We start from the raw sequence: 60,654 nt of genomic DNA on the forward strand, positions 1-60,654 counted from the left end.
TTAGTAAAAATTGGCTGAATGATAATAACATCCCCGTGTTAAAGTGGCCATCTCAGTCGCCGGATCTCAATCCGATTGAGCATCTGTGGGACCACTTAAAAGGAAAAATTCAAGACAGGAATGTATCCAATCGGTATGAGTTGTGGAAAATCCTGTAGGAAGAATGGATGAAGATCCTTATTTCCATTTGTGAAAATCTAATCGATTCCATGCACCGTCGATGTCAGGCTGTTATCGACTATAAAGGATATGCAACAAAATATTGGTTTATTTAAAATTTTGTATTGATTATAATGGATTTTACGAAATATTCCGTTCTTTTGTCGAACTTAATTTGTTGTTTTTATTGTTTTTACATTTGTAGGAATGAACTTATCTGTTTTTATTTGTAATATTATTAAATATATACTTGGGTTTTTGTATAATATGTTTGTTTATTAATAATCGATTATTTCGATATATGTAAAACCATTATGGAATTAAAATATTCCATACTTATACCCACAACTGCTTGAATCCACACAAAAACTCAGCTTCATTGCTTCGAGATTTCGCCAAACACTCCCGTGAAACATCCTCACGGCGCTATTTTTGTTCAGCTGTGAGTAATCGCGACACCCATATTGCGCACATCTTTCTTATATCCAATTTTTCAGTCAAAATGCGATGTCCAGTACTTTTTTAAACGTCCATCATGGCTGTTAACTCCCACAATTTTAGCCGATGGTCTTCCAGCACTCTTTTGTGGATTTTCACCACAATATCTGGAGTGGTCAAATCTGGAGTATCTTCGGGCCGATCACTGGTAATTCGTCTTGGTAGCTGGTACAACCGGGATATTTTACAGTTATTATCAACAAACAAAATTCTTCGAGAGTAGAGTCCAACTCCGCTTTGATGTTGGACAGACAAAGATCTCTCAAATGGAAGTATTGAACAACGCATCGATGATCAATTTTTTGCATCTTCACAAAATTTTTAAAAGCGCTCACTGGACATGTCTGCAGAACATAAATCAATATTAGACATAAGCTTTTTAAGGTTCGGTTTTTGTAATGTTGGCAAGTTTTTAGCAAAAAAAATCGCCATCTATATATCGGGTGGAGTACTTCTGGGACTATCCTCGTAAAGCACAAGAACAGATCATCGTCGTCACACCCACAGCCACAACCCAGCTTGTTCTATCATAATTGAATTAAGACGCTGTATATTAATTGGAACCAATCGCTTTTAGATGGCCTCATAACGGGAAAAATATGACACGCCAATAGCACCAATTAAATTTAATTAGCGCCACCGATCATAAATATTCGTGCTGTAATGAAGCGGCTTGTCTTGCTCGAGAAAATTGGGAATCTTTCAGGGTTGGGTACCAACCGTGGCGGAAGCCCACTTTTATTGTTTTCTTAACAAATGTGCCCATTCTCCATTAATTTCCAGCTCGCGTCCATCGCGTGTCCTGCAGCCGCACCCCCTTGTCACCCCAACATCCTGAGGCCGCACCCAGTGGCGCTCCCATAGCTTCCGCGGCCGCTCCTTCCATTAACTAATGCCCCAGGTGGGGCCCGGGGCTCCGGTAAGTGATACAGTGCCGTCCGTATTTAGTAAAGGTAAACAATTATCATTGTTCATCAACCTTCCAGGCCGGCGTGATAATAATATGCTGGTAAGGTTCAAATCGTCGACGTTCCGGCGAACTTATCGAGGACACAAAGTTCTTGTTAACTGACAAATACAGGCCTGCCATTGGTTTGCTGTCTCGTTTCCATGGAAATAGCGCTCTTGTTAAAGCTGCCTTAACTTCAATAATTTCGACCTGAGTCATTTTTGGGGAGTTCTAGATTTTAATTTTTACCCCTGAAGTTGCCAGATAATGAAGTTTCCAGTTTAAGTTTTAGAGATTTGCATTTAGATTTGCTAGTTTAAAAATTCGTATACCTGTTAAATTGGCAAACTTTAATTTTTTAATATTTTAATATTGCAGAACCTTTCTCAGTAAACTTTTTGGTTCATAATAGAGTTTTTCTGACATATCACAACTTGTCTTAATGCTCCTCACCACTCCTCGATCCCCGCCAATGCTTTCTTCATTAGTGTTTACCCGCGAAGCCACTAACTGCAGTTTGTCTGTTGTCTCTCGCTTTAGTTTTTATAAATTATGATTTTGACCTCTCCAAGTCGTGACTTATACTTACAGGTCTTTTAGCATGGAAGTTGATTTTATCAAAGGTATTTTTCAGAATTCTTTAATTGTGCCACTGTTTGCAATTTCCGACACGGGCCCACCTTCAACTAAATCCTCCGATATTTAAAATCTAACTATCCATCTGCATTTTCCGTATTCCTGTGGTCCCAATCTACCAGGCGTCCGGGAACCATAGGCTATCACGTCCAGATTCCTTAAGTAAAAATATGGTAATTATTGATTTAGCCATGGTGTCGCAAACACCTTTTCCAACCGAAGCTGAAAATTTCAAATTAATTTTCTTAAGATTAAGATTCTGTCGCTTTCAGTTTTTAATATAATTTTTTCCAACTGGAAAAAACAGCTGGAGGATGATATTTGTTTGGGGTCGACTCCCATTTTACCACTCCAAATTTCTTTTCCTGCGAGCGTGCGGTGAAGTGGCTTTAATGCTTGTTAGGCAAATAGCTAGTTCCCACTCGCGTGCGAAAAAGTGCATATTACCGTACTAATTTGGGTGTAGGAGTACATTCACAGGGAAAAACATTCACAGAAAGTACATCTACAAGATCAGGACTTTTGTGCATTGGATGCGTTAAAGTACTTTTCCTATCACTATCGGGATATTGCATTGTTTCCGTCTCAGAGATGATATCGAATGATGTTCGATTTCCATATGAAGTTATCTCCTTAGGGTTGAGCACGCAAGGATACGGAAATAAGACCATTTCCCCACGGCTTGGTACTTCATAACGATTTTTCATTTTTCACAACTTATTGCAATGGTACAGAATCGCACGCAACATGCATAAAATAACCATTTAGTACTCACATGACGCAGTGCATGCGTCTGTGACTGGCGGAATATGACACTAATAGGTACCGACTACTTTACGGGCTTCTCGTACTCGTGAAAACTTCACCCTCGAAAAGTCTGTAGGCCGATGGGACCTCCCGAGGCTCACCTTCTCATTGTTGAAGGCATTGCGACTTATTTTCATGAGACACTCATTGAAGACAAAAGCACTTCCTTCTTCGAAAGATAGATATAACGGAGAGCTATGAATGCAAAAATGAAGGATCATTGTTGGTGTTAGTGTTGGTATTGTCTATTCAGTTGAACCTCACTTGCTTCTGAATTAAGACAAGGATAAAGTAACCGATGCCTCCTCCAATATCAGTTCTAATATCAGCGATGATCAAAATGTATGGAGGTAAAAAACTTAATCAAAAGCCACAGTTAGCTAATAATAACTTATGAACCAATACAATAACAAGATAATTAGGCATCAGTTCCTAAACAATAATCGTCGGCAGTTATGGAACCAAAATTAGCAATAAATTATCGAAAATTGACTGGCGTAGGATGAATTCTCAAGGAGGGCCCACTGCCATATAAAAGGTTAAGGTGCTCATTTTACCAATCAGAAAGCATGCCATTTTGGGGGGGCTATCATGTCGATTATGTTATCTGACATAATGGGGGGCGAAAACGACGATGATAACAGTGATCTTAGTGAGCACGCCCGATTTTTGTGTAAAGGTAAGTTTTGACCTACTAACAATGATGTACTTGGCAGGGCCGTACTTCCCCTGTTTAAAGCTAATACTGGTTATACCCCCGCTCTAGGTGCCTTCCTTCTCACCCCTTCGCACGACTTGAGCCTGGACAAAGCAGCTAACATATGCGACAAGCTGAACTTCAGGGGCAGCTTCAGCTTGACTAAAACTGCCACCGGGATTCTGTTCAGGTTTTCGGACACCGATGATTATCAGCAAGTCTTCAGGAAGGGATTTCACAAGGTACAAGGTCCATGTATTATGCATCTTAGATTCTAAATAAATCAGATGTCTCGAAAACCCAGCAGCTAGCACCGAATCCAATATCTCAGCATGACAATAGTCGAAACTTCCCGGAAGCGCATTCGGGAGTGATTCAAGAAAACTTCGAGGCAATATCGAACTTTCGGTAATTTTCCACGTCTAAAACATGGAAAACCACCTTGGAAAACTTCCCCTGGAGTCTCAAAGTTGAAAGTTTAAACAATATCGCGATGCAATTCCTTGCAAATGCCTCGAAGGATGAATTTGATTTGTTGGTTGGGCAGGGAGGTTTTTTGCCGTTGTGATTAAGTTTCAATTCCTGAGGCCCGCGTGTAAAATTAAAATTTAATTTCACTCTGAAGTTGGGCACAACAAACTAAATTCAAAATATTTATGGTCTGCTGAAATTCTCGGAAGAATTAAGGCCTGTTTGAGACCGTTTTGTCGCCAAGTTCCCCTAATTACCTATTAGTACCAAGTAATACTGATATTATCTGGTCAAGTTTCTGAGATATTGATTCAGTTTGATTCGCATTTTCGCCATTAAGCGCACATGAAGGTGCTTAGATCGCTTCTTTCCGACGGTTTCCAAGCTCTATCTAGCATCCCAATCCGTTAATTCCAATAGTTCTACACCTCTACACAAAAGGTTTTGCCATATATCCTTCAGTTCCCCAGGTATGGGATGAAATTGATATCTGGTTTCTAAATTTTGAAATACAGTTAAATAGGGAGCCTTAGGCTGAAATTCCAAAACTCTCGGGCCCCAACTAAGTTATCCCGGATCAATATATGTGTAGTACAAATAATTGGATATTAGACATTTTAAGCGCAGGATAACTACAAACATGTCTGCGTACCACTAAAGCAGGAAGACCCTTGTTACATCCAAGTAGAGTGGTTGCGTAAATACTTTTCGAAAATAGTAAGCAACATGTTACAAGTGAGGCGATAGCTTGGGCCCGAGCGCCAAGCGAGGTCAGTAATATCGGCGAGCTAAGTAGGTAACTCGCCTCACTTTCGATTTTGCGCAATGCTTTTTCTACCACTGACTGCATTTTCATCATAAACTTACCGAAATCTTAATTTTTCCGACAGTAACGCTTGTTTTTTTTCTATTCCAAAATTCTTAAGCAACACATGCGGTGGCATGAAAATGCGAAGATATAAGCGCGAACCAGCTGCCAGTTGTGTGTAATAATATTATATCATAGTATGAATTGCTGATTTTATGCTCTAGGCTATCCTAACGTTACTCACAATTTACTGGCAAAAGAGTAGAAAATATAGAGTTAAAGCGAAGCTAGGCGGATCACGGAACTTATATCTAATATCTGACATAGTTTAACAGTGTTGTTTCGTGCAGATAAGCCAATAAGCGACTTCTTTATACTCTCTTACGAACTTTACATTTTGTGGATAACAGTTTCAAAAGTGATAATTTGGGTCACATTTGAAGAAAAGGAACTTCTACTACTGATACTAGTTTGAAAGGCAATCACCGTTTCCATTGAGAAGATGTAGATATACGACATTTGTGATACGTATTATATGTCCAGGGTACAGGATCGTACAGACTCGACGCCTCACCCATTTTTATATGGAAACTGTTGGGCTTAGCAACGTAATTTTTTCACTACATTAAATAAAAGGACGTAAGCTAAAATAAACTCTAAAACATTCAGGTATGGAAAGCGACGCTCGGTGGCGCGACGCCAACGCTACGTTTTTTCAGAAACATACTTTTTTTTCTCTCAAAAATGTGAACATCCATACATTCTAAGCAAGTTTTAGGCAAAAAGTTTTTTGAAATTTCAAATAATTTAAAAACTACAGGAGAGACAAATGTTAACATCAGACTACCTAATGTGTCGATATTTTTTTCTCTTGTAGCTTTTAAATTATTAGAAATTTCAGAAAATCTTTTTCGTACTAAACTTGTTTAGGATGTGTCGATGTTCGCATTTTTGAAAAAAAAAGTATGTTTCTGAGAAAAACAACATGGTGTCGGCGTCGCTTTCCATATTTTAATGTTTTAGCATTTATTTTAGTTTCCGTCCTCTTAGTTAATATGGTAAAAAATTTACTCTGCTAAGCCCATCCGTTTTTGCATAAAATGGGTGGAGCGTCGAGTTTGAATGACCCTCTACATAGGTACACGGATCGTCACGTCCATTGCATACGTAAAATTGGGATTTCGCGCGATATTTACGTCGTTTAGGACATAAACGGACGAGTTCGTGTACTTGCTTTAAGTATCTAATGAAAAGCACCCAGAAAACGGCTTTCCCATTTCCCGAAAAATTCCAAATTACATTTGAACTTTTTTATCTATATCTCGGAAATTTCCGATCAATTATCCCCACCCCCCAGTCGAACTGTAACAAAATTAACTCTCAAAAAACCTCGATGTAGCTCCCCCCGAGCTAAATTATTTGAACTCGGAAACATTCCATGGTTAAGGCAGTCAAAAGCTTTGGTGTAATCAAGTAATGCAAGACCCCTCAATCAATTTCCCGTGATGTTAAGTTTTTCGTTTAATTAATATTTGAAATTGCGCCTTCAAAATCAGAAAAAAATCTTTAATCTTGATCACCCTGTAGCTAGGACGCAAAGCATTTGGCGAGGATTTGCCTACACAATTTTTTTGCTTAGAACCATACATACATATATTCTCACTTTGAATGATGGCGTACTACTATGAAACACCCTGTTTGGTATAAATCATTTGACATAAGTTTTAAAAATTGCCTCGATTTCCTGAAATTGTCAAAGAAAGGGCGGTACCATGCAACTTACCTCTAGTGCTTTAGCAATTTTTCCCAGTATAAATTCCTCAAATATGGGAACCAGTTGGCCTTAAAAAGACATCAAATTAATAGTCTCAATGATTTTTACAAGCGTATGCCCACAGGGTGTTATGTCTTTTAGTTTCATGAGGTGATTTTCATACCTATTTTGCGATTATAAAATTCCCTGTGCTAAAGGTATCTCAAACGGAATGTCCAAGATTGATATAATACAATCTAAATCAGTATATGTAGACGAGAAAGGAAGGTTTAAAAATTAACTAAATAAAGCTCATTCATATAAAATATTAAAAAAATATAACTAAAAATTTGAAGGAACTAGAACACCCCTCGTGGCAAGAGTGCGGATTCAATTTTTTTCCTTCACTTAGGGCTTTTTTTCCAAAAGGGCTCAAGTTTAATAGACTAAAACGTTCACTGTCGGTTGTCTACACAGCTTCCAGTCAGTTCTAAGAAAGTTGAAACTTTCCACATTACACAGCAACAGGAAGTGACACCTATAACTGAATTACTAAATTTAATCTGACTATTTTAGGTTACCGGAGGCAGACTGTACCGAAAAGTGGCTATTCCTTGCCGACCTCAAAAGACCTACTCTTTGTTGGTCCACGAGGTCCCGATAGATTTGCCAGAGGACGACATTCGGGCCAGTTTGTACAGGTTCTCTTCGGTGGTAAGCTAACCCCTCATATCATTCCCAAAGCAAGTAAGCTAATAACAACGGGAAAAAGCTTTAACTGAACGCATTTAACCTCAGTGCGAATGGCATGATTGAAATGTTGAAATGAAGTGGCAAAAACTAATGGTTTTGTGGTTTGAATTGATGTTAATCGTATGCGCATATAATTGAACAAATATGGAGCACCGTTCCATCATGTAAAAATTTATTTTAAATACAAAATTATAAGTCTCAGTGAAAAATTAGATATTCACAGCACAAGTTTTCGCGCATTAGAATATTTCTTAATTTAGAATTTTCATATCAAAAGGTGGAGCAGATGATTTAGATGACACGTGTATCGTATCATCTAATAGTTGATTTTGACTGCTTTCATATGATACAATCTTTATCTCGAGTACTAAAAGAAATCACGATTATATGAACTTTTTTTTAATGAGTGTCCAGCCAAACCCTGGACATAGGAGATTAACATGGGAAATCGTTTTTTTTAAGCATGCACGGATTATCCAATCGAACAACTTTTACATGGAGATCGTAGTACTCAAGACAAACCACTATCCAGCAATTTTCTCAATCTTCTAATGAGAGCCATTTTAACTCAAAATGCCTCCGAATTTCAAAAATTCGAATGTCCTGCGTAACCGTTCGAGGTGACGATTGGTCAGATTGGTCGGGAGTCTCTTCGACCGAAATGTTTTTGCAAACAATATTGAAGTTTTCTGTTTTTGTTCACTTACTTGTTTGGTTGAACTTCCATATGTAGATAGTTGTTTAATTTATTTGTTTTCACTCTTTCTTCGTTGTAGTTAAATACAAGGTTAAATAAAAGGAAGAGAACATCCGCTTCAGATGGGGTTTGTGCGTTTATGTTGTTGGCGACTTTGTTTTTGTTTAATTACGACCTTGAGTCTGACCAATCGTGGCCTCGACCGGTTACGCGGTACATTCAAATTTTTGAAATTTGAGATATTTTGCGCCGAAATTGCAGAACGACGGGCTGTGTTGAGTACTATAATCCCTGCAAGCTCAAAAAAAATAAAAACCGATTTCCTAAGTTACTCTTCCATGTTCAGAGTTCGGCTGGAAGCCCGGTATAGAGATTGGGGAAATGCATTTCCGCACACCAGACTTTTGATGGTACGATTTTGGTTGATCTGATAACGTGGGACTCAAAGGACAGGCGGTAGCTGCATACCCACTAAAACCCCCTCACCCCTCTTCCGCTTTGTCCCCCTTCTCCCGCAACCGCTGCACAGCATTACTTCGGGACACGGTCCTATCTACTGGTGGAATTTTTCGTTTTACGTTTCTACCCGCACAAATTTTTCCATCAGGACATTTTACTGTGATTGTATGATTTGATAAACATTCATCACCTCAGGTTTCAATCGGAGACACGATCACATGAAATAACCCAGAATGCCTTGTGGGCCATTTCTTCGAGAAAAAATCGAACTCCATCGCTGTGGATGTTCCAACTTGTTGATTTTCTTTGCCGATTTACCACTTTCCGGCACTATTCGTACACGTCTTGATTGGCTAAAATTCAGATCTCGCACCTTGAAAATCAAATACAATAACACGAAACGTGTCTAGATCGACAGGCACGTGTCCGCTATATGGATTTTTACATATCCAATCCTATTTACCGTTTGAACACTTTCGAACATAAACAGAACCTCATAAGTGTGTTCAGAATGCTCACACGACTCGAATCTTAAGCGCCTCCTTTGTATGACTTCCCTTTGCTTACGTCGGGTTACATTTAAATCAAGCGTATGCACCTGCAAGACTAAGAATTCCTATACAGTGTGTTTACATTTAAGGTGGAAGTCACAAGGTTGCAGTCCCGTATTGAGCAATCTCCTGGGACCCCCAATCCTGTAAGGGTCACTGTGGCTTCGTTGGATGAATACAATACTTTGTTGCAGCAAGGATTGAACTTTTATGACGCCACGTATTTCCCCACTGAGGTCTTTAAGAAGGATTCGCTGAAAGGAAGCAGGGAGGGTGAGAAAATGTTATTTTTCTAGCACTTCAATCACGTGACGAAAACGACGTTTCAGGGAATTCCGTGGGGCTGCTACCAGTATTCGACTCCGCCGGCTTTTCTAGGATTCCACCACCCCCCAGCAGAACCTTGAAGCCTCGACCTTAAGGGGAGGTTAAATTATTTTAATGCAAACTGAATTTAATAAACCAAACTTACATTGATTCACCACGGAGTGTTGTGCACCAACATGAATAAACTGCCTGTTAATTGATGATTCCTAATAACGAGAATAAATTACTTAATGTTGACTTAAGAAAGATATTAATTTATTTCAGTCACTGAAGGTCTCGTCAAGGAATGCAAAGCGGTTTGGAGATTATGTATTTCTTGAGTGCAAAATTGCACAGGAAAAACTTCAAGTAATCCGTTAATAGCCGGCGCTAAGTGCGTTCCACTCCATAAAACCGAAAGCAGTGCCCTCATAACCAACTCCAATTCAGCGAACACTCATTACAAACAGCATACAAAACACTTAAGGGCTTTTAATTTTGCCCTAATTTCCCTTCAGATGGCGTTTTCTTTCGAAGCCTCGGTCGTCCGAAAGGCGCAAAAGAAAATGGTACGTGTAACAGCCTGTAACTGTAATAAATAATTTCGTTTTCAACACTTTTCCCTTTTAACTGGGTAATTTTTTTGCTCGGCGCAAAGCTGAAAATTAAAAATAATGAGGTCGTAACTAATGAGAATTTTTCCGAGGAATAAACTGCAAAGGACTTAGGGCTTAAGGGCGGCTTACGATGATATTCAGTGTATATGGTGCAACGCGGGTCATGGTTCTCAGAATGTCCGGATGTTTATAAACCTCTGAAGACGAGGTTTCTAGGTAGAGATAATGTTATCAGTGTCTCAAACCTGGAAAAATCCTTGTTTGAGCAGTTCGCAAAATTGAAAATGCTTAAGAAGGGTGTAGTTTCCAAAAGAAAGCATGCACTCAATTTGCAAATACAGGGTGTTCCAAAAAAGTAGCGCCGCACTTAGGAAGATTATAGGGGTCATTGCGATAAACATTTTTCCACAGAAACCCTTAGTCAAAAATGAGCCGTTTTGGTTCTTGAGGCGTTTTCGTTCAAAATACTTCTATATTCAATTTACGCGAGTAAAACAAAAAGAAAGAAAATAAATACTTTTTTATATTTTTTTTGCAAGGCATACTTTCTAAGCTATCGGACAATGCACGTGTTCCTATGAGTATAAGAAACAGAATGTTATTCCGACATGACGGTGCACCTGCAAATTTTGCTCATACCGTGTAAAATCATCTAAACCAACATTTTTATGGAAAGAGGCGAACTCATCAACTGGCCGGCGCAAAGTTCCGATTTAAGCCCGTTGGATTTTTTCTTCTGGGGTTGCCTCAAGTCTTTAATGTACGAAACTCCTGTAGCCACTTAAGAGGAACTATTGAAAAGAGTGGTGGCGGCCTCTCCTTTCACGCAGCAAGATCAGCACACCTTACAACAGGAGCGCGAACATCCTGTATAAAGAAAATTAGAAATAATTGAAGATACTGCACGGGCCTCAAATTGCTCATAATCAGTCATCTGAATCTTCCGACATTCAATAAGCTGAAATCTGCCCTAAACCGGAAGACAAAACAGGATACAAGAAAGATTAATGCGTAGTTATTCTTTGACCCTCAAGTGAAGGAACATAATGATGATAGACTCAAACTCATCTCTTGCACATAACTCGATTTATAAACAATAATCTTCATACCTGCCGCCATGGGGTGAACGCATTAAAAGAGAATCGTGCCGCCCCTCGAGGCACCTTGGTAACGTATAGCACATATACCGCATGTTTTATGAAAACGGAGCGGAAAATTCTAGGGCAGGATTAATGTGAGAAATCTCACGGTAATTGCCATGGTACAGGCACCGATACCATTGGGATCGATTCGCACTTCGTCTATGGTGTGCGTGTAAATGGGTAGGTATTCTTATGCTTTTAACATGGCTCAGGGGCGGCACTGGCAGGCCTTCAAGGGCCAATGATATTAATAAAGGCACTTATCGAGTATTTTACAGATGTTTCTCATAAACACGGAGGGTTTTGAAGGCATTCTTCTTGAACAACAAGGGAGGTTATAACAACTTGAGTTCAGGCTAGGGCACTAGGAGTATATCCACTGGATTGAAGAGGATGGCTATACATTTTATAGACAAAAGCATGTGCTAGGAGATACTCTTTTGCACTACAGCTCATCGATACCAGGTAAGCCCTCTACAACGAGAAATGGCAAACCTACACCCTGTATAATATTCAAAATTCGAAAAATTACTTTGTTGAAGATACGGTGATAATCATCTTCATCTTCGATATAGAGGAAATATTTGACCAGACAAAGATCAAACCTCATCTATATCATCACCACTTATCGATTTCCTCAAGCCTCTCGTCTCATGCAAATTCTGTATCAAATAAGAGAAGAACGAATCAGATTTCGTCCTTGTTTTCGTTTATATTTACAACCCTACATAGCTACACTTTTCAATTGCCAGGTTGAATCCAGTTGGGTAGATAGCCGAAAGACCAGGTGGGCGACGTAGGAAAACATAAATTTAAAAATATAGAAAAGGGCCCTGGTCCTTATTCACCAAATTCCACTCCTGGACTCTTGGGTGTTTTTTCTTGAAACACCTTTAGAGTAATTAGAGTACAAATTTATTTTCTTGACAAATTCTTATGGCATATTCGGGAGTCCGCAATAGGACGAACTTTTTTTTTTACTGCGCATTATAACGTGTTGGAAAAGCGCAAGTGCTATTCAGCGCCGTACTGTCGTGCGCAGTGAAGACATTTTATATGTTTATATTCACTTGTTTTAAGTTGTTTTTGCCGCAATTTATCTTGTTGTCGGCAGAATATTAACTGAATTTGAGAAAAAAAAAGATCTGGCTACATGACTCAGGTATCGAGGTCCTATTAGGAACAAGAAATTGCAAAATTTCAACCTAAAGCAAAGATAAAGTTAAGCCTTTCTTCTAGAGTCAGTGATCAGATTTTTCAATGCCTCAAGGCAAACTATTATTAAACCTATCGGGCACTAACTGCTGGCCTTTAAAAGGAAAATGCCTACCTAGATGGGCCTGTCGACTAAAGCAGTTCCCGATATTGTGCGCGCCACTGACATTAAAACTATAAAGGTGTAACAGTGTTACCATTAACATTTCACCTGATACGGCTCTATAAAGCGTTACAGCTACCAAGGGGGTCTGATTTCATTGTACGAGTCGAATATGATTTCAGCGAGTAATTGTAAATATTGAAATATGGTTGAAATATTTGCGCACGAAACCGTGATAAACATCTCAATATTATAGATTTGATGGGGATAGAAATGGGGAAAGCCTAAAGTTGCTGCGAGAGCTATTCCCGGCAATGCAACTTTGCTCTGCAAGGTAGTGCCGAGTCGGGTCCGTCTTCCTGGAAGTTTTCCCTGCTAAAGCTAATAAGCTCGACTTTAATATTTGTTCTTGGAAAAACATGCCTCGACAGAGACATATTATATCGTTTGTTCTCCGGTTCCCCGGTCCCTGCTAACAAAGCCTTAATTTTTTTGATCGATGGGCATCCCTAACACGGCGGAAACCTACTCGAATATCCAATGTTATGCTCTGGGACAAATGCGAAATTTAATATCTCATCATTCGCCCTGTTTTTCACAATTTCCACATCCCAAGAACGCATAAACACATACAGCTTTATCAATCGTGACCGAAAGAATATTTATTATTTTGATATACAGGGTGCCGGTATGTGGAGTTCAAAGGTCTCGGTAGCGGAAAAAAAAGACACAAGATCGGTTAAACTGGGGCGAAGTGGGGCAGTGTGGCATTCGAAAATGTGTTGGTTTGTTCTCATTTGCAAAATTTGAAAAATGCCCCTAAATTTCGGGGAAATTTCAAAAAATTAAAATTTCGGAAGAATTTTATCTGCAGCTTATTTGGAGAGATAATTCAAAATAATTGACACGTCGTCATTGCAACTTTTCTTCTTCTATCACATAACGATGTCATATTTCAAAATCCGACGTTTCGACCCTCGACAACCATCATCAACTTTGTAACACATGTTAAGGTTTTTTCTTGTATCGAAACCCTGCGTATGTGACTCAATTAAAGACAATCGCTTCCTAATTGAACCGAAGCAAGCAATAATGGAGCAAGTTAAATAAAATTAACAAATTACTTTTCTAAATGAAAAAGGTGCGGCTCGATGTCACGACCCTTTTTACGTAACGTCTAATTTAATTCTGTTTGTGTCCCATTTATAGGGGCGAGTCCATCTTTGTTTATGCAATATCAGTGGCGTCACTGATGAATCCAATTTACGGACTTCCATTCGAAGCTAATAGCTTTTGCCGCTGTTTAGTCAGACTACAATGAACGAGAGTAATATTGATCTAATGTAAGTTGAAGTATGAAAATTAGTTTTGAGAAAACGTTCTTGAGACCATCCAAAATGCAATAATTATATCAAGATGTCCCAAATTTCAATTCAAACCTGGGGATCTCGAAAATCATTAGAGATTCAGATTCAGTTGGGACCAAATTGAACAGATTAATGAGCGAATGCGGGACAATCAATGAAGGCCTTTCTTATTTTAGAAAACGACGTTTTTCCATGCATTTGGTCTGGAATATATATAAGGAAGCAATCAAAAACCAAACTGTTGTTCGCTTGTTCCTATGCTGCAGCGTTGAAACCAGTTTTCGTGTTTTTCCCTTAAAAAAAAATTATTTGTTTGAAACGGCGAAAAAGCAACAAAGTTACTACCGTAGCGATATTCATAGCCGAATCGAAGTCACCTCTATGAAATATATGTTAATTCAGCAGATTTCCGCTCTCTCCGAGTAAAACACATAATTTACCCCTTGATTAATATCAATTAAAATCCGTTTTCGTTTCATCTTTGTGTGTTGAAATTGTTCATGCCTACTGCCTAGACAGGAATATAACGGATCATTACGTTACAAAAATGGTAAACAGCATATTACGAATAAGATGAAATTTTGCGATCGAGCTCAATCGATCTCGATTGATCGAGGTCAATTATTTCGTCGAGAAATACTTTTAAGTCTCTCCCTCGACTTTCTTATTTATAAATCATTCTTATACGATCATCGCAGCGGTCACGGCGCTCGAGCTGTCAGGTTTGACAGTTCCGACGCCATTTTGAGTTTTCTTAAATGACCACTGACATATTTTAATACTAATCAATAGAGCTAATTAAACCCTCCTTTACCATATATTGGTTTACCGGTTTTTTTTCGAAAATCATTTTGTTGCACTTTTCAATCAAAATGACAGCTTTACCGCAGTGTTATGACCTTGTGTACCCCGGATTGTTGGTGGGGCCCAACAGAGTGACAGCGCCGCAGTTCAGCTGCAGCGGATGGTTAACATGAGATAGGAGGGAACGTTAAGGAGTTAGGTCATCGCAAAAACGGGACTTCCAACTTAACTTCGCGTTTAAAAAAGTATATTTACGTTATTCAATTTGGCTCCTCCGTTCATGTAACTGAATATCCTGAAAAAAAAAAACTTTTTTTTATCATTTACCATAATTAAACATTGTTATTGAATAGTTCCATCGCTTCACATGGTGAGTGATGCAAGTGAAGGAGACGAACAACAGAAAAAAAACTTTTATTTTTAGGGACACTGTATATGGCACTAACTTCGTATCGTTCGTTTTCCACGATGGCTGTTCCATAATCCCAACATGATGTTAATCAACGACAATTCAGAAATCAATCAAAATTTAATAAATTGTTTGTTTACTTCTAGAGGTGGCATGCGATAAAAAACTCGCCCTGAAATCTACTTGCGCTGTTCTGCAAAACACTATATTCCGGTCTTGTAGCGTAAAACGCTATTTTGGCTTAAATTGGAAAGATAAATAAAAATTGAAAGCGTTTTACTATGGGTTTTTTTCCAAAGCTAAACATGAAAACATCTCTTCCAGAACGCAATATTTTGGATATTCCGTCACCAACGTCCTTCTCTCTAACACGAACCTGGACCCTTTCTTAAGTCTTCTGCTTAAATATTTAGCACTGATAGTAAAAAATAAGTTCCAAAATGCTATGAGAATAACAAGAAATGTTGAAAACCATACCAAAACATTGAGAAATGATTAAGCAACTGAAATTTAATTACATCCCCTCGCAGCGGTGAAAAGACAGCAAAAAATAATAGATATTCCTTTTGAAGGGAATCCTTATCTTGGACGCACCGTATAGGGCCTCAAAATTGATATTTTTTATCCAGGCACATGGATGTTTTTATCTCGATAAATAAATAACCCACATAATGGTCACAAAAAATTGTTAAACCCGTATTAGGGGAAAAACTTGATTATAATGTTGTTCAGGGGAAAAGGGCTTTACTTTTTTCCAGATATTTCCAGAAGTAGTGGAGATTTAATGCAGCTTATAAAAAGCTATAATACTGCTCTTATAAAAGAAAGACTTGGCCTCTATTTAACAGATTCTGAACCATGTGGGGAGTCGAAGCTATCACGCTGTAGATTTTCGACATTCGACTAAAATTTCAACTAAATACTGAATACTGAAAATGTCGAAATAAAATAAATATGATGCCTGTATCGCAAAATTAAAGCATTTACGGATCTATCGCTCTCTGAATTATTCTATCTCGTGTTCTACTGAAATTCAGAAGCAACTTATGGTCATTTGGATCGAATTTTAAATTGTTAATCTTTAACGCGAAACTGGTGCACAACATACCACGAGGATAATTCCAATAGTACCAGACCCACCACGTTAACAAAAAATTGGAAAAAATTACATTAGTTTTCAACATAGTCTCCTTTAAGATTGACACATTTTTCCTAGCGCTGTTCTATGGTTTCAATACCCTGTTTCTAGAAAGAAACTTCGAATGTTTCAAAGTAGGCATCAATCTCGGACTCCACCTTTTCATTATTGACAAATCTTTTTCCACCGAACCATTTTTTCAAGTTTGGAAACAAAAAATTATTTGAGGGGGCTAAATCTGGCGAATAGGGTGGGTGAGGAAGAAGTTCGAAACCAAGTTGATTGATTTTGACCATCGCGATAATGGAAGTGTGGACTGGTGCGTTATCTTAGTGAAGCGAGACTTTCTTTTTCGCCAAAGGCGGTCGGTTTTTCCTCATTTCTTCGCTCAAACGCCGCAATAAATTTCCTCGTTTATTGTCTTTCCATTGAAATGGTTAATAAAAATTGTCCACGTGCATCCCAAAAAACTGACGTCATCATCTTTCCTGCAAATGGACGCGAAAACTCAGATTTATTACTGCCAACTTTGGCAAACGCTCCCTTGAAACATTCTCACGGCGTTGTTTTTGCTCAATTGTGAGTGAAGCACCCATCTTACGCACAGCTTCCTCATATCCAATTGTTCGGCCAAAATACGATCTACAGTACCATTTGAAATGCTCATCACGTCTGCTAACTCGCGCAATTTCCGCTGACGGTCTTCCAGTACTGTTTTGTGGATTTTCACCACAATATCTGGAGTGGTCAGATCTGGAGTGTGATTGGGTCGACCACTGTGGAGTTCGTCTTGGCAGTTTCGTACAAACGCGTTTAAACCCAATATTTTACAGTGTTTAACGAAGGACCACATTGCCCCCGAGGAGAATCTAACTCCGCTTTGATGTTGGATGGACTAATACCTTTCAAATCAAAGTATTGAGTCACGTATCAATAAAGTAGAATTTTTTCCGTGGCAAGAAAATCTCTAAAAACGGCTCGAAAACAAACGCAAATCAACGTTTAGACATAATATTTTTAAGGTTAGGTCTTTGTACTATCGGCAAGCCTTTAGCAAAAAAGTCGCCATCTATACGTCAGATCTGGTAGTTCCGGAACTATCCTTCCACTTTATTAGCGCGCAATAAAGCGTAAAACCACTCATCATTGTACAACATCTCAAATGCATATATGAATTATTACTTTGTTTTGACTGAAGGAAAGCCCATGCCAAAGGGCTGTTTTAGGTAAAAAATGAATTTTTTGCCTCCAGAATCCCAGGGAATAATAAGACACAACTTAAATTGAATATGATGAAAATCCATTCAAAGGATAATAATTTCCCCTCTTCCTTATAATCCAACATAATAGCGGAAAGGAACACAGGTTATAACAAAGAGTGAAGGGATATGCCATTACAATTTCTACTGTCCGGAGGGATTTCCATTGAAAGATCTCCATCCTAATTTAGATTTTGGGATTTACAAAAGGGCCCTGTCATTGTTTTTGCGTAAAAGCTCAGAAATTTATTACGGAAAGGTTGCGCATTATTATGGAAAACGTGCGTGTTTTCAATTTCCCCCGGTAAACTGCTTGCTCCATAATATATTCCGTTTCAGGAGGATTGTTTCATCTCCGAAACGGTTTATTACGTTTTAACGTCAATAAATGTAGTATCATTCTGCGATAACGTTTCCAGGAGGCGAATAGAGACAAATTATGATATTTTCTAGGAGAGCGCAAGAAAAAGAAAAAGCTTTTGCAGCAGACGTCCATCTGGTGCAGCCTGCAAGAAATAAAACTCGAGAAAAAGGGCGAAATCATCGGACGGAAACACGTGACGGGATTCTTCGATGAGACCCTTTATTCTATTCCATTTTAAATTGATATTAATGGTTTCCTATAAGACCTAAGCCTTCCGCTTACTTCTTTAATAAATCACCAAACATTTTCTTCTATGCTCATAACACCCATTCATTACCTCTACACATGTACTTTTCCCCCGTTCAAACCAAAACAAGAACTACTAATTTCGCAGCCCACAAACAAGCATATATCAAACCAAATTACAACTCTATCCATCTCGATAGTACACAAAACAGGGAAACAGCCCCCAATGATTCAACATCGGGGGCATCAGCAGGACCGGGGCAAATTGGAAGATTGGAAAATTAAAGGACAAAATACCGAAACGGACAAGAAAATAGAAAAAGGAGCATTAAAGGGCATCGGCACACTGTTGATTCTGTCATTAAGGCAGTGTTTGCAGAATTAATGGCGTCGGGGCGCCGACTGACGCCACTGGGCCAGACGCATCTCCGGCGCCGATTGGCCGGGAAACTGGGCCATACGGCTCTAATATGCTGCAATGGTATTTTAAGCAGCATTGTTCCCATATGATAAGAATCAACATTAACCATTAACGTTTTTGTGATGGTTAACTCCGTAATGTATAAGGTTTGAGGATAGTTAAAGCAGAATTAAGAGTCTCAATATTCGGGTAGGTGTATAAAACGGCCATATTTGATCGCTAACACTCGTGAAGCTACGCTTAAAATATCTCAGAAGTGGTTACAGGATCTGTTTAGTAGGCAAGGCCATTTTCTAGGAAACTCCGTCGAGTTAGTATTCATTTTGGGCTCATTCGCTTCAACAAACTTAATGCTAAACTTGGATTCAGTGTCTTGTATAAGGTAAAAGGAAATTTGATAGTTTCCAAAATAGGTCCTTTAAGAGTGCCCTCATTTTGAATTCCCTTTTAAGAGGAGATTTGATATTAGGAGAAGATTGTTATATGATTCAATGAGCCTCAGACGTGATAAGATCATGTAATACTCCAACATCGTTTTCGATAACTTCCCCAACTTGTTGTGCTCATTGCCAATTCCTTTGTGGTAGAAAATTCTTCAACAGTCAGGTGAATTTCATAGATATCAGTTTAAAATTTCCGTATTGTCCGTTTTCATTGTTATGCATTCAATTTCGCTATTTCTTCCCGAGATATCCGCATCTAAATATAAAGAATCGGAAAAAATAGGTATCTCACCCCTGTCGGAAATTTTCAGGAAATCACACTGGGTATCTCTGGATTTATTCGCCCCCCATTTTCGATCTGAATAGTCTTCCACGTTCTCGTTAAACGTTTTTGTTTCTCCCGTATAAGAATTCCAAATTAATTACCACTCGTTGTGTAGATTCTCTTTCGCCTGTAAACGATATCCTTGTCCCTTTTCACGGACGTAGCACCTTTCTTTGACATCAATTTTAGGGATAAGATTGACTTGACGTAGCAGGGCATACACTATACGCCTTTAGTGTCAGCTTTCGTGTCACTCTGCCGAGAATATCTTCGACTTTTTGTATTTTAACGTTTTCCTCTAAGTCGGAGCTGTATAGAACACATTAGACGTCAAGACTGTACAATGTAGCCTCCTCTCGCTTGCAACTGGGCTTCCAGGTCTACGCATAATCCTAAACAAATATCTCAACACGCGTACAGCGTTCTGCGCAACAATAGTGACACGACATTTTGTTTACATTTACACCTTTGCGTAAATATACTCCCACGTATTTTCCTTCTCTTCGGCTTAGGATAAGTGCTCCTTGAACGTTAACATGTACTTGCCTGCAGAAGCACGATTTCGTTTCTATTTACCGCCACTCTCAAGCCAATTTCTTCGAATTTTTCTGCGCCTCCATTACAATTCGTTAGTTCCCATCGTAAGCCGTAATTAATGTCACAATAAAACAAAGAAAGGAGCTTGCAAATGTCGCAGCATAAAAAGTTTCCGTCTTTAGTAGTTTGTAACATAACTCCCAGGACATCGGCATATGCGAGGAAGTCGTCACCTTCTTGTGGGATCCTGAAGTTACTGCTTTAATACAGACACTAAAAAAGTAGTCCTAGTAGGAAACCTTGAAGACCTTTACATAAAAAGCATAATTTCTTGTGGATTAAAAGGAGGAATTAAAACGAGAACTTCGACTAGAAGAATCTCAGATATGGTAAGGAAAACTCTGCAAGAGTTAAACAAAAATGTCAGGTTTGAATTTTTTGAAAATAGTTAGCACTCATTTGCAATTTAGTATATCACAAACATGACAGGAGGAATTACAAAAATCTTAAATGCCAATTTTCGAGAAATTCTAAATTGCAGTTGATGAAGGAAGGTTGAAGTGATAAAGGGAATTGCTTAATAGTCTGATTCTGTTCAGGGCATTCCCACGAACTATTCATTTTGAGCTCATTTTCAGCAGGAAATATTTACTTTCAGCTCATTTCCTTCAGGAAATTTATTGCCGATAACGGATTTAATGTAATTCAAACCTATTGAAGAATTGCCTGATAATCTGATGGTTTTCGGATCACCTATTTCAAGTTGGTTCTCATTTAAGGCTAACTTTCACAAGTCACAGTCATAAATATGAACGATGAAATTAGATTTATGTATTACTATTGACAAAAAGACCTATGAAAATCAGACATCCACTTTCAACTAATGTACACCAACATCAAGAAATACAATTCGGCTCAAACCCACAATGCCGATTCCTATTGAAAAATTGAGTAATCCTCAAATGCGTTGAAGTGTGAGGTCTTCTTGAGCTCATTTTCTTCAGGCAATTTAACCGTTAAATTGGGTCCAGGCTGTTTTAGGAGTGATAAAAAGAAATTCGTAATACTCCGATAGTTTTCAAAACCCATTTTTCGAGTATGTTCTAATTTTGAACGTATTTTTGGCAAATAATTTCACCGTGAAATTGAATATCTCAGCCGAAGGAATTATGGTAACTCACTTTCAACTAGTTTTCTTTGGGAAATTTAATGGTAAAGTTGGATTTAATGTGGCCTAGGCGTACGTGGTCAGAATAATCTGATACTTCTCAAAACAAATCCCTTTAGTTTCCAGTCATTTTGGGATCATTATCAACCGGAAATTTAATAGTGAATTGTGATTTATATATTCCAAAAACGGTAAGAGAAAATATGATGAAAACCCGATACCAATTTTTGTGGCATTTTCTTTTTTAAAGGATAAATCGGGTTAAGAATGTCGCAAACTCAAGATATGTTCAATAGCAAGAACGATTACGCAGCAGTCTGATGGGTTTGAAAAGCATTCCTCCCTCAGGTTTCTACTCGTTTTCAGCTACATTCTTGCAAAAAATCACGCTAAAACTGTATATAATACGCATCTGAGATGATAAGAGGAGTTACGCTGTGCTCTAATACCTAAACAACTTCTTCAGCTTTGTACTCATTTTCAGCTAATCTTTTCCAGGAAAATTAATGGTGCATTTGGATGTGTTGTGCCTGAGACGTGAGTAGAGGCATTGAGAAATGATAGTCTGAAACTTTCAGGACAACTGCAAATTTGTCCTTATTATGAGAAAATTGTGCTTCTGTGATATTCTAGTGGAAATTCTACCTTAAACCGAATTTCAATCGTTCCAAGCAAAGCACGAAGAATTACGGTCTAATAGTTTTCAATGGCGTTCCTTCAAGTTTGCAGGAAGATCTAATTTTTAATCTCGCCGAGGCAAACTTTAAAGGCCACCAAGCACCACAATTCCCCTTCTAATTTACCGTATTTCTGAAACGCTCAATCTGTTACAATGCTGCTTTCACTACAAATAAAGCGTTCATAATTTCTCAAAGTATGATATACAGCTTCCTTTCTCTGTCGTCATTCAATATTTGATGTTACTGGACAACTCTCCAAAAATGTTATTTCATATTCCAGTGATTTCAACACATCCGCGAAATTTAGTGCTTTAACATGCGTAAATGCCAAATAACAAATTGTCTCCGCATTAAAATGTGACCCACACAACTTCATTATAATTTGTCCTTTTTGGCAACTGCGTATTCATAAGCTCAGTAGAACACGCGGTGTAAACGACTGCGCATTAACCCCGATGCAACAGGCGGATCGATAAGCCGAAAGAGCGTCTCGACGCCGCCGACGTCTGCCGGCCGACCGGCTCCTGCTGATCAGGACTCGGAAAATTGGACATTTAAGGAGGTTTATGCAGTATTCTTGTATGACATCTTCATAAATTGATTCATAAAATTGTGTTTTGGTGAGGATCTGAATATTTATAGCAAACCGGAAATATTATATTGATTTCTGGAATTCCTTGAAAGTGGTCTGAAACGATTTATAAGGACATTGGAAGACAAATTGAAGTTCGATTAAATTTAACGTGGAATGGCTTCCCATCGAAACCGAGCTCCCAGAGGGTATTTTTCAGTTAAAAGTAATTTAGTACGAAGCCAGGGTAGAGGTTCAAACATCGATATTTCCTGAGTCATGCTGCTCGAGAAATGAGAATGATTCCACGCAGAAATCCAAAGTAGAGAAACTTAATATGCTTTTCGCATTTAAGAGACACAATATCGAAGATACGCTCTATAAGAACATTCACACTTAGTTAATTTCGTTTAAACATTACTTTTATCTTAGATTGAGAAAGGCATTGCTACACCCAAGCATAAGAAAAACTCTCCAAAACTATCCTGACCTGAACTAACTTCAATAAATCTCGAAGGGCTTTTTCCGTTTTTACGAAACTAGAAGTGATAAATGCTCAAATCAGCACTCTCCGCACTAATAATACAAAACCACATAAGAGAGGATATTACCGACCCTTATTATCATTCTCTAAAACCCCTGTTATTATCCGGCCCATTAAGAGCAGAATATCTCCACTGTATCTATAATAAATTCAATCAGACAATGAACGTCTCATCGAGGGCACTCAAAACAACCTTTTGCTCACCGTCGAATGCATAGGAATTCCGTTCCTTGTAAAGGGTTAAGTGATCTTATATGGGCCCTAAAATATACGAACAGGGTGTGACTAAGGAGAAGTTTGTTTAGTATAAGTTATCCAGAATTTTCTTGCGGTTTGTATTAATTTAGTTATACGGTTTTAGATGGAAAAGTTTATTAGTTCACTTATTTCAGTTCTTAAAGTTTCACTTGACTTTGGCTCTCCGTGCGACTGTAAGAATGAATACCCGTAAGAATACAGTTAGATCGAAGAATTAACTACTAGATTTAATCACACCCTTGGGAAGCTTCACCTGCAGACCGCAATATATCATGTTTTAAATGAGTCTGAGATAAAAATTTGCTGAAACATTCCTGCTGAATTTACTTCAGTTCTTAACACATTAAAATCACTGAATCGAAAACATTTCGTTTGTTTCAGCTTTACATGTAGAGGACTGAAGAAAAAATACTCGGCTCTCACCAAGATTAGAAGGATCAGCTGTCCATTGTGGATGATTGAGGAGTAAAGGTTATCCTCTCATATAGATAAAAAAAAATTAGCTGTTTCATGTCAACTACTGAAGAGCAAAGGCTCTCACGAAGATCACAAGAATTACCAGCTTCGTGTGAATGAATAGAAACCAAAGACTCACCTTTCATCAATATCAAAATTCATTCATCATCAAAGCCCAATTCATATTAAGCAACTAAATATAAGATTCTCCAGAGGGGAACATTACAGATCCACATTCCTGGAAACATAATTGATGAAACTTTCGAACAACGATACAGCCTCCTTTTACCTTATTTTCCTAATATGTCCTCCCATTTTCAGGCCTTCCAATCCTTAGTAAGGACTATTTGAACACTGTGACATCTTTTCGAACTGAATAAACTTTCCTTTCAATGTGCCTTCTTCCGAGTAGAAAAACTCTCGTATATTCTTCATGAAAGTGTACAAAAGAAGAACCTTTTTAAGATATGTTTCCCCTAATAAATAGGGCCCAAGGATAATTACCAACAAAGCAAAGTTCAGTCTTAAGAAATTTAAGTAACTATTTTAAGACACATTCCTCACGTAACTTCTTATGAATAAAAAAGGACATTCCTGTTTCAAAGCACTGCCATTTGATTTAAAATCCCCACAATTAATGGATTCGCATTTTCTATCATTGTAATTTGGACACCACTACCAACTGAACAATCAAATACCCCTAATGATTTTTTTTCCAAAAAGGAAGTTCCCTCAGTTACACCTAACTTAACAGCACCACATGAGGTTCAACATCTCGTCGACAACAACTGCAAGGAAGTTTTAACGTTGGGGGTTAGTATGAGGCAATTTTCGTAAATGCATTGGGGGGATGACCTCGGCTAAAATAAACCTCATTGCCCGAAAGGGCAGACTGAAAGTTTTTAATTAAAATAGTGCAGGTTCATTCAAGTTGATATATCAATAACTGCAATATAATGTTTTTTCACTACGTTGAATGAAATCGGCCCTAAATTTTTGTTGCTGCAATTTTGAGGCTTCGTATATATACAGTGAAATGACGTTTAAGTTTTTTTTCAGTAAATGAAGAAATTTATTAAAATGACCCCTCTGGATTCCCAAAAATTAATCGCTTTTCTCTTATTCATAATTCCATTTTCCCTTTCTTCTTTCAGTTCGTTTCTCAACAGATCCTTTCTCTCCTGCCTCAATTATAATTTCTTTGATTTTCCATACTTTAAGCTATTGTTCTCCAATGAATGTTCATTTGGAATTTCTTCGTAATAATTTTTTTTCTCTCATAAATTTTCCTACAATAAAGCTTAATATGAGCCGTTTTTCAATTCATTAAAGGCTTTATTCACTTCTTAAGCACTTCATCTTTGGAAATGATTAATTTGTAAATATTCTCATATCCTTCAGATATCCTGTTCAGTATTCTTTTTCTTATTCACCATTTTCTGCTTCATTTCTCCGTCCATTTCACACAGATTCTCACTCTACACCGTCTCAATTACAATTTCTACTCTCATAAAGGTTTTCTATTTCACACTAACACAGCGATGCAGGCTGAGAATTTTCCAACTATCTTCTGGAAGCCGTCTCTGTGTGGAGCGGAGATTTTAATTTTCCTTTCGTGCTTGGGCTGCTTACGTTACAAATAATGAATAAAATATCCGACAGTGCAGAGCCGTAAAATGAGACCTACATAATACTTTAAAAAGACATTGCAAAACCCTTATTCCTAACCTTTATGAGGCGCTTTGAACCGCTTACTATGTAGTGAACGTTCGCTGGATTTTGTAGGGGCAAAAAGGGCCAATTCCGATAAATCATTTCCATTTGAGGGCAAATAAAAATGTCCGTCTTTTGTGCCTCGAACGCGACGAACCGAGAAGTTTTTTAAAATATTGAAAAGTGGCCTGCTCAGAAGCACGAAAGTTCAGCCAGTTTAATGTTTGTTGCAGCCTATTAAGAGCTAAAACTAGGTTACAAACCCCCTGGCAATTGACCTTTAAGGGCCCAACTAAAATGTCAACCTAGACATAATTGCAGAGGAGCCCTACAGACCGAGAATGCCAGCTAAATTAGCCGGTAAAACTCGTGGTTCATGAACCGCTCAGTGTTGCTTGTAAGGTCGCTCTATTCTTTTGTCTTTCATTGTAGGTTTAAAATAATCTAAAGCCGAATATACGAATAGGTTTTAACCTGCAGTGTAGGAATATACACGCAAACAACAGGGATGCTAACCGGGAATAGAACATGAAATGGCGCTCGTGCGGTTTCGCGTTGCCGGCCAGATTAGAAATTATGTTTAGGGAACTGTGGTCAGGGAACAAATTGGTCATTTTGCACGAGGGGGCCTATACAAGTGTGGTTTGGTGGCATATCTAATATATATCTCCCTTGCGAAGATCTAATTCAAATATTGATGGGCACTATGGATAATTAGTCTCGTCGTTTAATACCAGACCTTCAATGAAGCACATTCCAGAATTATCGATTTGACGATCAGATTGCCACAATATTCTAAGGCCGCACAGTTCTTGTACAATTAAGACGCCTCCCTGAGATGCCAAGAGGAGAAAATCTGGAAATGTCCCAAGAACGCAGCAATTCCCTTCATTTCTTTAGTCATTAGAGAAACATTCTTTACTTTTTATTTTCTAAAATTTTATCAACCCTAAAATACACAGCATCATAAAACTAAATGTTCCATAACAAAAAAGAAACACATAGGGTCCTCTTCTTCTTCGGAAACTCCTATTCACGACCCCATGAAACTGCGGGTGTATCGGGCCCGAGCGACTTTCCAAAAGTTTTATATTAATTTAGTAAGTTGGCCCAAACGAATACAAAGGGACACTGGCCCTTTGTTTTTGTCTAAAAGGGCGAGAAATTTATTAGACACGGTACAGCGGATGTTTCTTGATTAAATTTAGGACCATACGATAATTCGTAATGGAGACCTTTGGTGCATCGATCGATGCTTAAATGAATTGGACACCTTTTGCATACTATCCATCAACGTTGCAAAGAGTTTACACAAGGGTTGTTGGTATTAGGGATAAATGTCAGCAGGTCATATGTACGCTTCATAAATTTCCTATTGTTTGTCGACGAAGGAGAGAACAGAGGACGGGTGCCATTTTAGGCATCCTAAGGGCGATTAAAAACGAGTCAAAAAAGAGTCTTCGAGACCATGATTGATAATGGGCTGTCCCTGGAATTCCCTGGAATAATTAAGAATGTAAAAGGACGAAATTGTAGATCCAATTTCAGTTCTGAGGGTACTATTGTATCGCTTTTGAGTTTCATTTGATACACTACAATGGGTACCTTTCCAGTTGAAAAAAAAAATTAGTAGAAGTAGTTGGATAGGGGTGAAAAATTTGAACATTGAAAATAATGCATGAAATGCCTTTTTTAAAATAAAACTATACGTGTTTAATCATTTTTTTTTAATATCAGAATTATGAAAGTTATAAGCCTGTTACAATATTTTTGCAAGAACTATATAATCTATTGAAAAATATGTTAAAATCCTCTTTTCCTACTCTGATTTCGATTACATAAAATTTTACAAAAAAAATAGCATTAAAATATATAAATTTTTCTGATTTTCACCAAATAAAATTCTCGAATATTGCAATATTCATACCATACTCAAACCATTTTACCATTAACAAGATACCCAAAAATATATGTACATAGATGTAACTGTGGCAAATACTATTCATGGTTTTTGTTCGATAAAGATATATGTTTGAGACTCAAAAACACTCTATCTAATACTTCAAGGTGTTCTCAGATCTGCACTACACAAAACTTTGAAAAACGTCAATATTCAGATCTTATTGAAACTATTTATCTAACCAGATGTTTTCTTTAAGGTCAATTGTTATATAGTAAATATCTTCGAGAATATACTGAGACGCCTTCATCAAGGTAATATTTTCAATACTTCCACTAGGTAAAATTCCAAAAACGAAAATACTCAAACTTTATTCAAATTCTTCCATTACGCGATTGATTTACTTAACAACAAAGAGGTTCTCTGAAACTAAACCTCATGTTAAAGGGAATGCTACATATTTCTTTAAGAGGTTAATGCGGTTAAATGCTTTAACTTGCGCTAGATAGATGCTAAAGTTTTGTACTTAATTTTCCACCTGTTAAAATTCGCAGAAAAATCTATACTCATTTTGAATTCAAATTATTTGCTTGGAGAAAAGTTTTCTATGGTCAAAAATATAATGGGCCTCGCTCGAACAAATCGATGAGCCTGATACTGGGATTTCCAGGAGATACAATTCTCAAAACCAGGAATGCTCGGGTTCTACTCAAGCAATTTACTTTAAAAAATTGTTTCTTTAAATTTCTGATGACCCAACTCAAAGTATTAAAATATTTAAAATATATACGTCGTCTGACTCCAACTAGATAAAAGTGTCAACTATTGCAATACTTGCACGCTACTGAAGCAATCTGCTTGATAAAATCAATATCTCCTTTCAGTTTCAGTACAATACAAAAGAATATGCTGATACTCTTCACGTTTCAGATTTTCCCTAGATGACATTCTCAGAAAGGCCAATACAGACTCAATTGGTCTCTAAAAGCCCCCTCTCCCTGCATTGCTCAAGAAAGCAGTGCTTAAGTATTATCAAACACATGGCAAATAACGAATTTAATAGATGTGCAGTGACTATTGCGAGTTTTTTCTATAGACTGAGATTCAAGTTAAACATATTCCTCGTGCTTCTGATGCCCTGCAAAAGACCCATTTCCCATTATTATACCAACCAGTGACGATCCTTTCCAAATGTTTCAGGAGTATTTAATTTGGTGCACTACACTTAAACAAAAGTGGCTCCACCGCAGGGAAATAAAAAAGGGTTTTTCCAATTTTTCAAAGAATGGACGACGGCATGCTTTCGATCTTATTAGCTAATGGATAATCCCAGTGGGGTGTCTGCACGCAAGGCCTTTGAATATTATCTAAACGTGTCACGCCCAGTTTGGAGACGTCGTTGTTGGTGCAATCCGGCAATTGATTTAGATTTAGGTAACGGATAGAACAGGCCTAATGCCTGAGACCTAAATATAGGTCACCACGTATAGCAAAATAAGGATATTTCCGTGTTACGTAATTATCGTCTAATGCTCGCAGTTGATTAGGGGCGAAATGGCAATATCCCTTAAATGGAATTAATACGTTTTACGACTCTTATAAAACGTTATTTGGAAAGACAACCACGTAGCCCCGCTTACTTAATAATTTCAGTCTTTTCTCTCATTTAGGGATTCCTTTTAGGGACCAAAAGCCGAAATGACATGATGAATCAAGCGAGTTGGAAAAATTAGGCTAAATTGTGGTTTGGTTTGTAATTAAAGGGGGAGCATTTTCCCTCGTTTCTGTGGATCAGACTTTGAATTATTATGATGAGACAAAGAACTGGGATTGTAAAATAATGAACGAGGCTAGTTATCGCTTATTATAATGCAGGCACTCCCAGATAATGAGATATGGGACAAATGTCTCGTTATTGTTGAGGAATTGTGTCAAGGAAAGCGGATTCTGCAATTGCTTAAAAAACAACCTTTAGAAATTAAATACAGTATCTTTTTCACCATGCACATGAATTTTTAATGAGTGCAAGCGAAAGGCAAATAATCGAGTGATAAGTGCGAGGGAGACAGGCTACCGTCGTTGACTCGCAAGCAATAGGCCTTAAACCGAGTACGAATCATGTTACAAAAAGGGTTGTTTTTCAATTGATGCGTTCCAAAATGCAATTTTCACCGTGGTGTTTCTAAAGGTATAGCTACATTAAAATGTCCCATGGAATTTGTTCTCGAAGAATGCGTTAAAATTTACATGTATGTACGTAATTTGCGTCCTCCAAATCACGTAGAACTACACCCCATCTCGAATTGAAGCGTACTGCTTGCGAGTCAACGACGCTAGCCGATCGTTGACAATGGAAAGGGAAACGGTAGTCTATCTCCGTCGCACTTATCAATCGCCTAATTGCTTCTTGCTTGCACTCATGAAAACTCCATATGCACAACAGCGAAAAAGATATTTAAGGCCAATTTATAAAACCTCTACAACTCTCCCTGGTTACCAATCGCTCTCAGAACCAAAACTCCACCATATTGAATATGTAGGTCTGCTCCGTTATAGAGCTTTAAATTAGATTAAAGATATGGGAGTAAACACAGTCAAATTCGCCATAAACCTTTTATGGTTGGTGCTACGGGCGAGGCATTGCAAATTCAGTCCTGGATTTATCGTCGAGGTTTGTGACAATAAAACCTTAATGAGAACACGAAGACAAAGTCGTCTATTCTAATGCGGTTTCCGGCGATAACGTATTATCTTTTAGGGCAAAACTTATGAAATTTTAATGTTTCGCTGCATCGCAATAATTACACCAAGCGGGGAGTGGCAATAAAGCGCGAGTTACAAATCACAGTTCAGGAAATTACAGAGTTTTAAATATGGAGGAGACTTTATTAAACTGAAAGTGTTGAGAAGTATGTGTTCGAAACGAGAGTCCGAAAACGCGTGAAAATTAATTAACAAAAACACCATTTAGCGCTACTCATAATGAAGCGGCAAACTGTGGGCTAAAATCCCGTGTGTAAACAATCAAAAATAAATAAAGCAAACTTCATATTTCGTGGGCATTTGTGAGCTTAATACTTACTTCACATGTTAATTCTTGCAGGTGCTATTTCTGCTTTTGAAAAGCACTTTGCGTTGCCATCGTAAATGCTAACACCAGGATTCAGAAATGGGGCAAAGTCCGCCTGCCGAGACGGCAGCAAGGTGGCAATTTGCATTTCTAGCCCTAAACGCAATCTAAAACAGGACAGGGCTGGAAGAGTTTAGTCTGGAGATGATTCTCTGCACAGGGTACCTCACACTTTCTGACGAAGTCAGACTTTGGGATCTCAGACACTACAAAAGAACATAGTCGGTTAGATAGTGGTAAAGTCGCGGATTACCTGCTCAATCAAATGCAAAATTTTGAAAAAACCACTCGCAATTGGCACTTTAAATCGTCTTTGCAACGATATAATTGCATGCGATATGAGACGTTTCCACTTTAAGTCTCCATCATCAAACGTGTCTTCTTTATAAGGTGTACAAGATTTTTCTCGCAAATTTGGTCTATAGTGAGTCTCATATAGCCCATGATTTAACGCAATAGCTCAGAAAATCGACATATCTATAATTTTGACTCTGATGAACTTGTCTACTTTGCGATCAGCCATATGAGGTTTATTGAAATATATAGTTTCCCATATTAAACTATACACTGTAAAAGGCAAATAAAAACCTTCTAATCAAGATAAAAATATTTTTTCTTGGACTAATATATATCTAATTATATGAGATTTACTATTAACTTAGACACCTCTTCAATTTTTAAAAATCATATCAATTTTGAATTCTAAGTTCAAACATTGGCATTACCCGGAAAAGCAAATCTCCATCTAGATCTTGATCCACGAAAGAAAAATTCATCCCTTTTCTTAAGATTGAGTTAGTTATCAAAATAAGTGGTACTGTAACAATTTTTTTCTTCATTTTGATCCGCGCATGTTCGTCATTGGCGAAAAAATTCGTGCTAACTGTTTACCAAAAAACTCCACAGCTCAAAAGTCATTGTTTGGCGTGGTGTAGCAACAATTTTTGAGCTAAAAGAGTAGAGTCGAAATAAAACTGCAATAATAGACTGAGATTTACTTCACCAGACGATGGAAAATTTTGAATTCAAAATTACATTTAGAAGATATGATTTTTTTAAACTCAATAGTTATCTAAGTTAATAATATTATAAATCTCATAGAATTAGTTAAATGTTAATACAATAAAAGATTTTTCACTTTAATTGGAATGTTTTTATTTGACTTATGAAGTGAATAGTCAAATATGGGGAGCCCTGTACAACGGTTTGGAGCACCACAGGCATATTGATGACTCAAAATGCGAAAGTATCCCTGAAATAGGGACCTACTAAAAGGTCCCTGCAGCTAAGGCTTTCTGAGCGTAGTGATGGCTCCTGAGTATTAAACAGCGAAGCAGCTCGTGGTTGTCCGAATTTTCAAAAGAATAGGAGCTTCGTTATTTGCAATATCAAAATAAATACACAGGACAAGAATTTGATTATTACAGGTTCTCATAATTTCCCGATGTTTTCACCTTCGCTGATTTTCGCTTTTAAAAAACACTCAAGGAAAGGCCAGAAAAGGATATCAACCATTGCAGCAACGAAGTTGATCAACAGTTTGACTTTTTTTTGTGAAAGGCTGAACCGCTGGCCGGATCGTTTGGCTGAGAAACACGATCGCTCGATAAAGATAAAAAACACGAAATTTACAGTTTGCCCTATTAAAACTCATTAGACAACAAAGCAGAGGCATAAAACCAAAATGATTAAATTCAGTCATAGAGAATTCGGTTTCCATTGGCCTTTGTATTTAACAATGCATATTCGGCGATAACATGAAGCTTTAAAGCTGTTTTTGCGGTTCACAGAGAGTGACGCTGCCACTGCTTTTCCTTGGGTGGGGCCGTTGTGGGGATTAATCCTGGCCGATAAAAGAAAAAGAGGAATGTCAGATGCAACGCGATATAGCCGATGACACCCTATCAATTCGCCAGACCTATCATATCGATTGGAAGTAATAAAATGCCGGGCTCGTCCCTAATCAGTGTCATGAAGGCCTTTGGGTGTAACTCGAACTATATCGAGATATTTTTGCATAAAAGGATATAATTTATTTTCCATAAAAAATGAGCGTGTACTGCTACACGGACGCACACACATGACAAGAATAACTGAAAGACTGTAAATTCGAGCAAGTTGGAAAAACAATCGGCACCACTGGACTATTCTGAACCCTATTTGCCTTACAAGACAGCCCCGCTTCCCTTCCAACATTTTATTAGAGTAAAAATACATTTTAAAATGCATTTCTTTCTTTTCTTTGCATTTTATCCATTATTATTTATACATAAATGCATAGTAAGTGTTTTTGTCACGCTGGCAGAGAGACCAAATGGCCGATAGTTTTTTCTCTGAAAATAAAGATTTTTCATGCATATTTGAGAGTCTCTGTTGTTTATGCCACCTTAGGTCAACACAGCCCGACTGAGCACCTATATCGATAATTGACACAATTTCCTGTCGATTAGTATTGGCAATGTTTGTTTTATTTTGCATTTTATTAACATAGCGGTGCACTCCTGAATCGATAATGGCATTATAGAGAGCTGTTTCAGAATTGTAATTGGCGTATTATCGCTGAATCACGTAATGATGCCCATTTCTGTGTTACCTTTATTACGGCACTACTTATATCTAGTACAGAAAAAGGTCTTATAAACAGATTGAGAACTGTGATTTTATAAGTTTTTAGTGGGTATACCTATATAGGGTGTTCCAGAAACTATTGTGCAAATGAGTATTAGGTGCTAGAGAGTAAAAAGTAGCGCGATTCGGCTAAACTTTTCCCTCTGCAGGGAGTTAAAGTTATCGTTTATGGCTAAATATTTTTAATTATTGTCCCTGATTATATTAAACTTTATTAAACATAATCCCATAGCTATTCACTCTGTTGCTACGTACAGATTTGAATACCAATTACTTCGAAAAACCTAAAAAAAAATCTAGTGGATTCAAGTCGGGGCTTCGTGGTGGCCACAGATGTTCACTACCCCGACTAAACCATTGATGTAGAAAATTTATACTCAAAAACTCTCTTAAGTGTATAAGGCAGAGCAACAAACTAAGGCAGCGTTCTGCATGTACCAAAAACTTTGTCTTAAGGCTAGAGGAACATCCTCCAAAACTACGGGTAAGTGGTTTTTCAAGAAGCTCAAGGGCCATACTATTTTAGGAAAATCTATGTTTAAAGTGATCTTCTCTCATTAAAGGAAAAATTTTCCATGTTGGAAAAATGGCCGTTGCTCCAATTAAATATGACACTAATTGGAAATGTTGCTCCGTGGGTTTATTAACGAACGAAAGCCCATATTGGTTTTGGGGCGACAAGTTGCAGGAATCACTTCTAGTTTGAGAATCTTTTACCAACAATGTTGGAACAGGCGTAGAATGGTATGTTCAAATTTTCTATTCCCTTAAAAATCCAGATATTGATGATTTGCGATGGGTGTCAGCGTCGCTTCTGAGATACGTCTGGCGCTTCTTCCGGTGTTCTGAAGAAAATTTCCTCTTTTTGATCCATAGTGAAATTTTTGTTATTCAGTTTTCCCGTTTTGAACTATTAGAACTAGTCTGACCCAGTTCCTCCCCAAATAGTAGGAGATTTCCTTTATGCTCTGCAAACCTCATTCATTTGGGAATATCTGGTATTTTAAGAAAATATACCGAATTCTTACACTTAATATATTGCAAAAGTGCAAAAATGTATCCACCAAAATGTAATTATAATTTCTCTTGTAGGTAATTTTTCTCATTGTTCGGTTGCAAATTTACATATTACAATATGTATTATCTTTGTATCATCATTAAAATGTTGCAAATTTTTAAAGTGTTTGGAATTTGCGCTGAAGGGATAATGGTGGAATATCGCATTTCCGCCACAAGCACTAGTTAATCTTACGCTTTGACTTAATTACAGTAAAACTTTTAATTAATTATTAGCTCTATTACTTATTTCTTATTGAAAACCATTTAATTTCACGCCTAGCTGTCTAACTCAAGGATTTTGCATTGTAGGCATTATCGGACATATTTGAAGGCGAAATTCCAGAAACTTTGTTACCATTGAAAAGCTTATTGAAAATATTTTCCGAAAATATGTTACAACCATGCCCGTGTTATTAAAAAAAATGACTTGAGATGGTTGGAGAGCATTTGATAGAGGGTAGCGAGTTCATTATGCCCTTAATCATCTTCCACCATCATATTGTGGTATTTTTATATATTATTGTATTTTTCCATTGCCGGCATAATTTTCAAGATATTGGCATTTACACTTAAAAAAAAACGCCATGTAGAATATAACCACAATAAAGAAACTGAGTACTCATATCACGTTATGAAACGTTTCCCATTGCTCTGTGCCGGCAATTTCACTTTCAAGACTTTCAAAACTGTAATAGCAGTCAAGCGAACACTTGTTGGACTACATCTTGAAGCATCTTTATTAAGAAGCTCTTTGTCTTGATCTCAACCATTCAATGAGAGGAGATAAGTCCAGGGAGGAAATGCAGCTTTACACCCTTTAACTACATTAAAACAGCCACTGGATATAATTAGGAGCACTGGTTAGCCAATTATTTCTTTTATTTTAACGTGAGATTCGTTTCCAGAAGACCCAAAATGAGACACGAGATGATGCTGATAATAACACATGGGGCATCATTTCCTTGAATACGTAATTGATTATTAAGAAGTTTAAAAAATTTTCAAATTACCTAGCTTAGGCCTCGCCACTTCACTATAGTCACCTTTATCTAATCGACTGGCACTTCAACAATTTTTGCAGTATTTTAACTCACCATTTAATGTTTGGTAGCAACAATTTTCCATATTGTCTATCTGGAAGCAGAGTGTACACAATGGCCGGCTTCAAGGGTATTGTGGTATTGGTTGTGGTTGCAAGTTTGGCGGGGGCCAGCCCTGTCAGAGACGATGATGAGCTGAAAGCGGTGGTTGTGGTAAGTTTTTTTTTTTGTTATCGTTATGTAAAATTCGCGAATATGCTGCAACAAGTCCCATATCTACATAGTTATGTGCAAATATAGTGGAATTTAGATTTTTGCTGTGAATACATAAGGAATTATCTAAGAAATGTAGTGGTTATGAGCGAAAACAACCTTGTATGTGCTGTGTGTTGATTATTAGACTTAGATTAGTATACAAAATAATATGGGGATTGTGTTATTTCTAGCTCTTCAGACATGGTGACCGAACGCCATTAAGTTCTTGGCCCAATGATGAATATTTTGAAAACGCAACCCTTTTCCCCGAAGGCAATGGACAACTTATCAATGTAAGTAACTAAAGCACAGCTTTGAGCCCACGAGAAATTTCGCAACAACCCTCGATGAGAAATATATTTTATTTTACTATTGGAAATATTTCCTCGTTCCCCTCAAATTTCATGGCATATTGAAATATTTCTTTCCATTGATAATATTGATTGATCGAATAATTAATATTGAAAGTCTTGCTAAACAGAAAAAAATATGACATACACAATACGTAAGGCTCATCAAAAACACATTCATGGGACCGTAGATTTCAGTCACGCGTCCAATAGTTCATAAACATTAGAAACGTCTCTTGGACTGGTGCAATAATGCTACTTCATCAAACTTGTTTCTTAATATACTATTGTGATTACGTAGCAAAAATACTCAAATATGTCGTAAGAAAATTCTATGAAGTTATCATTACACTTTCTCCGCAGTCCGAAACCGTTTCTACACAGGGTGCCCGAAAAGATCATGTCATAAATTCTAAGGATTATAGAGATGTCTGAAATAATGCTAGTACTTCCTATGAAAAAATTCTAGCGGCATTCAATGCCAAATTATTCATTCCCAAAGTAAAAAGTTAAAAAAAAAAGTCTTTTTCTTCTAACTTTCAAGCGATTATCATGGTGACAACGAATGTTGGACGGTTTCAATACCCTATAGTCACGCTTATTTTTATATATAAATGGACGTTTAATATGTCTTACTTATGCAGGAAAATTTAAAATTTCTCATTTAAACTAATTCATTTTTTCAGTAAGTTAACGAAACTAGTATTTCCCCTTTTGTAAATAACTGCAAAACTCATTCTTGAAAAATTAATTTGATCATATTTTAAACATCATCGTCACAGTCATAGCAGTCAATTTCTATATGTTCATACTGCTATGATCTTGAATTAATATTAACTTCTTCCTTTATAAAATTTATATTTTCCACCTTTCACGCATAAAATGTATCGTTATATGTATTTGACTATGTCAAAACCGGTAACGTTCTTCGATGTTCTGCATCTTCTGAATATTTAAAATAATTTACGAACTCATCGTCGCTGTTCCTATCCACATTTTTCGTTTTATTAGACTGCTTCGCGTTCCTCCAAATTATACCAGAAGTTCCTGTTAGAGGTGATTCAAGGATTGGAGTCGAAATATCTGCATAACTTTACAACTCATTAATTTCTTCGCCATTTATCGCCAAGAGCGTGTGAGAAGAATTTTCTAGTTTTTCCTGGGACCACCTCCATTTATTTCTTTTTCATTCGCTACACATTTTCAGGACTATTGCCCACACTCCGTTGCTTTCCCAGGAATCGTTTTACGGATAAATCAATTTCTTACCAACGTAAATTTTCAGTCAAGGGTAATAATCGTAAGACTTCTGCACGATTTAACCGATGTATTCCTGCCTTTATAAAACCTGTTACTATCTATAACTAGTCCCACCGTGAGATAGATGGCGGTGAAAGTCGCCCCTAAAAGCACCCCCTAGCAGTGAGGTGCGGGAGTTGCAGAAAACTATGATAAAGCAGACATTTTAGTGAAATAATTAGGATCGATAGTTATGATGTCAAACAGAGATTAGAGAAATCTTTCAGCAATGGAGTTTTGTAGTTACTCTGAAAAAGCTTTTGTTAACAAGAAATTAATAACAATTAATTAATTACTATTTATTGCCGTCACCCTCACCTCAAGGGAAAAATACGAGAGCTTTTTTCGCCTAATCCTACTGTTCAGTTAACACGTTATATCTAACGATGAAAACTAGTCTTCAAAATTTTGTTAAAAAGCCAAGGTAAACTGTTTCCCTAAGGGCTAACGGTTAAACAAATAAATATCAACATTGTAACGATTCACCTTGGCACTTGACCCTGCTTAATTAATAATACTTAATCAGGAAAATATAATTATATATATATATATGATATACAAGTAAATAACAAGTAGAGAAAATATAAATACTTTATCCAAGTTTTAAATGATTTTTATGCAAATAATTTTCGAATAGCGGCGTGTGTTCATACTTGGCACAGGTACTTTATGCGACAACTCCAATACCACATTCTAAATTTCAAATAGCTATTCGAGAATTCAAAGGAGGATCTGTGAATTTCAAGTGTTCTGAAATACAAGTATTTCTATATTATCAAATGGTATAGGGAGTTATCATTGCAGAACAATTTTTTTTAATTCCAAATTAACTACTTATACTGATTAAATTAAATTGACAAAAATTTAAGATAAACCTATTATACATACCATTTAATGCTAAATCATTGGAACGTTATTATTTATTCTACAATCTCCTATTTCAAGTGCTGTTTATACTCGTCTTTATGCGTTAAAAACTTCACGCAGATTACCGCGGAGGGTACATTTGCATCCCAGTTCTAAACGGACAAATTATGCATTCGGAATGTTTTTCCTTCAATTATATATGGTCACAAATGCAGTGCAACTTTGATATAGATAATTAATAAAACATTTCATTTACTCATGTACATTTTCATTTATATACATTATGGAGATCACCCAACGAAAAGTCAACCGATCTTTTCTCCGCTAAATGCGTTATTGCGTTGGCATCCAGATCACAAAATCTCCTAACATTATGTAATTTATCAAGCTATTTAAACCAAATTCGGAGCTCAAATCCGCATTTCTTTTTCATTAATAATTTGAACAACCCTCAAGAAAATCAATATAGGGATTGCCGCGTGTTTTCCAAATGTCCTCTACATTCAAAGTTTTAATTCGTGTATGGTTTGGAATTTAAAAGCTTTTACAAATTATATGAGGTTCTTTTTGGCACACTATTAATTTACCAACGCAATGAAATAGTTTTTGCAGAAATTACCACCGAAAAGCTGACGCTAGGAACAGCTTGCACCCCGCACAAGGAGCTGAAAGTTAACAGATTACCTTATCTTATCCTTGAGCGAAGGTCTTAAAAATGAACAAACACTCAAATCACTAAATAACTCAAAATTATATGTAACAAACAAAATTTCCAAATCCAGAGCATATTACTTCAAGATCAATAATTTTCACGTGTTAATCATGTTTTGTGATCTAGAAACCACAGATAAAGTCAACAAATATCGAAATTCTGTTGATTAACCTTGCAGTTCTATATATGACTAATACATTTTCTTTGTTGTATTTAGTTAGGTAAAGAGCGCCATTTCGAGCTAGGCCAATGGTTCCGCGAACGCTACGATGGGTTCCTCCCCAAAAAGTATCATTATAGCAAAATCTACGTGCAATCCACTGATGTAGACCGAACTTTGCAGTCAGCTGCCTCCAATTTAGCAGGTCTTTTCCCTCCCGAAGAAGAGCAAGTCTGGAACAAAAATCTTCTCTGGCAGGTACTTAGTCTCAGACTACTTTAATCTATATGTCAAAGTATAGTACTGTCCTTTTCCAGCCGGTACCAATTCACACAATTCCAGAAAGCAATGACGCGATATTAGCAACAACTGTTCCTTGCGACAAACACTCCTCATTGCGTAAAGAACTTATCAATTCCGAAGAGTTCCAAAAACTAAACGATAAACTTGCTCCACTTTTCCAAAATATCTCAGAACTAACCGGTTACTCTAACGTCGATATCACCACCTTTGCCGAACTACATTCCACTATTTACATATATAGGGAGTTCAACTTGACGTTGAAAGACTGGACAGACACATACTGGGAGCAAATTTCCAGGATGGCAGCGCTGGACTTCCAATTGGATACCTACACCCAAGACCTGGCGAGACTTAAAGTGGGCCCCTTTTTCGACTTTTTGATCAATCACCTGAAATCTCTTAAGACTGGTGCCTTAGTGCCTCAGAGACACATCAGAGGGCCAAAGTACCAACACCTAGAACTGAAAGCTGCAGGCAATCAGCCGTTTCTAATGCTAAGTGCTCATGATAGCACTGTTAGCGATCGTCTCAATGCCATGGGAGTGTATGATGATGCCGCTCCTGAGTTTGCTGCCACGCTTATTTGGGAATTGAAGAATGGGAGTAATGGAAGCTATGTGAATATGTACTTCAAGAACAGCACTCACTTCAGTAAACTCACCCTTCCAGGGTGCACTTTTGATTGTGGTTTTGACGACTATGTTAAGCTTCTAGAACCCATAAGTGTCTCTCTGAGCCAATGGACTAAAGAATGTAAAAACTAATTTAGTTTAACCTGCGCAAATAAAATGTAGTTTGTTTACGAGTGGTTTTATTATCTAAAGAATAATAATGTTGCCATAAATACACAACATTGTTCTCTTTACAGGCAATCCCCATACATACTGTTCCAATGGAGGAAGATCAAATTTTAGCCGCCGCAGTGCCATGTGCTAAATATGACAAACTCTATGCAGACCTCATGAACTCTGAGCAATTCACGCAATGGAACACCGATCTCCGTGAGGTCTATCTAAACCTCTCGCAGCTGACTGGTTATACTGTAGAAGAAATGGACTTTAACTCTTTCACGGTTTTCTTTACAAACATCGATATTTACGAAAGAATGAATTTCACTCTACCTAGTTGGAGTGAACAATACTGGCCTTTGATTAAGGATTGGGCTGCCAGAAAGTTCGAATGGTCCACCTACACACAGGAACTAGCAAGGCTTAAAACTGGGCCCTTTTTTGACTATCTTTTCAGTTATTTCACTTCAGTTAAGGAGAATACCTTACTCCCAGCTAGGAACGTCAGAGGCCCCAGACATCAACTAACCGCGATCCCAAGTAATCCGGCTCCTAGATTCTTAATGTTGAGTGCCCATGACAATACCATTAGCGACCGTGCTAATGCCATGGGTGTCTATCCCAACGCCGTGCCTGAATTCGCATCCACTTTAATCTGGGAACTAAAACAAGGGCGAAATGGGTACTACGTTAATATGTATTTCAAGAATAGTACCGGTTTGAGTGAGCTAACGATGCCTGGCTGCAGTTTCGATTGCCTATTGGATGAGTACCAAGCTCTTTTGGATCCCATTGTTATGAATATGGATCAAAGGACCAAGGAGTGTAACGATGTTTGACGACAAATTTAATGCTTTTCCTATAGTTTAAATAAAGGAATTCTTGAATCATGTTCTGTTGATTTGAAAACTTATTCACCAAGCTGCTAAAGGACTGTGCTAACTGGATTCAATTGCGTTGACAATTAGAAAACGCGAATATCTTGTGACTGTTCACACGGGGTGTTCAAAAATTCGGTAAATACCCAGAAACGCCAAACGCAAAAATGCACCAAAGTCGTTAAAAAGTTAAGATCATGTTATGTCATATCGTTCTACAAACACCTCATTCGTCTGATTTAGCACTTTTGGACTTGAGCCTGTTCAACAAGCTCAAAGGGCCGCTCTGGGAACATCGTTTCGACTCGATTCATGAGATAAAAGCCGAATCGGAGAAAATGTTGAGGGCCATCACCAAGATTGAAAACAACGATGATGTAAGTGCACTGTGTACGATGCAGAGTACTTTGAAGACGGTGGAATTTATTTGAAAGAATAAAAATTTTTCATGTTGTAAATAAATTCACCATGTTTTTTAATCGCAGTAGTATTAGCAGCCAGAATTCTTCAGTACCTCCCAGATTTGTGGGCTCGCGAATATAACGAAGTACCAGGTCTGTAAATATGAAACCGGAATCTTTTAATAAAAAGTATAACTTAGCTGCGCAATAATTATAAAAAGTATTTTATTCGAAATATTTCCCATCGTTCCATATACATTTTTCCCATCTCTCTGGCAATTTGTGGATGCCACGCCAAAAGAACTGTTGTTCTTTTGAGGCAAACCATTCATCGAGCCATTTTTGAACTGTTTCGTAAGAGGTGAAGTGCCGTTCTGCAAGAGCGTGTCCCATCGATGCAAATAAGTGATAATCGGATGGTGCTAAGTCGGGTGAATAAGCCGCATGCGATGGTACTTCCCAATGAAACGTCCCAATCGTTTCCTTCACCAGTTTTGCAGTGTGTGATGATGCATTATCATGAAGCAATATCACCTTGTGTTGCCGTTCTCGATATTCTGGTCGTCTTTCACGCAAAGCTCGATGCAAGTCCATCATTTGTTGTCAGTAACGTTCAGTATTAACTGTTTCTCCAGGTTTTAGCAGCTCATAATAAATTACGCCTTTTTGATCCCACCAAACACAGAGCATTGTTTTCCGTCCATATCGATTTGGTCTTGCTGACGATGCTGATGGTTCGCCTGGAGTTACCCATGATTTTTTACGTTTGGAATTCTCAAAATAGATCCATTTTTCATCACCAGTCACAATTCGATGAAGAAATGATTTTCTGTTATACGTGGTAAGCAACAGTTGGCAAATGGTTTTTCGATTTTCTTGCTGTCTTTCATTGAATTCATGTGGAACCCATTTTCCTATCTTCTGAATTTTTCCCATATCTTTCAAACGAATGGAAATGGCTTCTCGTGTCACATTTAATTGGTTCGCTAATTGTAGTTGCATTTGAGTGTCGTCCTCATCTAACAAAGCTTGCAACTCGCCGTCTTCAAACTTTTTCGGTGGTTTTCCACGCTCATCGTTACTGACGTCAAAATTGCCACTTTTGAATTTTTTAAACCGCTCATGCACTGTGATTTTCCAAGGGCATGTTCACCGTAAGCTTCAACAAGCATGCGATGTGAATCTGCAGCCGTTTTTTTCAAGTGGTAACAAAAAATCAATGCTGGCCAATGTAGGCACAAAATTCGACATACTCAAAGCTATTGCAAACTGTACTGCAGCATTGAACCTGTATTGTTATGATTTGAAAATCATTCTCAGATGTAAATAAAAGATATAGTACCCTAATAACACGTTAATATTACGTATATTGACCACTAGGGATATTTGGAGGCCAATTCCGGTTTCATATTTACAGACCTGGTATAATAATAACTATAAATATATATATAAATATAAAAATCCAGGGTTCGCCACTTTCCCCTTTTCTATACAATGTGTACTGCCATGACATATACAACCACAACTTGCAAGACAAACACGCAATGAACGAAACAGCTTACATATTACAATACGCCAACGACACTGCACTCATTGCACATGACAAAACAACAAAAAAAGCCGTGGAGAGACTACAGATTCTAATGGACAACACAATGACATGGTTCTACAAATGGAGACTGACACCAAACGCTGTGAAGAACCAACTACTACTCTCTAACCATAAAATTAAACTCAACTCCCCAACATTACAGGCAGATAGACACACAGTAGAACCAACTGACGAAATTAAATACTTAGGGGTTACAATAGACAAAAAACTGAAATTCACCAAAACCTACAAAACACGAGGACAGAAATCACTCGACGAACAAAACATTTTCGAACACTGATATACAAAGACAGAGCCATAAGTACCAAAACGGCAACAAAAATATACAAAGCGATATGCAGACCTCTATTAGACTACGGCCACGTACTGATGGCGAATGCAACAGACAAAACAAAAAAATACATACAAACAACTGAACAAATTGCCTTAAGACTGATCACAAAAATAAGACATCCCGACAACCCCTTACATAACCCACCCACCCAAATGCTATACGAACGCACGAATATGACGAAAATAATGGAAAGACTACTGCAACTTCGGAAAAAATGGAAGGACAAACCTCATAACTGAACAATACTCAACCCCCTCTGCTTGACACGGCAAACTAGACATTCCCGATTCCTTTATCCCTCCGAAGCCCTACTCGAACACTACCAACAACCATGAACGGACTGCGGACGGACGACAATAGCGAACAGTCATTCCTTTCTCATCCTTATCACACTTATGGTTGCCTCGTGGTTTTTTTTTCTCATTCTGTAGATTATACATGTCAATTGGGCAGAAAGGCCAAGGGGCCGATAGCCCGTTCACCGGGTGAATGAAGATAGTTATTATTATTATAAAAATCCATAAATAAAGAAATTCTTATTTCGTTTTTCAGAAATGCACGAAAAACCTAAGAATTCTCTTCAAAGGTTGCAATAAGTGTATTTCACTATTGTCAGATTTTAATGTTTCCCATCACGAATCCAGCTATTAGCTGTAGTACATTCTGGCATCTAGTAACAGAAGTAAGTTCAGATATTCCCTACCGACGATTCGAATTGATGCATACCATCAGAGCTTTTTTTGAGTTTAATCAAAGCCGGACAATATTATTTTTTTAATTTATAGAAGCATTAATGAAATAATTGAATATTTAAACTACGTAGTGAATCACAAAGCAATTTGAGTCACGCTTCGTGATACAGGATGGTAGAAATAAATTCTAATTTTCACCAAACTTCCAATCCCTCTCTTTTAGTATTCAATTAATTTATTAATGCAACTTTTCAAATTCTCATTTCCCAGATGTTCATGAGTTATCACAGAAAACTGTTTTTATGACGCGAATTATTTAGTAAATTTATTATTAAGTCCGTTCTATAACATTTTATGGAACTATGAGCAAACATTCGTCTCCCCCAAACAAACAATTGTCACAATATATGTACATACTCAACAATGATAAGCAGATCAGTAGAAATCGTAAACTAACGTCGCAGATGAAACTGACGACTATAAAGATATAAATTAGTAATTTTAATAATTAAATTACTTTCGCTCAAAAAAAAAAACATATTTCTTGGAGACAGTTAGTTCTCTCCACTTTTACCCAAACCTGGATAAACATGAAATTTTCCCTCTAAAGCTAAGACTGTTTTCAAATGTGAAATGACTCTCAACAGAATCATGACTTTCCAAAGTGTTATCATATTATGTTCTTCATTATGGATATGCATGACACAACAAGAAGATGGTCTAGATCAATTAACTCCCACCTTGGCAAGTACTGATGTGAGTTGTGCATTTATAGTTTCAAAATTGAATTCAAATTGCAAGCTTTGCACGTTTAGGAGATCCCTACAAACCGATCTCCTTCGCCATTCATATTCAACAAGGACAAAAGTCCTTCTCTCCTCTCAACACGTATCATTGGAGGAGAAGATGCCACCGCTAATGAATACCCTTTTCAAGTGGCACTGTACATATACAAAGATGGTTCCACGTATTTTTGTGGAGGCAGCTTGATAACCAATGAATTTATAATGACCGCTGCCCATTGCGTAAAAGGGTACGATTTATATTTTTATTTTTTAATGTATCGAGTAATTAAAGCAGAAAATTTCTAGGGCGATAAATGTCGTAGCAGTCCTTGGTAGTCACGATTTAAGCGTTGCAGAAGATAACAGAGTGACCTATATCACTTCAACATATTTCATCCATAAAGGTTGGAGTTCAAGTACATTTCAAAATGATATCGCCCTAATACAATTACCAGAAAAAGTCACTTTGAATAGCTATATTAGTACCGTTACTATTGCTTCCGGAACTGATACTTACAGTGGTCTCACTAGTAGGGTTCTGGGATGGGGGAAGACGTCTCTAGGTATATAGATTTGAATTTAATGGTATTCATTGTTTTGCAAATTTTATGTTGCAACAGTTTTCATATGAGTTAATGAGAAAAAGAATAGGGAATTGGTCCTATTAAGAGTATTAATTGGTACCAAAACTCCATGCAACGGTATTTTCATCTGAGTGACCATTAGAAATGTTTAGAGAACCATGAAAGCTAGAAAATCACAATTTTGTATACGGCCATTTGAGCCTAAAATCTATTGACTGAAAATATTTTCAAAATGGCAGCATATTTATAACGACTTTGTTATTTTAAATAGAATAACTATGTTTTTTTTTTATGATTCTACGTTGAATTTCAGGTCAACTTTATGCAAAATACTGATAACCTAAAATATCAAAATTGGCTAAAATCTTCTACGTAAAGAAAAATTCTTATAAGGAAACTACAAAGGTACGACAACAAAATTTTACCAATTGAAAGTCACAACATAGCGTTCCATTCTTCTCAATTCCAATTTTGATAATTATCTACACGGTGGTCTGGAAAATAAAATGAACTAGGCCAACACGAAAATGCTAAAAATTCATTTTCTTCAAATAAAGCATCCCATATTTTATTATATGGGTTACTAGGTCATTTCATTCCGCATTCAATCGTGTAAAATTTTCCTATTCTCGCATGAGAATTGTTTTGAGTTATTTAAGTTTGAAATTTGAAAATTAAAAATTATATATGCAAAACATAGTTAGTTGCCTGGTGCTGTAATATCCTGAACTATATGTGAACATATTATTTTAATAATTGTTCAAAACCTCCACCCCTTGTTTCCAAACATTTTTCTGTCCGTAAGTATACCAGCCGCATATTAGAAATATAACAGCACTTTGAATACTTAAAACATTAATGAACTATTTTTCTTCTTTAAAACTGATATCGAAGCTTATTTCTGCTTTTTACGTGATTTTTCAAAAATTTCTCAATTAAAAAAGAGGTACATTTGGGAACGTATTTGAAAGACTTTTCCAATGGGGTATAACTTAACCCCCCTTCCCATTTTAGATTTTAATGGTTGTTTCCACCCACGCTAGAGGGTGTATGCAATTTAATGGAAAGCCGACTTGAAGAAAGTTCCTATTAAAAATAAAAATCGACGTGTTTTTGCATATTTACATATTTTCTATATAATCACCGAAATATCGAGGGCGGTTCATTTTCAAATTGACGCACTGTACATATTTAATGCTACACAAACTTACCTAGGACGGTTTGCACGCAGCAAGCATTTTATTTTATGAAACTCTTCATCAAGAATTTTTTCCTTTAACGACGTGTGGGTGGACTTGAGGAGTTGCTTCAAAAGAGGTTTTTGGCGAAAACTATGAGGAATGGTACTTTTCCTGGCATTTACTTTTAATGTATGAAAAAAATCGGATTTATGCAAATCAAATAATTGTGAACCTCAAATTTTTACAAAATTTAGATGGGATTTAATGTAAGCGAAGTCTAGATCGCACTCATGACGGAATGCTAGATAGTACACAAAACTCGCATTTCTTTAACAGTTTCTTGTGTAAAAATATGATAATTATAATGAAACTTTTACTGGAAACGCATTGACGTACTTGTTATAAATGAATTCATACATTTTAGGGACACTGTCGACGGTGCTAAAATATGTGGATGCACCAGTAATGACGAATGCAGAGTGCAGCTCTTATAATGGATATGCAGCCTTCATATCAGATTACCATTTGTGTACCTCAGGTAAAGTGATCTGAAACCAAAACGTTTTTTCACAGAGACCTTTAAATTTAACCCATAGTTCATGGTCCGATATAAATCTGCTTTATGAATTGTGATGGATTTCCACAGAAGTCAGCACTGATTTAATCATATACTCAATATACCAATTTTTTAGGAAAGGGTACAGTTGGATCATGTAACGGAGACTCAGGGGGACCACTTCTTGTCGATGGAGTTCAAGTGGGTATCGTGTCATTTGGTGAAGAAAATTGTTCAGCGAGTATACCTTCAGTCTACACTAGAGTCACAAAATTCAACGGTTGGATCAACGAAAAAGTTACTACATATGCATCAAGCGATGGTGGTGCTACAAGAAGTTCGTTTAATCGATGCCAATCCATTGGCATGGTAGTAGGAAGTATTGCCGTTTTAGCTCTTGGAAATATATGAAAATTATTTAATTAAACAAGGGCTTTTTATTTCATTAATTTCGATGTGTTCCAAATATTAGCAGAACTAGATACCTGCTTGGGGAATCCAATACCAATAAAACAAAAATATTTTTGAACAAGAAAGCCAATATGATAAATTTGCCTGATTTGAGCCAAATAATTTTAAAAGGAAAAATACGATATCCCATACTGGCCCAATAACGAATTAAAAAAATCACAACTGGAGCACATGAGGAACAAGCAACACAATGAAAATCAAGAGAAATCCGATTTGCCACATCCATAGAGAGCAAGGAACACGTAAAGGCCTCTGCGAGCCCTAGAATTTATAGCATGACCTTTTCGGACATCCGATATAAGTAAAGAATGTGAAATTAAGGTGTTCGCTTAAAACCCCTTCGCTCGTCCCACAGAGTACCCTTCGTCACACAAAACAATGTATTTCCTCACTAGTTACCGAAAGTCCTTGCCCCCCGTATAGAGGCTTTTAAAGGTGCCATGTAATATTTATAATGCCAGACATGCCATAAAAAATCTATATTAGCCATTAGAATTAGTGAGATTCAAGAATCTGCGTCTCAATAGAAGATATTTATCGGGAAATTGAAAAAAAAAATAAAATCTTAAAATATTTACTGTAATCAACAAATGGAATCTCTTGCGGAGCTTAGCATAAAAATCAGTTATTATATTTGATTATTATTATACCACAATAAAGTAATTATTATATACATAGAGGACCAAAAGTCTCGTATAATTTGTTAAAAATCGAAAAAAATATTTTTCATGAAAATGTCAGAACACGTTAAGTATTGTTTTTAGTTGTGTATTTTTTAACATAATAGTCATGTATACAGGGTTACCCCTAGTAGATAAATGTACTTTTAATTTTTTTTCTTATGTGTATCTAAAACCCCATGTATATTATAACGGTGTTGACTGATTTTTTAACTCTCCTATATTGTTGAGCTTCAGCTGATCTTATTTAAACACATCCTATGTTTTAGATAATCCCATAAAAAAAAGTCCATACAGATGAAGTCAGACGATCTAGCAGACCACTCTAATTGCCATATTGCGCAAATATTTCAATAGCTCTTGAATTTAGACACGGGCATGTTGCATGATACACATATGTTCAGAATTTCTCAAAGATTTTAAAAACGTCATAATATACATAGGGCTCCTTAAAAAAATGAAAAAGGACATTTATTTACTACATAGACAGCCCTGTATCCATGCCTGTTATGTCAAAAAATGTGCAACTAAAAACAATATTCGACGTGTTACAGCATTATCATGAAAAATATTTCCTTAAGTTTTTAATGAATTTATACGGGACTTTTAGTCCTCTATGTATATACATATAATAACCATATATAGCCATATTGTATATGTATAATAGCCCTATATAAAAGCCATAATATGCGGATAATTCGATAGTCAAATAAATTCAGCTACCCGGTGAATCAATCATTCAATGCATTATCAGCGACAGAAGCTTTTGTAACAGAGATGGATTTTAAAATAATATTACTGATTACTAGCGTTTGTCTTAGTGCGATACATGGACAACGAATTGATATAGATGAATTCTCTAATAGTCACAGAACCAATGTAAGTTTGGTTATTTAGATACTTAAGGGTTAGCAAATGATGAAGGGAAATTTTCAGGAAATCCCCATACGAGAACCTCCCCCTGAATTCAAATTTATGAAAGATAGAACTCCATCAGTTAAATGCATCATCGGTGGAGATGTAGCAACCGCACATGAATATCCATTTCAAGCGGCTCTCTACATATACGTCCACGTTACTCAATATTTCTGCGGTGGTTCTTTAATAGCTCTTAACTGGGTATTGACGGCAGCTCATTGTACACAATGGTAGTAATTCATTTAAATTAACTTTTCTTTATCAGTGTCATGACATCAACCAAGCTGACATTTTTAGGGCAACTAGCATCTTAGTCGTACTAGGAGCGCATGATCTATCAATAGCAGAGGACAACATAATAGTTTACAATACAACAAAGTATATAATACATGAAAATTGGAATTCAGTAACGTTGCAAAATGATGTGTCCTTGATACAGCTTCCTAAGAAAGTCACACTCAATAACTATATAGACATAGTTCCTGTAGCTACTGGCACTGATTTGTACACTAGAAAAATAAGTACAACTTTGGGTTGGGGTCGAACAATTGCAGGTACCTAGGTATATACAGGGTGTAACATACTATAATGGAGATATTTCAGGAGGCAATAGCACTCCCCAAATAATTAAAAACATGCTAAAAGACACATGGTCAAAAACGTGCTATTTTCGATATCCAGGGTGGCAAAGTTGCACATTCGTTCTAATGTTTTTCGTTTTTCTCACGTATACCATAAATGAAATTTTTGAAATTTCGTAAACCTATTTTTTTAAGACTCTCTAGACAAAAACATATACAAGATATTATGTTTTTTTTATAATGTACTATTTTATGCTTTGTATTTTTTTAAAACCATGTATGGATTCTGACACCAAATTTCAATTCCTTGTTCAACTCCTTGGATTTTTGGTCTTTTGTAGTATTTTACACCTTTAACCATGTTCAGAGAATTGCAAAAATATTTATTCATGTAAACTGAAAAAATAAAGGAAGCAAGGAAAAAAGTAATCATCCAGCTCAATTATTAACTATACGAAGCAATTTGTAACATTTAATCTAATTTCTTAACATAAAAATAAATATACCGGAAAATAAAATTACAAAAACTTTTAAAAAGGCCCTTTAAAAAATGTGAAACTTTGCCTCCATGTCTTGTAAATTTTACGTTGTTGTCATAGTCTACCGTAATATTGTTAGAATTTAATGACAATGAGGCTGTTTATGATTTGTTGATTTATTCAAATTCGTCCCTCTAAAATATTAAAACTATTAGATTTCAAAAAATATACATATTAGGGACCTATTTCGAGTTAACTTCACATCTAGCATCCACTAGTTTTAACGTAGAAGCCGCATGTGCTTTGTATCTAGCTGGTCATATTAAGATAATCATTTTATCATCATACGATACCAATCAATATTGAAACAGCTTCAGGGCCAATCTAAATTTAAATCATTAGCAATCAGACATCGCAGTCTTTTAGCTCTTTATTGTCGAGCAATAAATGAATAAAAATAAGCTTTAATTTAGGTATTAAATCTAGACTCTCCAATACCACTTACATGTCGTGCGTATTTTTCTTAAATTTTTTTATCCTCAATCTAATCGCTTTACTTGAATTAACGACGCTTTATTACTACTTTTCTTATTCGCAACTTTCCTTTACACTTTCATGGCAGATTGGAAAACATTAAAGGCAATTTCCAACATTCGATGGCGCACCAAAAAATTATATACAGATAATTTACACAATTTCTTCGCCACTCCTTCTTCATCAGCGCTTTGAGTTTCGGCACTTTCAACTACGAACAATTATCTTGACTCTGTTCTATGAGAAGTAGCTTCGAAGTATCTTTTTAAATCACTAATGAGTAAAACGTTATTTAGAACGTTGCCATTAAAACTCTTCTTATAAATAACAAGATGTCAGTCATGAGTTATATACAAAATATTCATGTTTCGATCTCTGTAGTTTACTAAATTAGCCCTATCCATGATGCAATACATTGCATTTTATTTAATTCAATAGGTTAACCGTAATGAAACACTACTTATATCAGGATCAATTCCCGGATCTTTACTTAATAGGAAAATTTCTAAACTGGCTGTCCAGGCGAACCCTGAACATACGAAATTAACATAGAAAATCGGTCTTTATTTTTTTTACGCATGCCCGGTTTATTCAATTGAAAAACTTTTGTATAAAGGTCATAGTACTCAAGACCAGCCATCATTCCGCAAAGCTGTTTTAACTCAAAATACTTCCAAATTTCAAAAATTTCAATGTCCCGCGTAAATGTTCGAAGCCACGATTGGTCAGATTGATCAGTGGCGTCTTCAAGTAATTGCTGTATACATTTTTGCAAACAATGTTAAAATCACTTGTTTTAGTTCACTTACTTAAATATATCAGTAATTGTTTAATTTAATTGTCTTCACTTTTTCTTTGTTGCAATTATATAAAAGGTAAAATAAAACTAAGAGAACATTCATTTGATATAGAGTTTTTACTCCTAAGTTGTTAACGAATTTATGTTTGTTTAATTCTGAACTTGTTACTCTAACCAATCGTGGTTTCGAACGGTTACGCGGGACATTCAAATGTTTGAAATTTGGAGGAACTTTACACCAAAGTTGCGAAATGACAGGCGGTCTTGAGTACTATGACCTCCATGTAAAAATTTTCCGATTAGACAATCCGTGCACGCGCTAAAAACCGATTTCTCATATTAATCTATTATGTCCCGGGTTTGCCTGGACACTCGATATAAATTAGTATCAATTATATGAATATTGTAGGGTCTTATTCAAGTGAACTGAGATATGTCAACGCATCAGTCATCTCCAACGACGAGTGCAAGTCTTATAAAGAATATGCAAAATATATAGAGGATCATCACCTTTGCACCTCAGGTATGGTTGGTATGAAAAATAAATCTAAATTATGAGAGCATACACTGTTTATAGGCGATTTCTAATTATCTCAGATGATTAATGATTTTTAATTACCAATTAGCTTAATAATCAATTAGAACTTTGTTAAAATGCAGACTAGAAAATGTAAAAATTGTAAAACGGTAAACAAGGCATGGTTATCACATTCCTCGGTCCATAAATTTATCTAATTTCCGAGAGTACCTACTTCCGCAAGACGCTTATTAAATCGCCCTGTAACTACTAACAATAGAATTATACAAGGTCGTCTTTATCCACATGCATCAAAACAGTTCATTTTTTCGAAACAGCATGAGACATCAAACTGTTACATATCAAAATTTTGCAATATCATTCAAGTTGTAAAACTGAGGTATTCTGGAAATTCAAATAACCGCAACTGCTACCGTTTCTCTTATTTTGAATAGATAACCCTGTATAATTGGCTATTTTTAGATCATATATTGAATTCTAATAATATTCCATGTAGCATGTCATATGCTTAATTGAAGAGTTTCCTAAATATTTACGTCCAAAATATGCGTTGCAGATGTTGGAGGAATGGTAACGAATCCCCTCGATTTCTTCATTAGTCATGCAAGGCCCAGCAAAATAATAAAAACAAATTTGGATATACGATTTGCTATAAGAAACACTGTTACGATTCATACGTAGGCAATGATACATTGTGTGCTATATAAAACATGACAGTTGGTATCTGTAGCGGTTTTTATGGACACCCTGTATTTGCAAGAATGCCTTGGTTTTAAACATTATATAATATCATTCAACTTTTGAGTTTAACGATTCACTTGGTCTTGTACGATTCTCGTAATAATTGGCTGTTTCAGTAAATAAAATCTATACTTTCCTACATCCGATATAGGTCTGTAATTGACAGTAATCGATTGGATGGCTACAACATTAATTGGTTTCCGCCAAAGTTAGAACTATGTATATAACACTTACATCGGACGCAAAGTAGTTATGCAAAGTAGTCCAATTACCGAGGTCCACTGTTACTAGCTCCTAAACTATTGCGCACAAGTTAAAGAAATAATGGAAAAATTGCCTAATTTCAAGGTATACTAAGATTCTAAATAGTGTTGCCAAATATCGTCTAGTACTCGAAATATTAAGAAAACGTAAAAATCGGTTAAAACATTTTTTTTTAGAAATATATTTAAAGTTGGCAGTTCTATAACAAAAATAAAGACGAAACAACCATTTTTACAAATATTGATTATTACTCAAACTAAATAAAATTTGGCAACATTTTTTTGAATTTTTGTTTGCCATTAAAGTTAGTAGCTTTTGTCTCTTCGGACTAACAATTTTGGTGACAAATGTAGTGTACCATGGTAATTAAACCGCCGTCCATAGGATAACATCATTAATATCGCATAATCCTAGATTTGTAGCTACTGTACCCATATAACTATTCGTTTCAGGTGAGGGATTCGTTGGATCTTGCAATGGAGATTCAGGAGGGCCAATACTGGTTAACGGTACTCAAGTTGGACTTGTATCATTCGGGGTTATTAACTGTGCTGCGGGGTATCCTTCTGTCAACACTAGACTTACAGAATTTTATAGCTGGATTAATGAAAAAATTTCCAACACAGGAGCAAGTTACAAAAAAGAATATGGGATTTATCTGTTATTCATTATAAGTAACGTTGTAAATATCATTTTATCCAATAAATAAATTTATTATTTAAAATGATTTTTTTTTCAAAACATCCAACGCAACAACACACAGGCAAAAACAGTCTTAACTGGCTGATACTCGCATTTTTTAAACGACAAACTTTTAACTTTGCTAACCTTAAAATTAAATATTTAGTGACCTTTAGCCCCACTAGATAGCACCGCTTTCGACTACAGATATAAAGATTTGTCCAAAAAATATATCTTTAGATGGCTTATTAGGTGGAGACGAGTTTGTATAAACAGAGTACTCCCTCTCTGGTACACATATGCTCAAATTTTCAAAGGCCTTATCACTTAAACAGTTCTTGGGATATTTACTTCCACACCTTGACATTTTGGCAAATAATATCAAAACCGCCATTGATAGGAAAAAATACAAAAGACATATATGTCTTAACTAGGAAATGAACATCTTCAAGAAGAAAAGGTCTGTAACGTATTACAAAGATTTCGCTCTAGCCGAAGTGAGTTATATTCACTTTTCTGATTACACTCACTCTTGAAAAATACCAACCAATAGATTTTATACCGCACGTATATGGAATAAATCCAAACTCTCGTCTTAAAGTTCAAACTGAAAGCCAATGTCTAGAAAACATAATATTATACAGGGTGGCCCATTGAAAACGAAACAGAGGCATTTGCGGGTACTTAGAAATGTATATTTGAAAAATGCTCGGACACGTAAACTTTATATTCGAGGGGGACACATATAAACGTATACTCGCTCCTTTCACTTCAACACCCTAGCCGGGGTGAGTTAAACCCTTAAAATCTTAAATGGAAAGTATGGTCGAGTAGCACCTTGTTTGAAAGATCTTTCGATTCTCGTTATAATGATACCCAAATTAACTAATTTTTATTCAGTAGTTTTCGAGAAATTTGGAAAAATGTGATTAAATTGCCAACAAGTGGAATGCTCTGTTAAAATCGTAAATTAGGAAAATTAATAGTAAAACATTAAGAAAAGTTCTTTTAATTGATAAGATACTCAAACTGTTCACCATTAGCTTCCATACAGTAATACAATTTCTGTTCAAAACGAGTCCTAACATTTTGAGCATTCCACTTGTTGGCAATTTAATCACATTTTTCCAAATTTCTCGAAAACTACTGAATAAAAGTTAGTTAATTTGGGTATCATTATAACGAGAATCGAAGGACCTTTCAAACAAGGTGCTACTCGACCATACTTTCCATTTAAGATTTTAAGGGTTTAACTCACCCCGGCTAGGGTGTTGAAGTGAAAGGAGCGAGTATACGTTTATAATGTGTCCCCCTCGAATATAAAGTTTACGTGTCCGAGCATTTTTCAAATATACATTTCTAAGTACTCGCAAATGCCTCTGTTTCGTTTTCAAGGGGCCACCCTGTATATATTTAATATAAATTAATCACGTTTTGACTAAAAATGAAGTTTATTAGAAGCTCTTGATGTCCTTCAAAAATCAACAGACTCATACAAAGATCATAAGATTGTTTTGAAAAATTAGTGTAAAAAAGGAAAAATTATTGAAAATAAATGACACATTACTTAGCAAAAACAACTTTATTCTTAAATATAAAATTAGTAAGATAAACAAGATTTAACCTTCTTTGTCTTAGTATTCATTAACCAAACAATACTTTTAAAATCATCCACAACCCTAAAACAACACCTACAGCTGGCATGTAACCCCAAGAGTCACTAGAATTGCCATTACTCTTTTCACCAATAAAATCCACAATGTTTTTACTTCTGTTTTGACTACATAAGTTTTCTATTATTGATAACCTTTTTGAAACTGCGTCATAAAAGGCACTAAATGATGCCCTGTTGCTCACAATTTCATTTATTAATGTTTTCTTTGAATCTGTTACCTGTTCGGTGAAAACTCCGTGTAAATCATTTACAAGTTGTAATTTTTTATCGATTATTTGTTTCAGTTGTTCTTTCCTAAGAGTTGAATACATAAATGTCAAAAAAGAACTGACCATACCCAATAAAACACCGAAATATTTCGTGTATTCCATTTGGGCTCTTTGTTTTTCATGGGAATCTCTTATTGAATCAGTAAATGCGGTGAATAGTTCTCGTTCAGCCTGATCGTATTCTTGGAATGTCATGGAAATTGACTTTTCCACTTTTAAAACCTTAAAAATTTAGATAACTGTATGTTAAATTCTAAAGCAGAACCCAATTAAAGAAAAAAGTAGTGTGGCTAATGATAAGTGCATATAACACTTAAGAATGAAATATATAGAAGACGCAAAATTAGGCTATAATGCCCATTTCTTTTTTCTGATTGTATATGCTGAAAACTCGGAAAGAAAACTTTCTTTTTGAACATTTATTTTGGCTTCAATAATAAAGTAGCTATGGGCGTCCAAATGTACAGAACAACTCTGTATCCACTATTAAAAGAATCTACTCAGGCAGTATTTTGGAACCCTATGATATAATTATGTAGGTACCACATATTAACTTGATCTGTAAAGATCATTTTTCAAATACTATTCAGGTTAATTCTGTATGGAAATTGTTTGTCTAATTCAGATCATTGAATTTTCATACCTCAGTTTCCTTTTTCATCAAATCTAAAAATTTCTCTAAATCGTCCTGTCTTTTAACTTTGTTAATATCGTCTTGTAACTCCATGGATTTTTGACGAACTTGGGAGAGTTGCCTTCCAACGTCGCGCCTTTTTTCCTGAATATTTAACAGTTGGCCCTACAGTTAAAACCAATATTAAGAATTTAACGTTAAGTATCCGCTTAATGGTATTAAATAATAAAAGCTGTAGAAAATCCTATGTGTTTTCCAATCTTGTGGAGTTATTTAATAAGAAAATTCACTTAAATTTTTTGTTAAACACTTTCAGAGTTATTTACCTTTATTTTTTGTTGAAAGTTTGTTATAATACAGTATAAAATACCTAGTAATTTTTGATCTGAAATTCTATTGAATAGAAGTTTTATTTTCTTTTTAATTGGATATTTTTTAAATGAATATCAACAAAATAATGAAAATACAAGAGGGAAATTCATAAACAAATCTGCTTTTTTTCATTCTCCTGGTTGTGATTGATTATTAGATATAGACAGAGAATGAAGTTAAGCATTAAGAACTGTTAAGTCAAGCAAAAAATATAGACATTTGTGCCTGGGGTCCACTTGCAATTTTTTATTGTCACTAACTGGCCGACATTTATTAACATTGTTATTATTTAAATATTACCAATTGCTCACTTCATGTTTTTTAGAATCACTTAAAATGTAGGTATCTTTTAATGAAGTATGTGAAAAAAATTCTAATTTCATAAACATTTTAATTTCCTACATATTTATTAGATGAAATCCTAACAAAATTATCAAATTAACAATGTCGCAATAGTTAGGCAGTTAGTAGTTTAGGCATCTACTCGAAAATCTTAAAGATATAATGTAATGATAGATGATCAAAAATAAAAGGAATGACAAATGGACACTCTTTAGTTTTTAAGCTTTTAAATGGATAGAGTTTATACTAATAATATCCAAACACCATAATATATATATATTACGAGTGTCAAGTATTTAACCCTGAATGCACCCTTAACTGAAACATTAGTGAAATGTTACACCTCTAGTTGCGCCATACTAAATGTATTACAAAAATTCAAAATATAGGTCTGAACCACCCATATGTGCATGGATCTAAATTAACCTTCACCAGTTTATGAACAACAATTATGACAAAACCCAAGCAAACATACCTGCAAATGTGTGACTTTTTCTTGTGCTAAGTACACTTTATCTAAGCCAGTCAGTTTCATATACCAATTATTGAATTGGGTAAGTTTCCAGTTTAAAGTTTTCACTTGAGTTTTTTTAATAGATTCTATATGAGGCTTTGCCTCTGTTATAATTTTTGAAAAAGAATGTTTCAAAGCTTCTAAGCTTTGTTTAGTTATATTTTGCTTTAAAGATACAGCCAGCTTCATATTGAAAAGATTTTTTATTATAATATACTAGGTATCAGTATAAACTGTGTTTCCTTTGCAGTAGTAGATATCTTATCGCAGTTTTTCTTTGATATAGTCTTGTGTAACTTTTATATAGGTCTTATTTGTTATTTAACTTAATATCCACCACTCTTTATCATAATATAAATATAAACCCTTATCAATTTTATATTTGAAACATTACTGGACAAGTCGTCTTTTTTCTCCAATTATATTTTATATTATTCCTCTTCTTTCTTAGCACTTCACCATCTCACTCCGCACCTACGTGTTCAATCCTAATCAGAGATTCCACAGAACACCTGGTGGAGAAGCATGGAGCGTGAGAGCATTGGTGCTTTGCGAAGAATAATTTTCTGTTTCACTTTTCGTCATAGTTTCTGAGAAGTTCAAGTGCGATGGAATCATTTTTCGAGAACTCAGGATCCAGGTACCGAATTCAGTTATTGGCAATGTTAACATTGAGAGTTAGTGTCAATAATTGTCAAGTGTCAATGGTGCGATATGATGTTTAAATTTGGAATTTTTGCCAGCTGTTAATTTTTTTTTCGTTTTAGAATTTACCAATCTCTGTTTTCATTTATACAGTTTCATTAAATTGAAATCAAAATTACATAAACAAATAACAAAACCAAGTAAAAACATGGATAATTAAAATCAGTTTGTCCACTACCAAGGAAAACCACTCAAATCTGAACTATTAACCTGAACTAAACCAAAGAGAATGTTTCTATTTAATTTAATTTGTACATAATTTTAAGAGATATCTACATAATCATTGGCAACCACCACCCTAAGCCCAGGCTTTAAGTATTAGAGACGCTCTTGAATAATGGCAAGAATTCGATGGTTTACCCGTACATCACGGATTGTGGCATTATGTAGTTTTGCCAATTTTATAAACAGTGCTGATAGAGTAATAATGCCCATAGCTATAGTACCGATGACAAAAGTATTTGGCTGGAACCTACATTTGCAAGGATGGATATTGTCAGCATTTGCCATAGGATATTTTACTAGCCAAATAATTGGTAAGGGTTCACAACAACTATCTATCATTTAAATAGTGGATAATTAGCTAGTTAGTTTCTATTTATTACTCAAATATATATATTGAACATATTTAAATATGTTCTATACATATGAAATGGAATGTTTTTTCTGCCTCTCATTTTATTTAAAAATCTCACACCAGTAGAGGTTGCTGAAGCAATGAAATTGCACATTATCTTCAGTTACACCTAACTGAAAATAACATTTACTTTTTACTAATAACATAGGATTCTGTACTACCCTCATGTCTTAAATTGTGTTAAAAAGTATTATGAATTTGTCAAAGGTCAATAAATAATATGGTTTTCTTAGTAACTATTCATGCATTATAAACAAGCAAAACAACCAATCTGTTATTTTATTTACCCATAAATATTTCAGGGAGCTTTTGGGCAACAAAGTTAGGTGCTAAAAATGTGTTGATCTTCAGTGTTCTGCTATGGAGCATAGCTACATTTATTACACCCTTTCTGGCAAGCAGTGTTGCAGCATTAGTTACCTGTAGGATAGTATTAGGATTTGCCGAAGGCTTAGGTAAGTATATAATATACAATACTAATTTCTTTCACTTTATGATATATAATCAAAAAACTTTCGCAATGGGCAACCATTGCGGCCGAACCATAAATGCAGGCCATTGACTAAGCCATTTACTCTTTTCTAATAAAAACCTTCCATTGACAATAAATAACAGACAAATTTATCCAAGACCGATGTTCTAACACATATTTAAGGTTCTTTCAATTGTCACCTAAGTGGCAAAAAATATCAGTGTTGAACTTTTTAGGTCTCCCAACAATATTTCACCTCTTCGCCCATAGTATACCCGTAGAAGAACGGTCACGAGCATTTTCCTACCTTTTGGCATCGGGTTCAGTAGGACAAACAGTTGCGTCAGTGCTCTGCCCCCACTTCGCCTGGGAGGCTTGTTTCTTCTGGTTCGGATCTTTCGGCTTTATTTGGATATTTTTATGGTACTGCTTCTACCCGCGAGACGCATTTGGGGGAGAAGAAACCATTCCTCTGCATATGCCAAAAGTCATAGCCCACAATACCCGATGGGCCGACTTCATTTTAAGCAAGCCTCTATGGGCAATCTACGCGGCGCATTTCGCAATGAACTGGTCGTCCTACATCATTATGAACTGGTTACCGACTTACATGCACACGTTTTTGGATGCGAATGCTCACAGTTTAAGCCTCACCGCCGTTCCTTACATTGTCAATTCGATATTTGGCATAATCTCTGGGCATGTGGCCGACGGTCTGCTTCTTAACAAAAGTTGGAGTGTTTTAAATGTGCGTAGGTTGATGACTTGCATTGGACTAGTTGGCCCTGCTTTATTCCTGGCTATGTTTGGTGTCGTGGAACATTTAGCTTTTGCACTTATACTAGTAAGTATTTCTATGGGATTGAGTGCGTGCAATTCAGCCGGACATCTGAGTAATCATGTCGACGTTGCTCCTAATCACGCCGGAACCACTTTTGCCGTTAGCAACACGATAGCAACCATTCCAGGGATATTGTGTGGACACGTCACTGCTAGTTTGGTGACCATGTCAGATGGAAAGTGGTTAGGTGTATTTTTGGGTGCAACTTTTGTAAATTTGGCCGGTGCGTTTATTTATTTCACCAATAGTGTCGCGACGCAAATCCTGTAATATGATTGTTGTTCAATGTTGGACATAAAGTGATCTATATGTATAAAGGTTTATGGAATTTAAATATAATATAGATATTATGAAAATGTCTGTTTCAATTTCGTTATCAATAAAAAACCATTTAGAAAGATCTAATAAATTATGAGTAAGTGCGATTTCATTCCATATTTCTTTTATCAAGAATGAGCAGCTTTTCATTACAAGCTCATTGATGTATCACTGTTAGTAATTTATGCAATGTATTGGTTTTTAATTGTTTCTTTTCTTGCTTATATATTAAAAAAACAGGAAATTTTAGATAAATTACAACGCTCGAGTCAACCATGACACTCATAAAACATTCATTTTGTTTCTTTTTAAGTTTAATTTCAGTTACCGAATTATTTTTCATATCTTCAA

General features: G+C 36.2%; 5 protein-coding genes and 1 long non-coding RNA gene across 10 annotated transcripts; 4 read left to right on the forward strand and 2 right to left on the reverse strand.

Annotated features, from left to right (window-relative positions):
- The first annotated feature begins 2,797 nt into the window (after positions 1 to 2,797).
- LOC136342526 (uncharacterized) lies at positions 2,798 to 9,811 on the forward strand. Of its 2 annotated transcripts, none has more exons than XM_066288429.1 (5): positions 2,798 to 3,728; positions 3,789 to 3,988; positions 7,355 to 7,492; positions 9,328 to 9,511; positions 9,568 to 9,811. In XM_066288429.1, the coding sequence occupies exons 1-5, from the start codon at positions 3,641 to 3,643 to the stop codon at positions 9,657 to 9,659; spliced, it is 702 nt and encodes a 233-aa protein (XP_066144526.1). In that variant the 5' UTR covers positions 2,798 to 3,640; the 3' UTR covers positions 9,660 to 9,811. The 2 variants fall into 2 exon arrangements, with proteins under 2 accessions (XP_066144526.1, XP_066144527.1); XM_066288430.1 differs by having other exon boundaries at positions 3,195 to 3,728; positions 3,816 to 3,988.
- Positions 9,098 to 35,254, reverse strand: LOC136342529 (uncharacterized). The gene is made up of 4 exons (XR_010732663.1): positions 35,136 to 35,254; positions 30,307 to 30,560; positions 9,711 to 9,771; positions 9,098 to 9,654 (listed from the first exon to the last, which is right to left on the reverse strand). It is a non-coding gene; the product is annotated as an uncharacterized lncRNA (long non-coding RNA).
- Positions 35,117 to 40,707, forward strand: LOC136342524 (prostatic acid phosphatase-like). Of its 2 annotated transcripts, none has more exons than XM_066288426.1 (4): positions 35,117 to 35,294; positions 35,528 to 35,629; positions 38,782 to 38,982; positions 39,042 to 39,827. In XM_066288426.1, exons 1-4 carry the CDS (start codon positions 35,142 to 35,144, stop codon positions 39,789 to 39,791), a joined length of 1,206 nt encoding a protein of 401 aa, XP_066144523.1. In that variant the 5' UTR covers positions 35,117 to 35,141; the 3' UTR covers positions 39,792 to 39,827. The 2 variants fall into 2 exon arrangements, with proteins under 2 accessions (XP_066144523.1, XP_066144524.1); XM_066288427.1 differs by lacking the exon at positions 39,042 to 39,827 and adding an exon at positions 39,896 to 40,707 and having other exon boundaries at positions 35,160 to 35,294.
- A 3,473-nt stretch (positions 40,708 to 44,180) lies between these two features.
- On the forward strand, positions 44,181 to 53,552 carry LOC136342630 (uncharacterized). Its single transcript, XM_066288621.1, has 10 exons — positions 44,181 to 44,488; positions 44,548 to 44,765; positions 44,824 to 45,080; positions 46,707 to 46,820; positions 46,975 to 47,243; positions 48,695 to 48,868; positions 48,926 to 49,137; positions 49,205 to 49,461; positions 51,710 to 51,823; positions 53,296 to 53,552. The coding sequence occupies exons 1-10, from the start codon at positions 44,366 to 44,368 to the stop codon at positions 53,550 to 53,552; spliced, it is 1,995 nt and encodes a 664-aa protein (XP_066144718.1). The 5' UTR covers positions 44,181 to 44,365.
- A 1,535-nt stretch (positions 53,553 to 55,087) lies between these two features.
- Positions 55,088 to 57,782, reverse strand: LOC136342401 (uncharacterized). The gene is made up of 3 exons (XM_066288158.1): positions 57,292 to 57,782; positions 56,112 to 56,267; positions 55,088 to 55,690 (listed from the first exon to the last, which is right to left on the reverse strand). Exons 1-3 carry the CDS (start codon positions 57,517 to 57,519, stop codon positions 55,169 to 55,171), a joined length of 906 nt encoding a protein of 301 aa, XP_066144255.1. The 5' UTR covers positions 57,520 to 57,782; the 3' UTR covers positions 55,088 to 55,168.
- Positions 57,783 to 57,784: 2 nt separating this feature from the next.
- LOC136342400 (uncharacterized) lies at positions 57,785 to 60,341 on the forward strand. Of its 3 annotated transcripts, none has more exons than XM_066288156.1 (4): positions 57,785 to 58,007; positions 58,302 to 58,571; positions 58,975 to 59,127; positions 59,381 to 60,341. In XM_066288156.1, exons 2-4 carry the CDS (start codon positions 58,373 to 58,375, stop codon positions 60,253 to 60,255), a joined length of 1,227 nt encoding a protein of 408 aa, XP_066144253.1. In that variant the 5' UTR covers positions 57,785 to 58,007; positions 58,302 to 58,372; the 3' UTR covers positions 60,256 to 60,341. The 3 variants fall into 3 exon arrangements, with proteins under 3 accessions (XP_066144253.1, XP_066144254.1, XP_066144251.1); XM_066288157.1 differs by having other exon boundaries at positions 57,785 to 57,970; XM_066288154.1 differs by lacking the exon at positions 57,785 to 58,007 and having other exon boundaries at positions 58,038 to 58,571.
- The last annotated feature ends 313 nt before the right edge of the window (positions 60,342 to 60,654 follow it).

Source organism: Euwallacea fornicatus, chromosome 12 (assembly GCF_040115645.1).
Source record: "Euwallacea fornicatus isolate EFF26 chromosome 12, ASM4011564v1, whole genome shotgun sequence".
Lineage (NCBI taxonomy): Eukaryota > Metazoa > Arthropoda > Insecta > Coleoptera > Curculionidae > Euwallacea > Euwallacea fornicatus.

Bases quoted from the DNA above. Each gene is read 5' to 3' on its own strand.
- LOC136342526 (XM_066288429.1), top strand. From the start codon at position 3,641: ATGTCGATTATGTTATCTGACATAATGGGGGGCGAAAACGACGATGAT. The intron at 3,729-3,788 runs GTAAGTTTTGAC...CCCTGTTTAAAG, and splicing joins CGCCCGATTTTTGTGTAAAG to CTAATACTGGTTATACCCCC. The intron at 9,512-9,567 runs GTGAGAAAATGT...ACGACGTTTCAG, and splicing joins GCTGAAAGGAAGCAGGGAGG to GGAATTCCGTGGGGCTGCTA.
- LOC136342401 (XM_066288158.1), bottom strand. From the start codon at position 57,519: ATGAAGCTGGCTGTATCTTTAAAGCAAAATATAACTAAACAAAGCTTA. The intron at 56,268-57,291 runs GTATGTTTGCTT...TTTTAACTGTAG, and splicing joins AAAAAGTCACACATTTGCAG to GGCCAACTGTTAAATATTCA. The intron at 55,691-56,111 runs GTATGAAAATTC...TAAATTTTTAAG, and splicing joins TGATGAAAAAGGAAACTGAG to GTTTTAAAAGTGGAAAAGTC.
- LOC136342630 (XM_066288621.1), top strand. From the start codon at position 44,366: ATGACTCTCAACAGAATCATGACTTTCCAAAGTGTTATCATATTATGT. The intron at 45,081-46,706 runs GTATATAGATTT...CATACATTTTAG, and splicing joins ATGGGGGAAGACGTCTCTAG to GGACACTGTCGACGGTGCTA. The intron at 49,138-49,204 runs GTAGTAATTCAT...TGACATTTTTAG, and splicing joins GCAGCTCATTGTACACAATG to GGCAACTAGCATCTTAGTCG.
- LOC136342524 (XM_066288426.1), top strand. From the start codon at position 35,142: ATGTTTGGTAGCAACAATTTTCCATATTGTCTATCTGGAAGCAGAGTG. The intron at 35,630-38,781 runs GTAAGTAACTAA...TGTTGTATTTAG, and splicing joins GCAATGGACAACTTATCAAT to TTAGGTAAAGAGCGCCATTT. The intron at 38,983-39,041 runs GTACTTAGTCTC...GTCCTTTTCCAG, and splicing joins ACAAAAATCTTCTCTGGCAG to CCGGTACCAATTCACACAAT.
- LOC136342400 (XM_066288156.1), top strand. From the start codon at position 58,373: ATGGCAAGAATTCGATGGTTTACCCGTACATCACGGATTGTGGCATTA. The intron at 58,572-58,974 runs GTAAGGGTTCAC...TAAATATTTCAG, and splicing joins TTTTACTAGCCAAATAATTG to GGAGCTTTTGGGCAACAAAG. The intron at 59,128-59,380 runs GTAAGTATATAA...TGAACTTTTTAG, and splicing joins AGGATTTGCCGAAGGCTTAG to GTCTCCCAACAATATTTCAC.